This window comes from Rhinolophus hipposideros (assembly GCF_964194185.1).
Source record: "Rhinolophus hipposideros genome assembly, chromosome: 3".
Lineage (NCBI taxonomy): Eukaryota > Metazoa > Chordata > Mammalia > Chiroptera > Rhinolophidae > Rhinolophus > Rhinolophus hipposideros.
In genome coordinates this window covers 95,676,752-95,748,479 of record NC_138049.1, presented here as the reverse complement: position 1 = coordinate 95,748,479, position 71,728 = coordinate 95,676,752, and positions in this window count along the sequence as shown.

Sequence of the window (71,728 nt, the reverse complement as noted above, 5' to 3'; positions counted from 1 at the left end):
GCTCTGGAAAGAGCCCAAATGGCAGACACTGACAGACCAGACCCCCTCCTTCTTTTCTGTTCCTTCCCTGTCACTTATCTTTCAATGATCTCCATTTTGTTTGGCCCCTGTTAAGCATGGCTTTATGGGTAGTTATAGACAGTATGTTTAGTATGCAAACTAGTTAAACTAGTTTAGTATTCCAAGTCAATGTTAATTGAACTGATTTTCTCTTGCAGAAACTAAGTTCCAGAAGAAGGACAAGGACATTCCCAAGCTCATACGTCCAGGGCTGAGCTGGGACCAGAACCCAGGTTTCCTCAGGCTCCCAGGCTGGCTGCCTTTTGGGTTTGCTCCAAAACTCTAGCCGGTACAAGCTGCATAATTTATGGGGTCCACTGCAAACTGAAATTGCCACCCCACTTGTTCAAAATTATGAAGAATTTCAAGACAGTGACAGATAAGCAGAGCATTAAACCCAGTATGTGGCCCTTCTAAACACAGGCTGTTGTACAACAGCACAGCTCCCATGTCCACAGGGCCTGCCAGTACCCTAGCAATGGGAAAGAAGAGAGGGACACCCCAGCCAGATCCCCCCCTGGGAAGTCAGAGGACGTGCGTCTCCCAGCTGGAGGGGTCTCCGAGCCAGCCAAAGGCTTCCTATGTCAAAGATGAGTAAAAGCCACGGTTTGGGGGTCTCTCCTGCACAGAGGCTCAGTGAGCGACCATATTCGGCCTCGCAAAGGTGGAGGGAGACAGATCCAGAGAAGTGTCTTTATTAGCAGCTAGCGGCCTTAAACACCCCCCACAGGGAAGATTTTGGGGACCTGGGAGGGACAGGATATGCAGTCACAGCCACCAGCAGAGGCTCCAGGCTGAGCGATGAGGGAGGTGCTGGGGGAGGAGTTCTGCAGGCAGCGGCAGTTCCTACCACCTTATGCAAGAGGGAGAACAAAGGGGCTTTGCTGGGAGGTATTATAAGATTAAGTGCTGGGTCCAGGACAAACTCAGCAAGCCCCTTGGGACCTGAATTAGCAACAGCAACTGAAAGAGGGGAATTAAAACTCCTGGCCCGCTCACAGAGGCCCCCACCCCCTTAGTCCAGGCCTGGGCCTCCTCACAGAGCTAATTTGCTGCTTTGCTTGAGTTCCTGCCTGGGGCCTGTTTAAAGGGCTGGTCTTTTCCACTTAGAGGGGACTGGAGCCTTCCTGGGGAAGGAGCAGTCTGACCCCTGACCTCTGACCCCTGGGCACGGTCTCTGAGCAACTGGGTGGCCCAATTTGGGCTGAACTCGGACACTTGGCTGAGCTATGGGTTTGAGGGGAGACCAGTGTTCCTCTCTGGGCCTCTCCTTCCTGCTGATAAAGTAGAAATTTGGGGCCTTGGACCCAATGGCCATCCCACGGGTGCTTGAGCTAGTTCCAACAGGCATCAGAGAAGCCACTTCTCAGCCACATGGTACCTGATGGATACGAGTGTCCCCAACATAGATGGGACTTTGGAATCTCAGACCAATGGGTGTCTGATCGATTTTTTTAAAAAATGAGAAGGTGTTCGAAGTCCCACAATCTAGTCCCCACATTCCTCCCCAGTTTCACTTCTTACTATTTCCTATGTTATAATGTATGCAGCAGCAACAGCGGGCTACACACACTTGCTCTTTGCTCCTGCTGTTCCCACTCTCTGGAATTCCCTTTTCTGGCTTACTCTTTGTTTCTTCCGGCCCAGCTCTGCTAGCCCCTCCTAGAAGCCCCACTCTTGCCCCTCCCTCCTCAGGTCTCTCAGTCTCACTTACTAACCGTGTTCTCTGGGTCTGTCTGTCATTCCCCAGAGACTGCTGGCTTCTGGAGAGCTGGGGCACAGCAGGGACCCGGGCGACCGCAGACCTGGGCCCCCTGTGTGCAGCACCTGGACGCATGGCAACCAGGACACCTCATGAGCTCATTGTGTTTACAGAAGTCAAGGATGACACAACAGCACAATTACTGAGTTGCCTGTGTGTTGAGGGCAGCGGAGAGAATTACAGGGTGGCAGGAAAGCATAAAATTAGGGAGATCTATACGTAGGGGCTTTCAGAGGTGAAACCTACAGGAGCTAGCAGAAGCCAGGAAGGATGAGAAGAACATTCTAGGCAGGGGGAACCTTAGGTGAGGGGCCCTCAGAGGCAGGAGCTGGGGGCAGCAGGAGAGAGTGGGAGACATGGCGGGGCTGGTCAGGGCAGGCCTCAGAGTCTGTGGAGGGGATTTGAGACCTTATCCAGAGAGCAATGCAAAGCTATTAAGGGGTTTTAAGTAGGAGAGTGAGGAGGTGATGAGATTTGCATTTCTAAAAGATCACTTTCACTGCTCTGTGGAGAGTGGATTAGAGGGGACAAGAGGCTCTTGCTGTGTGAGAGGGGACAGAGAGGGATGGACAAATTGAGAGATTGAGGGTGGGAACTGACAGAACTTGGAGATGGGCCAGATTTGCAGGGAGAGCGAGGAGGAAAGGAGGCTCCATGTTTCCAGCTCATCCCCCGGGTGGTCAGTGGTGCTGGACAGACTGCACGTGTCTGCATATGGGAAGTGGATGCTGGAACCAGCCTCGCCCCCTCAGAGCAGCCCCGGGGGACAGGAGTGTGGGGCCAGGTTGCAGCTGTCCAGCTGGTCTCCGCTGTTAGTGCGCCAGTAGGCTCAGACGTATGGGCAGGAGGACACAAAGCCACACGGATGCGGACATTACATATGTGTACAGCTACATTCACAGCATAAATACAGACATTCACACACCCTGAGAGCCACATTGACACGGAGCTGGCCCCGTGGCATGCACAGGTTTACATGTGTAAACAGGTCTGTTAATGATAAAAATAACCAACATTAAAATAATGCCAGGCATTATTTTAAGCAGTTCATATCCCATAGAGGTGCCCAATATCGACATAACACACAGTATGTGTATGTGTATACCTTGCATGTACTCCCAAGTGTATGACCTATGTACAGGAAGGTACCTAAATAATTATGCAGGGCATACTTTGGTGTAAGTGTACACATTTATTACAAAGGTACAAAGTGCTGCAGGGGTATTTTCAAGTGCACACTCACATAAATATGCGGAATACACATTCAATTCTCACACGTACACTTTCTCTTGTGTGCAGCACACACATACTGCTGTGCAACACACAAATGGTACACACTTGCATATACATTACACACTTGTGTACACATGCGTACACAGGCGCTGCACGCACACAGAAACTTTTGCCCTTTCTCACACAGCAATTTATGACCTTCCCAGCTCACGTCCGGACTTCCCATTAACATTAATGAGGTGATGTCGCCCCGTGTGTTCGGAAACCCATGTCCTGGGGGGGGGCGGGGGTGAGGGGTGGCAGCAAGGGGGAGAAGACCGGGAGGCCATGGTCACAGAGGAATAGCTAATTATCCGGCTGACCAAGGTTTGATTGTTTTTCCCACGGCTCCCCACACTGTCCCCTGTGCAAGGCCAGGTTCTGGCTGCACGAGAGGGTGTCAGCAGGGCAGGGAGCAGGGTTAGGGAAGGGGAGGGGAAGAAGAGAGCAGGAGAAGATGGGGGATGGGACCGTGACTGACCCCGATTTCAGTGCTACCCCTCCCCCTTCATCAGACAGCACCCTCTTTGCCTAGAGCTATCTGAAGTGTTTCCTGAAATGGTTCAAAATTCCCAAGGGTTTGTGTGTCTGTGGCCCTTTCCTCCCCACAGTGAACCTCATAGCAGAGTCAGATTCAACATCTTCATTTCAGGAACTGTGATTTGCTCACCCAGGGGACATAAAAGGAGTCCCACCCCTATGTTACCACCTTGCTATCTAGCACAGGGCATCGTAATAACTGCGCACAGCAGTCATTGCTTTCTTCCTCCATTCATTCTCTGGAAACATTTATTGACCATGAGACACTGTTTTAAGCAGCTCATCTCCCTGCAGTCACATCAATCTATAAAAAAACCTTTAAAAGCCCAAATGAGTGTGGGCTTCCCTTGAACTCCTCAGTCAGAGAAATGCCTGCCCAGCCTTTTGGGCATTACAATAATGGGAAATTGCAATAATTTAACTGCGATAAATGCAAATAACCTTTTCACATCTTTGATTCATCTGAGGCTCATAACAGACCTGGGAAGCTAGCAGGACAGGTTCAGTTATCCCCATTTCCCTGATGTGGAAACTGAGGTTGAGAAGGAGAGGCTTGCCCACGATCGTGTGTCTGGAGAAGAGCAGGGCTGAGACTTGAATATTGCAAGTCACTTCTCTGTGAACCACTACCTGTTCTCCTTCATTTGTTTGTGGAACTTCCTCCCAAAACATACGACCAATTAGACTTCCTGTGCTTCCAGGGAACTTTGTTAAGATAAATTTCCTGAAATGCCTGGAGCGTCCCGGGGTGGAAGGTGGAGGCTGTGGTCCCCACACCACAGATTAGGGTCCTGAGCCCAGACTCTGGGAGGATCCTGGGTGGCCATCTTGTCTCTCCATGTCACTTCATAGATGGGGACATGAAGTCTTTCTTGAGCCCAGATGGCCCCAGGATGACTGTCTGGAAGGCCCAGATCAAAGACCAAATGGCTAGAAGAAGCTCCAAGCTCCCTGGTCTGAATACCGCTTCCATGCATGTCCTCCTCAGGCATTATCAGCTACGTTTTACAAACAAGGAAACTGGGACCCTGACAATTCATTAGGGCAACAATATTGATTGAATACCGATTATTATATTGTTAAGACCTGAGCTTGGTGCCAGATATGGTGGAAGACTAAATGGGCACAGTTCTCAAGGAGCTTACAGTCTGGTGGGGAAGAAGTTTGGGACTTGGGATTGCAGAGTCGGGGTCTGAGTTCCAGCTCAGAGGGTCATTTGTTTTTATATGACCTTGAGGAAAAGTCACTTTAACCTCTCTGAGCCTCAAGTATGCTCATCTCTAGAATGGGGATGCTGCTACATTCCTTCCAAGCTGTCGTTACAACTAGATGTATACAATGTCTGTCCCAAAGCCTCTCCCACCATGATGCTCATACAATGTGTTCTTCCTGCTTTGATTTCCTGCCAGACTCTTCCCTGCCTCCCTTCTTCCCCTCCACCCCCCCTTCTGGCCACTCCCTCCCGACGGACCACCTCTTTTGGAAATACCGGAACTCTTGGCCCAACATTGTCACCTCCTCCACCATCCCCAGCCCTGGATGGGGACTCTCTTATGAGAGACGCTGGGCAGCAAGGCGGGTGGCCACTGGGGGCAATAGCTCTTCCCTGCAGCCTCTTACTTCAATCCTTTCCCACCCTGAAGAGACAGGGAGACCCACAGACACTCCTTCAGCCCAGGACACTGCTTCCCCCGCCCCCCACCAAGACTTACTTCACTCAGCCAGGGACTCTCCATGCTGTCGGGGAACCTGAAGCCCTTTCTCAGTACCCTTGAGAGACAAATCTGGAGAGACAAATGCGGAGATCAAAAAGCCCCACGGTTGTGTATTGGTTTTAATAGGATTTCAAATCCACTTGTTGATGACTTGAGTGAAATTATTTTAATGCATTTATTTATGACAAAGACCGAAAAAAGGTTGCTTTGCTGTAAGTATGAAATAAGGGGTGTGAAGACGTCATCATCCACATTTGTTGTGGATGAGCAGTCAGCCGCCCACCTGCTGAGGGTCCCACTGAGGGCTTATCAACAAGAATATGTGGAAAGTCACTGACAATAAGCAAGGGGACATTTAGACTATACATACTCTGTGAGAGTTTCTGTGTAGGCAAGGTGACTCTTTGCTAACCTAACAACTCTTGGAAGACCTTTGGGGCATTTAACTCCTGCCATGGCCAAGGCTACTCTTTGGTCAGCAGTGGACTCATGAAGGAAGCCAGGCTGCCACGGACACCAGCATCTTCATTCCAGCAACGTGCTCTGGCAACAGGGCACTGACATTTGCACTGGCAGCTGGAAATCAGCTTTTGAAACCATCTCTCTCGAGTGCCTCCTGGTATAAAAAGGAATGCTTCATATTAAATTTGGACTTTCCTCCTTCACTTCCCTTTGCCTGGAACAGTGCTGAATCTGTCATTAGTTTGGAGTGTGTTATTTCTTTATCTGGCTTATTAAGAGATATTATGCTGTACGCTATTGGCTTGTAAAATTATTATAATTCCTACAGCAAACCTGTGCCAAATACATTGCTGGCAAAATCAGAATCAGTCTCTGAGCATAACTTTTGCTGCCTCCCCAAAACTAAACAAAACACCCATTTAGGGTGTCCTATGGGGAGGGGGGGTGTTAAAAGTTCCCCAGGGGACACTTGCACCCCTCTCAATTCTGCAGCGCAACCCTGCCAGATGGGGTGAGCAGCTGTGACAGGAATCCCTAGTGGAACAGAAGGCGGCCCCTGATAAGATCGGGGGAGATCAAGGTCTGTCTGTTAGGGTTCTGCAGAACCTGGGTGGCCTCCCCTCTCTGTCCAGCCTGGATGAGGGTGAGCACCCCACATGGAGATAAGGACTTCTCCCAGCCTGGCCCTGCTGTGCCACCGCCTTCAACCTTGGCCTCCAACCTCTGGTCTTCAGTCTCCTTTTCTGCAAAATGGGTGAATAACCCCTGATCCCCACCAAATTACCTAAATTAGTATGTTATGGGCATCTCATAAGACTATGAATGGCAAACAACACTTTTTCATACCTGCAGTGCCACTCAGATGGAACTGGGGTCCATTGTCAGGACTAGGACAGGGCTGTGGGCTTTAGGCTAGACTCCAGTACATTCTCGGTTGGCCGAAAGGCTGCCAAGGCCAAGGGGCCATGCTTCTGGCCCTGCCCCCCTCCAGCCTTAAGTGGTCAAAATGCCAGCTAAATATAGCTAGATACCTCAAAATTCTTTTTGGGGGGCGGCGTGAGGCAGCTAGTCCTGCCAACCCCAACATGGAGAGCCTGCTGGCCACCTGGGCACACTGGACAAACACCCTGGTCAAACACCCTGGGCTCTCAGCAGGTTCCTGGCAGCCTGTTCCCTTGGGAAGGTGGCCTGGCAGGAATCTCACTGTGTCCCAGGTTCAGAGCCTGGCTTGTCCAGGGGCACCTGGTGTGTGGGGGGGAAGAAGGGGTGGTAATTAGGGGGTGCCTGGAGACAGGGTTGGGAGGGGACTGGGCAGGAATGTGAGCAGAGGGAGCAGAGTGGGAGAGCAAACAGTGGAAGGAGGAGCAGGTGGAGCACGGGAACGGGAGCGGGAATGTGGATGCGATGGGGGTGGGGTGGGGGCCACTGGCCGCTGTGACTGGAGGTGAGGGCAGGGGCTGAGTGATTGGTTCCCACGTTAGAATTTCACACTGGGCTGTGAACCTGCCTCCCAGCACTCAGGCTGTTCTTCACCAGCATTTCACCAGCATGAGGAGTGCTATGGGGTTGGGAGGGAGTACTGGGTGCTGGGGTTCCTTCCCCGAACCCCTAAGCCAGGCCTCTGCTTTCTCAAGAGTCTCACCGTAATAGCCCTTGATCTTACAGGGGGAGCCGGACTCTATGCCCTTTCTACTGAAGACTAAGGAGCTCTTCCCAGGAAAGGGCCTGGACTGCTTACATGTGCTTATAAAATCAGGGGTGCAGGGTCACCTGGCTAAGAAGCCTGTTCATTCCGTTTCTGCCTCCTCGCAGCACTACTGACTGAAGGCAAATGCCTCCCCACTCTGAGACCTCAGGTCGCTAGCTGTACAATGGGGATAGAATAACCTCTGCCCACCACTGCAAGGGGTGTAGAGTCAAGGGGAAATGTGCAGGCCTCTGGAAGAAGCTGATAGAGCCCCAGAGGCGGTCTTTGTGGGTGAGAGGGTGGCACTTGGGCGGGACCTGAGAAGGAGGGGAGAGATGTGGCACTCTCCAGCACCTCCTTGGCCCAGCTCACTTAACAATAAGCACATGATTTAATGTGGCCAGTAAATCCTTTTCCGCCTGGGCTTTTCAGCTACTGCACGACAGGCTCATAATTCAGTTTTAAACAAGTCTAGGATTAGGGCTGCAGCTGTGAGATGCAGGGGGTGTCAGTGTGTGTGTATTGGGGGAGGTGGGGGTAGTGGGGCTGGCCGCACTACCTCCCATGTAGGCGCTGGTGTTGGGGGCGTGGTGTCTGTGGGACTAGGAAGAAAGAAGCCCTGGAAAGATCTCAAGGGGAGAGATAGTATCCTTGGGAAGATTAAGGCCTTGCAGAGGACTTCCCAGAACCATAGGATCTCAGGCTGGGAAGGACCCCAGGCCACGTCATTGCCACCAGGCCTTGGGTTGCAACGGGCAACTTTGGAAACGGGGAGAAGCTGGAAGTCGGCATCAGTCCTCCTTGGTCTCAGTTTTCACATGTTAAATTTATTGGAAGCAGAGTCTGCTTCTAAATTCCCATGAGGCTTTTGCTTATGTTTCAGTTTTGCAGAACATGAGGATTGGGAAGCAGGGATGGAGATGGACCCTGAAATCCCAGCTCAGAGAAGTGGGAGCTGTGGGAGCAGACTTCAAACCCAAAAAGGCTGTTCTACAGAGCACAGACTGGGTTTCTGGAGAAATCTCCCCCAACTGGCAAGATTAATAGTAATGTGGGCAAGCAACTGACAAAACTACTCAGCCCCAAACTGTATAGCAATAAGAGCACTGCCCTGGGAAGGAAGGAAGAGAGCTCCTGATACAGAAGGAAAGCCTGTGAGGTGTGTATGACCACAAGGCCAGTCGCTAGAGAAGACTCAGCATCACCACGGGGACAGTAGATGTAGCATTTAAGAACCTGCAAAGCTATGTACTCAGACTCCCCAAGTTCAAATCCCGGCTTTCTCCATGACCAGTTGTGTGGACAAGATGCTTATCTCACCGAGGCAGTTGATATGAGAGTTAAATAAGATCATAATTCGAGAAATGTTTGTCCCGTTTCCCCAGAAGGGTCTCAGAGATTCTGTAGTACACAGAAATGAAACCCTTTGCGACAGGCTAACCTGCCCCAAAGGTACAGTGGGACGTTTGCTCTAGGGCATTGTGGAGTGTTTGCCCCAGGCATGGTGGGATGTCCGCCCTACAGACTGGGCTGACTCTTGTCTGCACACTCGAGGGCCTTCCCTCAGCTCCCAGGATTCCCAGTGCTTTCTGATTTCTTTGACCTTTTCGTCTGCCCACCACAGGCAGAGGGCCCAGGAGCTCATCCACTTCTCTGGCTCCTGCCACCACCTCTGCCTGAAACACACCCTGCAGCTCCTGTCTCCAGCCCTCACCTCTCTTCCAGACCCCTCCCGCCCTCGCTTGTCCTCCTCTCCCTTCATCCAGACCTGCTCCTTCTTGGACCTTACTGCTCACCCATGATGTCAGCCCAGCCACGACTCCAGAGCCCTAATACCAGGCAGCCATCGTGTACCAGGTCCTGTCAGTCTGTCTTGCAAACCTCCTGAGTCCTGCCAAGCCCGCTTCTTCCTCACCACAGGTGCTTCCTTTATCAAGCTCCTAGCGGGTTCCACGGCCTCTCAGCCAGTTCCCACCCATTCTATCCCTACCAGGTCACCAGTGACTTGCTTCAAATTCACTTGCGTCATGCTTTAAAAAGTTCTGACGGTTCCCATCAACTATGGAACAAAGAGAAAACTTCCTAAACCCGAGTAAGGCCCTTTCCTCTCTGGCTCTCCCTCTTCCTACTCCTTGTGTCTTCACTCTTAGTCACCAGGCCCTGCATTCCTCACATTTTCCTACCTCTGTGCCACGGCAGAAGCTTTTGCTCTGCCAAGAATACGTTCCTCCTCTTCTCCAACCCACAAAGTGCAGCCTCGGTGGACCCTCCATCGCTGCCTCAGGCTCTTTCTCCACCCTGAAACCTTCTGGTGTTCCCCCAAGACCTCCGGAATCAAGGCCTGATGGGTGGAGGGTCCCCACAGGCCTCTGAGGCTCTCATTATGGGATAACTGGCGGGAGTTGGTGCAGGGGAGCGCTGAAGGAACCAACGTGAGATGGAACAGCCCAGGGAAGGCCTGTGGCAGAGCTGCCTGAAGAAACCAGGGAAACAGCTGTTGCGACAGGAGAGGGGTAAATTGCCTGGATCGCTGGCCATCGACAGAGGGACAAACTGTGGTCTAGCCGGGATGCGATGTGGCCTCTCTCTCCTTTTATTCTCAGATCACCGGCCATGCCTCCCATTGGCTTCATTCAAACAGAAGCCGTGGGAGCCAGGGTGATGTAGTTCACTGACCTGGGGAGAACAGCCATCATGGGCCCCAGCTCCAGGTGTGGTTGCCTTGGTGCCCTGGCCCCAGCCCACCTCCCCAACAATGCGCTCTCACTGGCTCCAGCTACACAGAACCCCGAACCTGCAATGCCCCTCCTTGCCACCTCTGTACCTTGGCGCTGCTGTTCCCTGGGCCTGGCAAGCCCTTCTCCCAACTTTCAGTCCTTGCTGAGGCCTGCTCATCCTTGGACCCTCAGCTCAGGTATTACCTCTGTTCGCAGGCCCTGAGTGTGCACTCCCAAGGCCCCCTGCGCTCCCTCCACCCAGCACTTAGCTTTCCTTATTGTCCAGGACTCTTCATTCACCCTGAGGTCGGGACTGGGTTTCAAAGTGCACATTTCTTGCCCAGAACTGGTAGGTGTTCATTTAAATGCTTCTTACATTGAATTCTAGCACTTGTGCCACAGCAGGAGGGTTATTTTTTATGTTGCTGTCTCCCCAAGATCACCATCTCCTTGAGAGCAGGAACCAAGTCTAACTTTGCTCAGTGTCCCCTCCTATCTGATATAGTGGCTGTTTACCCGCATGAATGAGTGAATATGTGGGAGGCCGAGCAGACAGAAAGAATGGGTTAACATGTGCTCTGAGAGTGCCGAGGAGACATTGCTTCTAGCTGGGGAGAATCAGGGAAGACTACAGAGGGGCAACTTGGGAACTGGCATGAAAGGAGTCTTGAGAGGGGTTGCGCAGGGCACTCTGGTAGGGAATGGTAGGAGCAAAGGCCCTGAGGCTGGAGACCCCTGGGCCTCTTTGGGAAGCTTGTTGGGGATGGGGAGCGTCAGGAGGTAAGTAGGAGAAAGACGGAGAGAGATGGCCACCCAGCTTTCTGCCCTTGGCCCTGTACAGTCTTCCCCTCTCTCTTCCCCGAGCTTCTTTTCCCATTTCTGCCCCACCTCCTCCAGCGGTCCTACAGATTGATCCATCCCTTCTGGTATTCCCAGTATTCCTGGCCTCTCTGGCTCAGAACCACCAAGTCCAGTGCCCTCCCCAGCCCCCTGCCTCTGAGCCACACCCTAGAGCCCTGCTCAGGCTCCAGAGGCCTCTGTGCTCTTCCCCCTCCCTCCTCTTATGGCCTGACTCAGGGCCTCTGGGAACTCAAGCGATGAGTTCGAGTTTGGACAGGAAACTATTAACCCCTCAGTGACATGGTGGGGCCGTCTAGGCCACAGGGAGCCAGACGTGAAAACCACCAGCCCGCGGAGCAGGGTGGCCCACCACAGTGTGCCAGCCTGGGTGCTCGAACTGCCCCTCCCTCCCCTCCCTTCCCCGAGGGAAGTCCCCAGTGGACTGGCCAGTGGCCCGTGGCTCTGAGGGGAACATGATTTCTGCAGGCTGTGGCTGAAGAAAGATGAACCAGCTGTCCTGCCAGCTCTGTGTGGGGAAGAGGGAGGTGCCCGTCGTCAGCTGGCACCCCACAGGACGCCAGCCACAGGCAGAGTGACCAAGGCTCTCCCCTGTGCCCCCCACCCCACTGGTCATTTTCCCCTTGGGGCCCTTGATGGGAAAGCCAGAGCTTCCAGTACTGGGGGCCGGTTATGGGCATGGGCTCTGGGCCTGGGAAAAGTCCGTACTGACTTGGACCGCCGAGAGCTTGAGTGCAGAGCCGCTGGCAGGCTGTGAGGCATGGCGGGGGGTCTGAGGGAGCACCTCCCATGGCCCCGGTGCTTGGGACCTCTCAGGGCCCATTGGGGCTGAAAGCTGGGCTGGGCTCCCTGCCATTCCCGCCAAAGACCGACTGTGTGCCTGGCTCCCACTGACTCTCCGAGGGCATGGGGAACAAGAGCCCAGAAGCTTCCCCACAGATCCAGTCCAGAGGGCAGGCACCCGAGGAAAAGGGGCACTCACCCTCTCCAGTGATGCAGAGAAGGGCTTCCTCTGAGAGGGGCCAGGTGTAGAGGAGTGGGCCCCAGGGGGTGAGGCTTTATTAGTGGGGAGGAGCACGAATGGGCTCGCTCCCCAGTGGTGGAAGGCAAAGGAAAACAGAGCTCACTGTTACCCTCTGCCACAGCCCTCTGCAGTGAGGGCTCTACTTCCTGGGCTGTTGGTTTTCTCCCAGAGTAATAATCAAGACAAGGATCCCGCTTTCTTCAGACTCATTGATTCAACCCATCCCTTGCTCTGTGTTTGCCTTGTTTGTTTGTTCCTTCCTCTGTTCCTTTGTTCATTCATTCGTTCATTTATTGATTCATTCAATAAACGCATCTGAGTACCTGACAAGTAGATGGCCTTTTGCTGGGCTCTGGAGGTCTGAAGAACTGGGAAGTGAGAGTTCTTAGCTTTTCAGGGAGCAAATCTTCTTGATAAGTGATGAACAGTACACACCCCCTCTCCCAGAAAACTGGCTATGTCACCAACCTGGGTTAAAGATTCCTAAATGCTATCAGCTTTGCTGGGAGGCAGACATGAAACCGAGAACTAAACATGGTGTGATAAATGCTAAGTGGGTTTGATTTCTGGCTCACTAAGCACTCTTGGAATCCCAAGGGGGTCTTGTTTGAATGAGTTCTGAAGGGTGAGTAGGAGTTTGCATAATGTCTCTCTTTTTTTTAAGTTTTACTGGAGAATATTGGGGAGCAGTGTGCTCCTCCAGGGCCCATGAGCTCCAGGTTGTTGTCCTTTAATTTAGTTGTGGAGGGCACAGCCCAGCCCCAAGTCCAGTCGCCGCTTTCGATCTTTAGTTGCAGGGAGCGCAGCCCACCATCCCATGCGGGAATTGAACCGGCAACTCTGCTGCTAGGAGCTTGCTCTCCAACCAACCGAGCCATCCGGCCGCCCCAATGCCGCCAATCCGTCTCTTTGTTTTAAATGTAAAAGCTCTCAGTCTATATCACCAGGGGTCAGATATGGTGCTGAAAGTTCTGCTTATCAATAATATTAATGCTTGTTGAGTACTCTTTCTGTGCCCTGGAATGTTCTAGGCATCTTGCATTTATCACCTCACTCGAGGGTTATCTCATAACCCTAAGAGATTGATACTATTATCACCCCATTTTACAGAAAACAAAACTGAGGCACACAAAGGTCAAGCAATGTCACACCACTGCTGGTAGCAGAGCTGGGATTTAAACCTACTGGTCTGGCTTCAGGGTCCTTGTGCTAAACCATTACCTTATATTCCTTTTCGAGAGTGGCTCTGTTTTCTCACTGAGATCTGGACCTCTAACTCCCATTCATCTTCTTGCTGATGCTTCTGTTGAAACAAAGGACCCAAGAGAGAAAATGGAAGTTCTAGAGAAAATTTACTACTTCTAAAAATACAAGTCCAGGTTTAAATATAGAGGCAAGGGAGAAAGAAGTCCTCAGAGGACCCACTTTAAGGAGTGGTAAGAACACCAGCCTGGAACCAGGAGAACTAGGTTTGGGTTTTGGATTTACCATTTATAAACCAACCTCTCCAGGCCTCCATTTTCTCATCTGTAAATTGGGCATGACAATCCCAATGTCACAGCATTGGAGCAAGGTCTATGAAAGCCCTTTGAGGCAGCTACCCTGCGTGCCTTACCAAGGGCCCACCCTGTACCAGGGTCTCATACTACGTGCTCCTCCAGGGCAGGGCTGGGTCTGTGTATTTCTATCAACTCTTAGTACCATCCCCAGCATGTGTGATGCTCTAGAAATGTTTGATAAATGAAGACACCAAGTGGCACCTCCCAGTGTCAGGCCTTACTCACACCGAGACCTCCCTACCTTTTCCCAGTCTCGAGGCCTCATGCTCCCTCCAGAGAATTCCAGGAGAGCTGCCAGGGTTGGCAGATGCAGACCTTTGCCAGGGTCATGAAGAAGTACCTCCTAAGCCACCCCAGCCTCGGCCCGGTACTGATTACCCTGGTCCTCAGGTTGCCCAGCAATGCCCAGAACATGCTAAACCCAGACTGATCCCTACAGCCCTCAGGGCACAGATGGGTGGCCTAAGAGAGACCAAGCCACCTCTAGTTCACACATAGAACCTGCCAAAGTCCTCATACACCAGCCTTCTCCCCATAGTCTTACAGACCTGCCTGGCACAGCAGGAGCACGTGTGACCAAGATCTGGGAACTAGCCCTCTATCAGAATTTTATTTTATAAATTGCATCCTGTATTCTAAGCCATGATCTCACTGGCGATTTAAAGCAATTACTAGTGGAAAATCCCTTTGTAAAGTGGAAAGAGAGCTCCTTGAGGGAACCAAACACACCTAGGTTTGCTTAAAGGGAAGCAAAAATTTTCCTTGGGCTCCCCATTTAACAGACCAGGAAACTAAGGTCCCAAGGGTCCGAGTCTTTACCCAGGACGCAGCTGGCTGGAGTAGGATCTCTGTTCCCCAGAGAGGAGCTGGGGAGGAGGGAATGCAAGTAGGGGCCTGCCCTGCCATATGGGGGTGCCAGCTGGGGCGAGCCAGGGCAGCCTGCCCCTGCGGAGGGTCAACCAGGAGCCTGGTTATCCAACAGTCCCGTTTGGGTCAGTGGACCTTCATTCACGTGGGTAAGGCAGCAAGACCACTTTGTTGAGCATCGTTGCCCCCCATGGCCTGGTCCAGTGCCCCACACAGTGGGGTTCAACCAGTTACTGCTAGATGATCACCAGAAGGTCTAGCACGGGCTTTCCTCCTCAGCAGGATCTTAGTGAGAGAAAAAGTCGGAACTGCAAAGCCCTATTTCCGCAGCCTTGTTTTTCATCTCTGTGCTGCTCTGGGATGGGTGCTGGGTGCGGATGGGGGTAGGTCAGTCCTCAGCCTAAAGAGCCCCCAATCTGCCAGAGGGTCAGACATAATCAGCACCCACTAGGAGAGTTTGAGGATACAGAGCATGGAGGCAGGAAGTGCAGAGCCCATGAGAACTCCGGCTCTAGAATCGCCCATTCTTTAATTCATATCTTCAACAGCTATTTATTAAGCACCTACTATGTGCCAGGTACCATTCTAGGCTCTGGGGATATAGCAATGAACAACACAGATAAAAACCCCTACCTTCACGGAGCTCACATACTGGTAGATAGAGATAGTTAGAAAGAAAACAAATAAATATGCACATACTCGTGTCAGTAGCCATAATTGCTCTGAAGAAACATAAAGCAGGGTGACAGGGTGGAGAGTAGACAGGAGATGACAGTAGGCTATTTTATGCAGGAAGGGCGGTCCTCTCTGTAAAGGTGACATTTGAGTGGAGACCTGAGGGAGGGAGTCATATGGGAAAGAGCGTTTTAGGTAGCAGAAGCAGTAAGTGCAAAGGCCCTGAGGCAGGTGTAGGCTCTTGTTGTGTTGGAGGGACAATACTGAGCCAGTGTGACGGGAGTAGAGTGAGGAGACGAGTAGAGGGACTGAGGTCAAGGAGGTGGTAGGGGAGCAGGTCACTTGGGGCCTCCTCAGTCATAGTACAGCCATGAATGATGTGAGTAGAGGAAGGACATGGCTCACCTCCAGGCTCACCGTGGCTGATGTGTGGAGAATTCACTGTATGGGACAAGGTGAGGGTAGAAGCAGGAGACCCGTGAGGAGTCCCCACAGCAGTCCATGTGAGAGACTCTGGTGGCTTGGATAGGGTATAGCAGTGGCCAGGTGAGTAGTGGACAGAAAGCGGTCAGGTCCCAGCTCTGCCACTTTCTAGCTGTGTGCCCCTGGGCAGATTAGTTAACTTCTCTGAGCCTCTATGTTCTCATCGGACAAACAAGGTTGATGACAAGACTCACCCACGTAGCTGGTGCAATTTTGGTGATGGCTACATGAGACATAAGCACCGTGCCTGGCACATAAGCACGTGGTGCTCACTCAATGACAAGTCTTAGTCATTATTAACCCCTGGGACCCATTATCCTGGGAACCACATAGTCAAGGCACAATGAACTGAGCCCAGAAAAGCTGAGATCTGAGGAGTCAGTCGGCTCACGAAAGGTTTAAACATGTTTAAATGCCCAGTGTCTTAGGGCTCCGATGGGCACTGGGCCACTACTGCTTGCCCACGGGCAGAGGTGCCCCAGGCCTCCTGTTTATTTGTTTGCCTTTTACCTGCATTGAAGTTTCAGCTGAGGAACTGCCAGCCAGTCCCGTAGCTGGGCCCAGCGTGCCCCCACCTCGGGCTTCCAGCTGCTCCTGCAAAGTCAACAGTGACCAGGAATGATGAAGGGGAGGGGATAACAGGAGGGGACAGCTCACTGGGCTCCCTGGAAAACATGTGACCCTTGGGTTCGCTGTCGGAGGTAACGATGGGGAACAATCCCAGGGAGGGGGAGGGCTAGGGGGAAACTCAGGTCTCAGGCGGGTTGGTGGCTGCAGTGCCTGCAGGACTGGTTCTCCTGGCTGTGCTAGACAAGACATGGCTCTGGGGGCAGCTGGGGACATTTGCCTTCCCTGGGGGACATCAACCTAGAAGCCTGAACTGACAGGCCCAGAAAGGGCTTGGTCTAGCCCTGTTGCACCCTCTCATTGACTTCCATCTATTTATTCAACATACTGAAGCTGTTGTGTGCCATTGCTTGGGATTACAAATGTTCCTTCCACAAGGAGCATTTCTTAGAAAAAGTGAGAACCAGAGAGAGGAAGTGACTTTCCCAAGGTCACACTGCGAGTTGCTGCAAAGCCCACCCAAGACTCTTGACTCTCTGTGCAATGCTCTGACCAGCAAGTGCCTCGGCTGCTCTGACTATCTCTTGGGTATCCCTTGGGTAGCAGAGGCTAGCCTATGCCGATCCCCGAGAGCTCCTTCCTTAGAGAATCTATGTCTGCCTCCTTACCTGGGAGAGGACAGGGGCTGTGCCCAACTCAGGGCTGCGGAGCTAGAGGAGGAGCTGGACACAGCTCCAGATTGCCTGGGACCACCAGGAAGAAGAGTGGTGCCTCTGGCCTGCTGTGTGGCTTTAGCCCACTCAGGGTCGTCTCCCTGGATCAGTTTCACCATCTTTAAAATGGGAACGGATTGGCCTGCCACCTGTCAAGGTCATTGTGGGGAATGTGAACATACTTTTCTAAACTTTTTCTCCCCGCAAGGAGACTGGTGGGGGAATGTGAACATACTTTTCTAAACTTTTTCTCCCACCAGGGAGACTGGAGCAGTACAAAGTCACACGGTGGTGAGAGCAGGGATGGAGGCGGAGAAGTGAGTCCCAGATTTTCCCACATTTCTGTGCTGGGCTTCTGGCTTGTCAGCTAATAGGCCTGTCACTTCCGGGAAGTCTGCAGCTGTGGGTATAGGATATAGGGGTTGTGGGGAACCCACTCTATCCCTGGGGAGACTCCTGGGGGAAACACAACTTCTGCCTGTGGGGAGTCCCAAGCCTCATACACCTGAGGGCGTAAGTTATGAAGAGTTCATCCAGCAGCCTGCAGACCCTACTGGCCCCCACAGTGCTCGAGAACAGGTTTGTGAGCTGGGTGCCTGCCCTAATCTCTGGCTCAAAAGGGTAAGAGGATTCTGCCTCCGGCATAGAGGCTGACCCACAGGGGGTCTCCAGCCCCTCCCTGCTCATGGCCAGCCCCTCTGCCCTGGAGGCTGTGTACGTGGCCCCTGCTATGTCTTCACACCTCAGTGCCATTGGGTCCTGGTCCTTCAGCACCGATTCTGTAGTCGGGGTCGTGGCTGTGGTGGGAACTGGCAGTGACTCAGGGAGTGTACCTTAGACAGCCATGTGCACGGCCACTGCTCATACACACACCAGGGCTCTCTCAAGTCCCTTGGCTGCTGCCACACTCAGAAGTATGTACATCCAGCCTCGCTGACCGATGCCACCTGAGTGGGCCAGTTGTCCAGCCTGCACAGCCTGATGCAATCTGGTCTGTCCCAGCGCCTGCCTCCCTCAGCTTTGGGCCTCAAGTACTTCTCAGAAGGCCCTTCTCCCAGCCACGGGCTCTGGCGCTGCTAACGCAGCCCCGAGGTTTGCCCAGGGTCTGCTTCACATCCAGCCCAGACTCCTGCCTCTGGAGAGGGTGGTGGGAACAATGCTGAGGGTCGGCGCTGGGGCCAGCAGGGCCTGGGAAATGGCCAAGTCCACGGTGGGTCAGGAGGGCCCAGCTTCTGTTTGTTGACCCTGAGCTGTGGACATAGGAGAAAGCATGACATCCCTTCCTATGTCTCCTCCCTGACTGAGTGCTACCCTCCTCCCTTCCCTCGTGCTCTGTGGCCACGGGCCCTGCCCCCACCCAACTACCCCGGCTTCTCCCCTTCTTATCCACCCCACTTCAGGTTCACTCCAAGTGGGGCTTACATGTAAAAATATCCCAGCTTTTTTTTTGAGCTTGTTATCTACTATTTTTATCAGATGGTCCAAGCAAAGCATGGCTGAAAAAAGGGAAAATCATACAGCTCTGTTTGCCAAGCTCAATAGAAATAGCAACGGGGTGGGCTATTTTTAACAAGATGAATACCCCTGTCCTCTGAGGTCTCCCTTGGCCCCACACCAACCTCCTTTGTCTCTCTGCCTGGACAGCAGATTTTAAAATACACCCATAGTTGCCAAACCACTAAATGCACCCAAGACAGTGACGGAGGAGCTTGGAGCCAAGGAGAACCACGGGGGGTATTTTTTCCTGTTTCCCTTTTCTTTCAGTCCCTTGAAGGGAATCACACTCTTTTGTTTGAAAAATCTTCCAGGTTGGTTTTCTGAGGCCTTTTCCTGGTTGTCCCACTCCCACGGGAACAACAGAGGTTACTCTGAAACATGCGGTGGTTTGGGCAGAGTGACCCCACAGGCCTGGCATGGCCCATGGTGGCTCCTGTGCCAGGCTGTGGCAGGGCAGGAACACAGAATGAGCCCACAGAAGCCAAGGCCTGCGGAGCACGGGTGGAGGAGAGCTGGCGTGGGGTGTGTGAGGTGGGAGGCACTGAGGGGGCTTCGCTCGGCTGCTGTCCATGCAAGTGGCTGAGGCATTACGGCCTCTCTGCTTGGCCATGATGAAGCCATAGTCTGCTGAGGGGTTAGTGTCTTCTGAGCTGCCGTTTTCATAGAAAAGTGTCACATAATCTATCACTATGGGAAAGCCACTCTCACTGCAGAGCAGCGCAGGTGGGTGAGAACTGCCCAAGAGTCTTGGGGGAGGGAGCAAGTGGTGGCCTCTCAGGCCTCACTGTCTCCCTGCGAGCCAGGAGAGGCCTGGACGAGCCTGGGCTCTCTTGGCTGTGTGGTTGGGAAGGAAAAATAAAACAGAAACAAAAGGTAACATTAATCAAGCACATAGGGAGCCATTGAATCAAACACTTCACACGTCTCCTCTCACGTAATTCCCACCGCAACCCTATTACTGCTTTTTGCTGCAGTTTACAGGGCATCTCGCTCCCTGGTGGCTGCACGTAAACTCCAGGGAAGGTCTTGGATCACATGCCCATCCTGGGATCGATTGTTCTGGCCAAGCGGATGGGATGCTGGGATTGGCCTTCTCTGATCCCAGGCCTTTCCTGTGGCAAGGGGCATGGGGACAGTGGTTGGCAGTCCTGCCAGAATTACAGGTCATAGGGGACTGGGCTGCTCCCACTAGATGCTGTTGGAGAAGGGCTGGAGAGGCTGGGCAGAGAGATTGGCAGTGCCGCCTACAGGTGGTGGAGCCAGGTACTGACTCCATACACTTCCCTCCCATGCCCTTAGAGCAGGTCAGGGCAGAGGGGGGCAGGACTGCGTCCTGGGCAGGAGTTGGTGGAGAGGAGCTGGTATAACTCTGTTCCAGCTCCCCAGGACCGCTGAGGCCCCTCCCACCCATGCCATGCTCTGCCTAGTCTCTAGGCCTTTGCATGTGCTGTTCTTTCCAACAGCAATACCCTCCCCCTCCACCCGCCCCTTCTCCATTTCGTAAACCCCTGCACATTTGCCAAGACTCATCTCAACGGCCCCTCCTCTGGGATGCCTTTTCCCTTTTGCAGGCAGGACAGGCACTCCAGAGCCCCTGGCATACACCTCTTACCTGGCACTTAAACGTGAGCATATGGTGACTACCTGCCACTTGCTTGCTTAGGGGCAGAGACCATGGTTTATTTGTTCAGTTCGCCCAGGGCCCAGTACAGAGTATGAGTGCAGAAAAATGTCTGTTGAGTGGATTGAAGGGATAAGAGACAGAGGGATGGGGAAAGAGAAAGAAAAATGAAGAGGAGAGAACAGTGTGAGGTGTCAGGGCATGGAAAAAGGAAGGGCGATCACAGGTCAGGCCCCATGGGGGAGAGATGGCTCAGGGCGGGCATGTCAGGAATGGGAGGCAGAGCCGCTTCAGCTGAGGCCAGGAGCACGAGTGGGTTCTCCAATTGGAGGCTCTGGCCCAAATCACTCTCCGGGGCTTGAGGGAGGGGTTCATAAGTGGGTAGAAACAACCTGCCTGTTATTCAGCAGTGTCTGTCGATAGCTCATTGTGTGCCTGGCACTGTGCTTGGCACAGGGCCCATCTTCTCTGCCCTAAGAAGGCAGATCAGAGTAATGGGGAGCAGGGCCCTCGCATTCATCTGTAGCCCCAAGGAAATGGATCTGCCTGTGTCTGGACCGCAGGCATCTGCCTGGCCTCTCTGCCTGGGGCCTTGGCTGGCACACCTCTCAGACGACATTGCATTGCAGAGACACCGCTAGAAGCCATGAGGCCCTGTCAGTCTTGACCTGCTTGAGTCTCGCCCCATAGGAAGCTCCGAGAGGAAGAGTGGGGCTCCCACCCAGGCTGGTTCCCCACATGCCACCCCCACCCCAAGGAAGGACGGAGACAGGGAGAGGAAGGAGTCAGCTGACGGCTGCTGCCTGGTAATGAATCGTCCCAAAGTTGGCCGCCCTGTCTGAATAGTTTCTTTTCTGAAAGGGGTTTGTGACAAAGGGTACATTGACGTCCTACACCAGACAAGGAGGGCTGCCCGCCCGCCCACACACGCAGGGGAAGCCCCTACAGGAGCGGCAGGAGCTGTAGTGGGGATGCAGACAGGAAGCAGCATTCCCTCACTGCCTCTGCCTGGTGGGCTTGGCTGGGTTCTCCTTCTTTCTGACGCTGGGCCTGAAAGGGCTTGAGCTTGGGCTGTGTGAGGTGATAGAAGATCTTCTTGGTTGAGTCTGGGCCCAAGTGACCAGCTGAGCTAGAATGGGGGCTTGGGAAAGGGTGGAGCAGAGCTGGCTCACACGGGGCGCTCGGCTGTTTAGTTGAAAATGTAAAATGCAGCTGCCCTTGGCTGGACATTCCCTTCTCCTGGGATCCTTATGTGACACTCCTGGCCTCCTCAAGACCCTAGCCCAAGTAAACTGTGTATTTCTAGAGGTTAGGGCCTCCATCCGGCTCCCCAGGCTTCTGGCAAAGTGAGCCGCCTAGGGAGGGGGCTCCAGTGTTCACAGTTCTGGAGCTGATTATGGGTTTGTTTGTTCAGAAGTTACTGTATTTTTTTTGTTGATTCAATTTAATGTGCATGTGTATGCGCGTATTTGGTTTTCTCCACCAAAACTCTGGTTCTGTGGAGCCTGATTGGTTTATAGCCCCACCTTTAGGTCTGAAGTAATTCGTGTATTTATTCAACAGACTTTTTATGAGCATGGCATGTGCCAAGCAATGGCTGTGCTTCTGGAGACCCAAGGGCTGCCCTCACTCGATGGGCCACCCTGTGCCCAGTCCCCTGGAATGTGAGGGAGGGATGGGACAAGAAATATCCCCTGGATTTCCCTTGATGAAACCATAAGGACAAACACCTCATGGCTTGGTGAGGTGGCCTCCCCTGGGTCTGCAGCCATGCCATGTCACGGGACATTCTCCAAATGCCTACCAGGGCTGGGTACAGTGTCTTCTGTGACTTGGCCCATGAGCCCTCAACATGTGTGCTCGTGTGTGTACATGTGTGTATTCCCACTTTATCAGAGGGGCTATCAAGTAAGAATCTTGACTTGGCTACTTACCCATATGAAGATTAACGAGAGTATCTCTGTGGCAATTGACTTATCCTCCGTGTACCTTGGTTTCTCATCTGTGAAATGGGGATAACAGGAGTCATTACTTCATTGGGTTGTTGTGACTAAAACACTGAAGACGACATTTTGCACATAGTAGGCACTCAATAAATGTTAGCGATTACTGCTACTACTACTGCTGCTATTATGACCTCAAAAGCGTCTTAGGTTGAGTTCCCCAGAAGCAGACCCTGAGATGGGGATTCCCAGAGGAGGGAGTTCCTGAGGGAGTTACTCCCGAGACGTGAAGGGACTGGGGGAAGCAGGACAGGAGAGGAAGAGGCCACAGGCGCAGAGCCCTGCAGGGGACTCTGGAGTGTGAGTTACACCTCAGGGTTGTCACCACAGGAGGTTAGGGAGCTGGGACCTCACTGTCCTGCACCCCAGTCATTAGCTGAGGACCGCTTTGAGGGGGTAAAATTCCAGGTACTTCCAGCTCTGCAGCCCTTATGGCCTGCGGTAGCCACCCAAGGAAAATTGAAGAAGGGAAAGCCCCAGGAGGTGGGGGAGGTGCCCAATAAAGAGCTCTGGGGAGCCTGGGGGATGTGAGGAAGCACCCAGGTCTCCTCTAGAGACAGCTACTGTCAGGAGCAAATGAGCAGGGACTGTACATGGCAGGCGCTTGGTCAATGGGAATCCCAGTCTTTCTGCCTCACCAACCACAGGCTGCTTCCGGTCCAAGGCTGGGTTTACCCCGGGGTCTCAGACGTCCAGAGCCTCATGTATTTGTGTAGGACAGTGACTCCGTCCATGATCAAGGAACCAGTGAGAAGAGCCTGCCTACTCAGGCTGCCTGAGCTCAGTGGTAGAAGGGCAACCCTGCCAGCCAACACAGGCGTCCCTGGATCTGCCCCACGACGCTGGGATTGGGAAGGAGGAAGAAACTGTGATAATGTGACAGCCATGTGCACCCCCCTGGTCCTTTCTAAACACTCTGCACCTGCCTCCTCTTCCCTGCCCCCTGCCCGGCTCTGCTGTCCATCCCACTCGTGTGGGCAGCTGCCCAAATCGTAGCCCTGTCGTGTTTCCCAGAGAGACAGACGCCTGCCTGGGCATCAGAGGGAATATTGGACAACATTGTAGGCCTGGCCCAACTGGCTTTGTACAAAGCCCAGACCCTCCTGGAAAGCTCCCACAGCCAAGGGAATGCAAGCAGAGGCAAGAAGGCCACCAATTGGCGGCAATGCTGGAGGGGACCCCACACTAGGGATAAAAAGAATAACCTGTTATCATCTACTATGTGTTGAATCATCACCATGTTTCAGGTGGATCCCGTTAGAGAAACCATTTTATTTAAAACTCACCACAACTCTGTGAGGTCACTGCTCCCGGTCCTTTTTATACAGGGGAAGATTAAAGCTCAGCTCGGACAGGCGAAGTTTCAGACTGGGGGACACAGCCCACCCACAGCCGCGGCTCCCACTCACTCAGGGTAAAAGCCCAAGGCCTCACACAGACCTCCATTCCTTTGCCTGATCTGGCTTCCCAGGGCCCCCAAACCTTCAATTGCTCCCCATAGCTCCCACCTCAGGGCCCTTGCACTGCCTGCTCCTTCTGCCTGGCAAGCTTCTCCCCCAACCACTGCGTGGCTCTCCCTCTCTTGCTTCAGATCTCTGCTCCAGAGCACCCCAGCATTCTCTATTTCTTTTACTCTACTTCATTATTATTATTTTTAGTAGCTCTCATATACTGATTTGTGTATTGCCTGTCTCCTTTCACTAAAATGGAAGCCCCGCGATGGCTGTGGTTCTGCCTTTTGTTCACTGCGGGTCAGGACCTCGATCAATGTGACATGCCATTGGTGCTCGATACGTGCAGAATGAGTGAATTGGAAAGCTCCAACCACCAGGTGTCCTGGGGTTTTGGGGAGGGTGACTGCCAAGGTTCTGCTGAGCCCTGGAGCCAGAGGGCACAGAGAGCAGTGATCTTGGGAGAGTTTGGTCCCAGGCACCTCGTCTCCTGTGCCTGCTTCAGTTCAGTGCAGCTCTGAGCAGCCTGCGCCAGGCTCTGCTCAGCCTCCTTCTCTGGGCAGCTGGTCCTGTCTGCTTCTCCCTCACTCCCGTCCTCTTGATTCTGAGGCCTGAGGGAAATGCTCCCTTTTCTCTCTCAGCCTGGGATTCTCCCCAAGGTTTAAGTCCAGAGGAGCTCGGTGGATTCTGAACTCCAAGTTTAGAATGTCCTCCCAAAACCCTCCTGAATCCTCTGAATGCTTATTCACTCAAAATGATACCTACTGAGCATTTTCTACGTTCCAGGCACAAAGATAGTGGGGGCAGGGACCCACTTTCCAGCTCTTTGTGTCGCTGCTGGCCCAACCTGGCCCAGGAGGCTATATAAGTGTGTGGCTGAGGCTTGGGGTGTTTAGGCAGGGCCCAGATATCCCCTCCTTTCGTCCCACATTCTGGCTGAGAATGTGGGAACAGGAGAAAGAGTCCCAGGAAGCAGCCCCACCCCACCCTACTCCTTGGGGAAGAGAGGCAATCAATCTCTTGGTTCAGCAGGGTGGAGAGCCAGCTTTGCAAGGAGGGAGAGCAAGCCAGGCATTTGGTTTAAGGGAGACCTGCCAGCTTGCGTTCTCTTCCTTGAACCCAATTCTGAGAAAGCTTCCCTCTCCTGTCTCCCCACGCCCTCCCCCCACCTGCTGACCTCCTTCTCCCGAGTTGCCTAGTGCCCGCCCAGGGCTCCTCCTTCAGGAATGCCCAAGAGCCATGGCAGGATTCTGGTTCCCCCCAATCCATTCATGCCCCCGCAAGGAAGAGGTGGGCAACCTTGACCTGTGCCCTTGGAATCCAGCCACAAGCTGCCACCTGCCCATGCCCCATGTGTACACAGACTTCCTCGTTCCAAGAACTCATAGATGTTCGGCTTCTGTCCAGGTTTTTCCACGTCTTCACTGGGTGCTGGCAATGAATCCTGGAAGGAGTAGAGAAATGAAGGCCTTTACCAGGTCGACAACTGAGTGTCATGAGTATCCTAAGGAGGGATCCTGAGGGAGGGGCAACTCCTGGGGACAGGCAAACACACAAATAGAGCCTGGTGGGACCCAGGCAGGGGGTGGCATCTGAACCTGATAAAATCCCCCAAAGTCATCAACAGTGGATCCTAGAGGGGCCTCTGAGTGGGTGGCAGAAGTGTGGGAGCCTCATGCCTCCTCGGGGTTCCATGTACTCCTCTCAATAGCCTTGGGGGTCCCTTCACACTTCCTCCACACCCCCGCCCCGCTGTAGAACTGAGCAGGGCCCCAGAACAGGAGTCTCGCCTTGAGGCTAAACTGGCATTCAGCAGGTCAGCATTGTGGGGGGCTCCCCACCCCCTTGCTCTTCAGGCTGTGTGATATGGGAGGACGCATTCAGGTTCCACATGGCCGACTAGCCCAAGGATCTCAGGAACCCCAGCCATGATTGGTGGGCCTTCAGTGCACGCACCTGAAGCCGTTAATATCTTCTCCTTGGATGTTGGGCCCCCCAGACCAAGATGACCTCAAGGGTAGGATCCAGTGTGAACGGTCTGTGCCCCCAGACCCAAGAGCAGGAGGCACACTCAGCAGCTAGTGGCCTGGGTTCAGACTTACCTCCATCACTTTCCAAATGTGTGATCTGAGTGACAGCAATTTGCCCGTCTGTGCCTCAATTTCCTCCCCTGTAAAATGAGCAGGATAATAGGCCTATTTCATAGGACCGTGGTGAAATTAACTGAGATAATCCGTGGAAAGCACTTAGAACAGTGCCAGGTATGTAGTAGGTGCTTAATAAATGCCACCTGTTGTATTCCTGTCACCTCCTGGCATTCCTTCCTAAGCTATGAAGGATTCTGGGATTGGGGCCAGCTAGGCTTTCTTCCCAAGATGACCTGATCCTTTAGGAGACGCGAGAGGAGAAGGGGGCCCTCACAGCTGCCTCCAGGCCCCTGGGGGTTGTGGCCACTCTGGAAAGCCCCGACTCACCACACTGTTTGGATTGGGTTTCTATTCCCAACACCGGTGAGAGGCCTGCTATTTATGGGCCCCCCATGTCACCCCCCAGACGGCCAGACAGTGCGTGGGCTGGGGACCACATGGCTGGCAGCCTGCTACCCCCACCCCACCCGGCATTATGACCGGGGCACGTTTCACACGATGGTTACCCTGCCGGCTCAGCAGTGGCTTTCCCAGCTGTCTGCCCCCTCCCATTGGGGTGGCGGGGGGAAGAGCGGCAGAGATGGAGGGGACATGAGGGGTCAACAGCTTATTCATCCTGGCCTCTGGCTTCTAGAAGGTCTCTGAGGAGAGGTGGGTTCTTGAGGGCACTGAGGAAGATACACACCCCCCTTTCCATTGCCACCCTTATGTGCGGTTACGCACACATCACATAGTGTTTAGTGTAGTTAAAACACAGGCTCTGGAGCTAGGCTGCCTGGGTTCTAGTTCCATTTCAGGCCCTGGTTTGGTGTGACCTTGGGTAATACCCGAACCCCTTTGAGCCTCAGTTTCCTCAACTGTAAGACGGAGGCAGTGCTAACATTTGTCTCATAGGGTCATCATGAGGGTTAAAGAAATTGATACAGGTAAATTGCTGGGCACACAGAAAGTACTCAGTCAAAGTTGGTGTTCTTATACGTGCAGGGTCTGGGGGAGGATGGCAACCCTGACCTTTGTCACACGGCTCTTGTTCTCATACTAGGCAGGATTGCGCACCCACACTCTGTGCATGGAGAAGCTGAATCCTCAGTGGGGAACGTGACCTCTCTAAGTGCACAGCTGGGGAATGGCAGAACCCAGGCCTTCTCAGGGCGCTTCCCCCGCCCACAGGCTGCCTCTTGATATTTAACCACAAGAATCCTCTCCCTACCCCTCACTAGATAAGGAGCTCCGCTGACCAATCCCAGCAAGAGAAGGCAGAGACCCTGACAGGTGTGTGTCCATCAGGAGCCAGGCTGAGCCTGTCCCTTGGGCCTGCCCGCCCCTTGCCTGGTGCCTCCAGCCAGCCCACTCAGGACAGGGGCTATTTTTAGCGTGTGGTGTTTGCCAGCGGCGGGGGATATTTGCAAAGGGTCAGTCTGGTGGTGTCCCTTAGCTTCCAACTGGAAACAACTCTCAGATGTGCAGCTGATTGGACGAGAGCATGAGGCTTTGGTGAGCCTTTTCCCTTCTTTACAAAATGTGGCCATTTCTCCTTCTCGTTCACCCTCTTGCCAAGCCCACAGCTTCTGTTCCTGGCTCCCTGCTGCCAAGAGGGTGACAGCCTTCCCAGGTCTGGTGGGATGAGCAAATCAGTCAAAGTGTGGTTTCCTGGCCCTGGCCGGCGTCTTCCCTCTGCTAATAAACCTGTGGCTAACCATTCGTGGCCTGTGCTCCGTGGGTTAGAGCACCACGCCAACGAGGCCGAGGTCAGGCTCTGCCCATCGAGGCCAGTATCACGGGGAGGCGCATGCTGTCCCACAGCCTCAGCCTGCAGCCCCCGCCTGTGCCGCTGGGACTGGGGGTCAGGTCTGGAGAGGACTGCGGGCTGGCCAGAGTATGGGCATCTCTCTGTGTCTCCAGCGCCAGAGAGGGCCTGAGTCGGTCCATCCGCCTGTCACTGGGCAAGGCATGGAGCTGGGCACTGTCCTCCATGAAAGCTGGCATATTATGTTGGGGGGAAAGCACTAGAGACCAAGACAGTGTCAGGCAGGCACGCACACGGTCAGAGTCAGTCTTCTAAATTGTTGGGGGAGGTCCCTGGGGAGGCAACCGTGTGGTGGTGATGAGAACAGCCTGTGGGCTTCAAATCTCTGACGGAACACGTAGGAACAACGTGTTTATGGAACCACTCCATGCCTCAGTGTCCCTGTCTGTACAATGGAGCTGATCATAGGCCCCTGGTGAAGATGAAGTGACCTACGGCTTGAGAGCACGTAGAATAGTAACTGCAAGGTAAGTGTTAGCTCTTGTTATTATAGTCATCTCAACACCCAACGCCTGTTCCATGGACTCTGTACCCCTCATCTCTGGCCCTGCGTCACTCCACGCCGACTCCTGACAGACACCTTTTCTTGTACCAACCCGAGCCTTCGCTGGCCCCATAGCCCTCATGCTATTGAAGCCCAGGCCACATGGATGGCCCCCATCTCACCCCCCTGAGAAGCCAGGTCCTGCCCCGACCCCTGCCAGAAAGAAGCCCAGTGTCCTGGGAACAGGCTGTCACCAGGCAGGTGCCCTCTTCTGTCCTGTGGCTCCTGACCAGGAGGGCGCGGCCACTGAGCTCAGGTCTATAAATAAGGTATCTGGGAGGAACGGCTTTAATTTGCACTTTACCTATTGGTGTTTACTTTGCTATTTCCAATATGGTAATTTAATTCTGTAGGACGCCTGGCTGGGGGGGCACCTGGGGCGTGCGGTTACCTGACCGCACCAGGAGTGACTTCTATGTCCCTGTACAGCTCTGAACACAGATGCCCCAGGGACAGCCATGGCCTGTGGAGGCCCCAGGTGTCGGCGCGGCATGGAGGGGCTTGGCTGGACATCGAGGCCCCTCTGTACCCAGACCCACAATCCTCCCTTCTCCATGGGGCTTCTTCCTCTGACAGCAGTGCCAGTGTCACCCTTCTCTACTGCCTGTCCTTCATGTCCCTCCTTGCCTTAGGCCAGGGTCTCCATCTCTGCTGAGAGGACCGCCCTCCTCCGGGCTTCTCCGATGGCCATACGGCTAATTATGGGACGCCTTTGAAGTTTCTCTCCCCCAGTGGCTTGCTGTGTTTTACATTTTTGTATGTTGTCTTTTCTGTGAGATTGTGGACTCCCTGAGGCCAGGGCTATGTCTGCCCCCTCAGGCTGGGCTCCCTGAGAGCAGAGACTGTGCTTTTCCCCTCAGATTAGAGGTCTCCTGAGGTATGCCTGCCCCTAGGGCCTGGGCCTCCCCAAGGGCAGAGGTTGAATTGCTCGTATTTCACATCTCTGCTCACTTCTCCCCTCTCTTCCGTTCCCACCACTCCCCAAGGCCTACATCCGCAGAAGAGCTTTGGCCCAACTGTTCTCCCTCTGCTCAGGTCTATCCATGAGGGCCACCAAGAATGCACTTGCCCTATCCTCGCTGACGGCCACCCTGGCTGGCAGGACAGCAGCATCAATTTGTGGGCTGTGGGCACCTTTGCCTTTGTGGGCCCCCTCCTCCGTAAACAAATACCAAAGATTACATTCTACAACTGCACTGGAATAAAGGCCAATGTGTTCAGATTATATATGAAAACATTTTCTTGGACTTAAAATGTCACGCTTTCCTCTGATCTTAAATCAAAACATTTTCACGGGCCCCTGAAGGTCTTACGGGCTAGCACTGTGCCTGCTGCTCAGAGTGGAGAAGCCGGTGTAGGGGGAGGAGCCAGCGTAAGCCTGGCCAGCGCAGGCTGGGCTACCTTTCCCATCCCCTGGCTCTCATAAGTCTTACATATGTAGTCCCTTTGAGCCAGTGAGGGCCAGAACTCCTGTCCCATACCACCTGCAGCTACTGGCTGCAGTCACAACAGGGCCCCCTCGGTGGCTCCATGCCAGGCCTGGTGCTGAGCACACGGTCACCTTTGTCTTATCTAATCCTCACAGCCATCCTACGAGGCAGGCACTGTGATTATTTCCCATTTCACAGATAAGGAAAATGAGGCTCAGAAGGAAGAAGTGACAGGTTCGAGGTCACCCAGCCAGTCAGTGATGCAGGGTAGCCTGGCCTCAGAAAGTCTAGGTCCTTCCCCTCCAAAGGGTGAAGGGCCAGGCAAAGTGCTGGTTAGGGTCAATTATAGAGATGGGTTCTGCTGCTCCAGGCACCTGAGAAGAAAGGTGGCAAAAACTTGCCCTGGAATGACCTGCTTTCCTGCCCCACGTCCCTTCTGGCTTCCAGCGGGGGCAGGAGTGGGAGTGGGGGGTGGCTTTCAGCACTAGGCTAGGGGTCGTACACGTGATTCCTGATGGAGGTGCCCTTGCTCGTCCCCCTTATCCCTCCCCCTCCAGCCACCTTGTCCCGAGGCTGCCTCTGCGTCTCGTCTAGGCTGGGAGCTGTGGGCCCCACAGGGTAGCGATAACCAGGTGGTCTGGGGGATACGGAGCTCAGAGTTTGGGTCAGGTCTGAAGGACCCTGGGTCAGTGATGGAGGGGGATACTCGGCCCTGCCCAAGGCCCTGAGCTGTGGGCTGCCCTCTCCTGCTCTGCTGGACCATCTCTATGTCGCTAAGAGTCACGTCCCTCTATTTTTCCACTTTGTTCTTCCTTTTTCACTTTTGGCCTGCCTTTTTAAAAAACCCACCTCTTCTTTGGCTTCATTAATCTTTTTTTCACCTTCTTATCTCTGCCCTGTTCCTCTCTCCCTGCTTTTTTCTACTCCTCTTGCTACATCTGTATTTTTCCCTCTGCATGTCTGTGAGGTTTCCGCCCATCTGCGTTCTTCTCTCACTCTGGCCACCTGTTTCTCTTTTTCCTCTGTCTCCAGTGTTTCTCCATCCCATGCCCCCTGTGTCTCTCTTTGTCTTTCTCCCTCTTGCATTATTCTGAAACATGACAGGGCCTGGTCCAGCAGGGATGACAAGTTCCACAGACAAATTACCCAACAAAAGCGAAGAGAACAGGCTTCAAGGCAACAGTAGGGGCCTGGCCCTGTGGTGTGTATTGTGGAGGGGAGGGGGAAAGGGGCCAGGAGTCAGTCAGGTGTGGGCGCCCATCGCTGACTGTCTGGGAGGAGCTCCATGCCTGAGCTGTGGAAGGGAAGCAGGAAAGGATTTTTGTGCAAACCCAGCTCTGGTTGGCTTTCAAGCTGCACGTCTTTCTTCCAAAGCCAATCCTTTGATCCCCGGATACATAAAAGGAGCTATCTGCATTTGTGTTTGTTACAGGTAGTGAAACAGGGAGGGGAAGGAAGAGATAGGGGGAGGACAGCTGGCATCTGGGGGATGCTGAGAGGGGCCACATTTGTCTCCTTGAGCCCCGTGGGGTTTTTTTAGTATTAAAACATTAATTAGTATTAAAATAGTAAGTAAAATACTGACTCGATTTTTAAAACACTGTTTTATTAGTTTCAGATATACAAAACAGTATAATGATTAGACATTTACACCCCTCACAAAGTGATAACCCCAAGTCTACTACCCATCTGACTATACCTAGCTAGTACAATACCATTGACTAATTCTCTATGCTGTGCTTTATATCCTGTGACCATATATATGTATATATGCATATATACATACTGATATATGCATATATACATCTTTAATTATATGTATGTATATATTTAATTATAGTTGACATTCAATATTATTTTATATTAGTTTTAGCCCTGTGTTTGAGCCCCATCTCTGTGCCTTCTTGGCTGGGGGAACTTTCTGTCAGTGGACATACGTAATAACTGACTAATCAGGCTGTTTTTGAGATCAAATAAGATGATGTATTGTAACTAAAAAGCTCACTAAAAGGGGCTTTGAGGGGCTTGGTATGGGCCAGGAGCAGAGCCACTCCCTCTCTAAGTGACTCCCAGGGCTTACTATAAAAGTCTTTATTTCTTTGAGGTGACTCACCTCCTCCAGGAAGCCTCCTAGATTAGCCTCTGGGGAGGGGTCCTCAGGATCCCTCCCAGCCACTGAACCCTTCAGTTCATAGGTACCTTGCTCATTCTCCCTGTCAGAATGGGTGCTGATCATTTTCACCTCCCCCCAAAATCAGAGGGTAGCTAAGGGTAAGGCCTCATCTTTACTTTCCCTTGTAGCCCTAAGGTCTGGCCCAGGTAGGGTGCATTGGATATCCTTGGTCATAATAATACTCCCCCATGGTTGTGAGGAACTTCTGATTTTCCAAGCACTTTGGCAGATGCTCTAGCACTTGATCCACCCAGCCCGGTGAGGCGGGCAGGGCATGAATTAACATTCCCATTTTATAGGCAGAGAAACTGAGGTCCAAAGAGGTCAGGTAATTTGCCCAAGGTCAGTTAACAAGTGGGACTCATAAGAAACCCAGAGCCTGTCTACAACTCACATTTTACAATACGGAAACTGAAGCAGGGAACAATGGAAACAGAGCTTAAGAGAGGCAGGGTCCAGATTAAAACCTAAACTTCCAGGCTCTTTTTTCTAAACCTTAACGACTGGACCACCCTTTTGACTTCCACAGGGTAGACACATATTCGGAGCCCACCAGGCTTTCAGCAAGAGCTCAGAAGTCATGGGGCTGTCGGGGAAACCTGCCAGGTGACTCTCTGGGTTAGAGTTATGTGCTCTGGGGATCTCAGATATGCCATTGCGGCCCTCCCCAGAGGATAGGACATGGGCCTGCCCACAGGTGACATGAGGCCAAGAAATGGGCTTGCTGGGACATCCCTGTCTTTTTCTCTCCACCTTTGGCTGTCAGGAGTGAGGAGCAGCAAGACAGGAAGACAGTAGGCTGGTCCCATGGGAGCGCCCCACAGCCCCCCCCCCCCACCTTCTGACAATAAGGACTGTTTCACGTGTGGTCTGAGGACTCACCCCAGCGTGAAGACCTGTTTCTGCCACTCAGCTCTCAGGACCTCCGAGCTCTGACTCAGAATCCTCCAGAGTCCTTGATCTGGGGCTTTAGAACCTCAGGATTAGTGTCCCTGCCCGTGTTCCGTGTTTTGTCTACCATGTACGCCACGTTCAGGATGCACTGACCCATTTCCTCATTTTATTAATGAAGGATGCCTGTTCCTGAGACAATCAGAATTGCCAGTGTTTCCGTACCGATAAAGTTCCAGCTAAGGACAGAGACCTGACATTTGAGTTAGAGGCTGCAATTGAACAAAAGAACTGGTAGAACTTCACAGTCAATGTTTGAAATAATGGAAAGAGCTTGGAGGTCATTCTTACTACCATCAGATAGTAAGATTCTTACATCTTGAGAGTTTGGGCCCCCATGCTGGGGACACTTAGAGTAGTCATCGAACTCTGTGGCACACATGGGCTACACACAAACACACACACACACGCATATAGGCACACACGTTCACATACGTGCCTCAGAACCAGCAGGCTGGGCCTGGGGTGGTGTGACTTGCTTGCCAATCCAGTCCCTGAAGCTAAGCTTGTCTCCTGACTCAGGCATTGTGATTTTTCACTTGGGGGCTGGTCACTTTGAGCCCTTTCCATAGGAGCTAGAAGCTGGGTGATATGCAGAGACTTAATATGCACTGAAATCACAGGTCAAACAGTGGATGACGTGTGCTATGGGCAGGGGTGAGGTCCAGAAAGGGAGCAGAACTGGGGGCGGGGGGCACACGGAAGGCACATCACCCTGGGATAACCTCGGGTGTGGTGGGTCCATTTGGGTACTTCCTTGCCAGGGTAACACGCTTTATGCTCTATAGGAGTGGCAAGGACTACCAGGCTTCTAGCAGCTGACTGTCTTCAAGTCTCATGTATTTTGCCTTAAACTGCGCTTGCAGGATTTATTTTTTGCTAGCAGATTTATTTCCGTAATTAGATTTGGCTTCAGCTGGTGTTACAATTAGTATGCATTCCTTAAGAAGGTACCCCAACAGATGGAGGGGCTCAAATGTGTGCCTGGAGCTGGGGAAAGCTTGCCTGAGAGGCAGTGACAGCCACAGAAAATCCTTCAGGTTGCCATCCACCTGGGTAACAAAATTCACGATATTTGGCAAGTCCTGGGAAGATGGTAGATAAAGGTGAAAAAAGCTGGCAGGTCTGACCTCCAGCCTGGGATGGAAGACGCAGCTTATCAATTCAAAAGCCATTGGAGCTAGTCTTGCCCAACTTCTTCATTCTGGGGTCCAGGCAGGAAAGGAAGGGTGAGGGTGAGGAGGGGACTACTTTGGCCAACGACACTCTGGTGTCTTCTTTCTCCTATCTGAGTCTCAGTCTCCTTATCCATGAAATGGAACACTTGGCCTCCATGAGCTCCAAGGCTCCAAGATGTACCAGACAAGAAGATTCCTTCCTGGCTGCTGAGACCTCAAGAGATGGGATGGAGCCAGAGAGAAGTAGCAGAAAGCCATGGCTCCAAGACCAGGAGGCGCCTGGTCGGGGGTGGGGGTGGGGGTGGCAGTGGGCAGAAAGCAACAAAGTTAGTGCTGTGCCCTCCAGCCCAGTTATTTTTACCCTGGAACACTGGACTGGAAGAGGACTGGCTAAAAATACCAGCAGCCCAAGCCCTGGGCATCCTTTCTCCAGAGAAGTGGGGTGAGGGCTGCAAGGAGCGGGGTGTGAGGACCGGGAGTTTGAAGAGCAGTCATCCTTCTCCTTCCCAGGGGCTGGGGTGCCTCAGGGGTGACTGGGAAGGAGATCCCTCCTTTCAGGGAGTCCTTCCCTCTAGAAAGCCCAAGAATAAGCTTGTTTTTGTCATTTTCGGCAATCCCAGCCAGCCCTGTCCTCAAGCGTACACATTTTTTTAAATCCAATATAATCAGAGTTTGCTACAATTATTTCGTGTTCTGCTCTTTTTCACTCATTCTTTTATAAACGTTTTATATTGCTATGTGGTCTTTACATTTGTCATTCTTAATGGCTGCATACTATTCCATCCAAGGGACTTTTCTATTCCCTGATCTTTGGGCATTTGATGGCTTCCAATTTTCCATTATTATAAATAAAGCTGCCCCGGACATCTCTGTGCATGTGCTTTTTCCTTCCCATTAATTATTTTTGTAAGATAAGTGCCCAGGTCAGCGGGCACGGCTGTTTTTGTGTCCCGTTTGATGTGGCTTGCCAAACTATTTTTCAAAGAAAGTGAAGGAGGTTTAATATAAGGATACATCTCATACTGGGAGCCAAGTACAGTCAGGCTTCAGGGAAACCGGAGCCTGGGGCCAGCATGAGCTTAAACAGCTGCCTCCTGCTCCCAGAGGTCTGCCTTCTTTCAGCTTCTCTGCTTTCCCTCCATCTCTCTTTCCTTAGCTTTTTTTTTTTTAACCTAGCAGAGCTGTCAGCTCTGAGCGCATATCATTTTATAACCAACGGCTTACACGTTCTGAGGGCTCCCTTTGTCTCAGAATCACTGCATTGATTGCCTATGTTCAGTATCTTAATTTTCACACCACCCTGGGGTAGCAATTATAAATATCTCTGTCTTACAGATGGAGAAACTGAGGCATAGGAGGACACAGTAACTTGTTCACAGATGCAATCAGTGACTGGCACAACCAGATCCCACTTCACTGGCCTACCTCACTTCAAAGAGGTACTCAGGACGACTATAGCAATCTCCTTGGAAACACAGAAACCCCAAATTTACCACCACTGCCTATCATTTCTGTGTCTCTGAGTTCAAATTCTTTTCTTTTAGGTCTAAATTTATATACAATAAAATGCACACATTTAAACGTGTCATGAATGCCTTTGACAACTGTATATACTTATGCAATTGACATGCTAAGATATAGAACATTTAAATCATTCCAGAAAGTTCCTTGTGCCCTTTTGCAGTCAATCTCCTGTCTTCTAGGAAAAAAACAATTATTCTGATTTCTAGCCAAATCTTTTCTACCAAAAATTTTCTTCCAAAGATTAGTTGAGTCTGTTATTTCTGGGTTCACATTCTGAAGAGGGAGAATCTGATTGGCTGAAGTCAGCCTATGCATTGGAAACCTATACGTCAATGTCCAATCATCTGTGATGAGGGCGGGATCAGACAGGAAGAAGCTGGGCCATGAGGGCAGCTGGACAGACCATCCTGATGTCCCAGCATTGAACTTGTCTAAAGCCTGTCAAAGACGAGTATAATTGGTGTAAGTGCTAACTTGTTTCATTGATATTTGTAAGGAAGAACATGTTTCCATATGTTCCTTTCCTTTGTGTGTGCTGTACACATCTACCCACCTGGGTCATGCTTTCTTTATATCTTACAGGTATGAAAGCAACACAGAACAACCATGTGCTAACAGGGGTTGCAGTGGAGTGAGAACAATTTTTTACTAAGTGGCTTCTCCTTTGTTCTGAAGGCCTGAGGGGCTTTGACTGGCTTCCTAACCAGTGTTTCTGAGAAACCACCTTCTCCCTCCCAAATTGGCATGTTTCTTGGACCATCTTCACAGGGACCTCTCCAGCCAGGAGGATCTCTGCGTTTGCCCTCTCCTGTCTGACCCTTTCTTCTCAATAAATCAACCTCTAGGGGTTTTCAGGGGCCCCATTTGCTGCTCACACTGTGGGACTCGTCCTTAAGCTGCAGCCCACATCTGCTCTTCGTTGGTCTAAGGCTTTTATCTCGTTCCAATTCTGGGCTGACTAGGTGGACACTTTTGTTTCTAGGCCTCCCGAGAGAGAGTTCCGGTATCTGCACCTCTCTGTGGAAATGTGCCATTGTTCTTATAAGAAGCTGAGGGTCCTCTCCCGTCCTCTGTCCCCAGGCCCTGTGGGTGACAAAGGGCCCCCTGCTGTAGCTCTGAGGCACAGAGCCTTCCATCAAGGGGGTGAGGTCTGGGCGGTGGTATGCTACAAAGTCAAGCCTGTGGCTGCCACAGACAGCAAGGGCTGCAGGGCCCAGTGGAGACACATGTCAAGGTGCCAGTGCTGTGGAGGTAGGAGAAGCTCCTGTGGGTAGGGAGAGCGGACAACTATCAGGTCAGCCTTTAATCGGCTGTCAGCTATCGTTATGCTGGGCTGCCTGCTCTCGCCAGCTGTCTCCAGCTATGGAATAGCTGAGGCAGGGAGGGGGGGTGCGGGGTAGCATAAGAGGTCCTCTCTGAAACCAAGGACTCGGGTTTACCTGTGGGATCGCTCCTCTCTGCTGGCTCCCTAGGAAGCCCACCAAGGACTGCATTTTCCTGCTTCCCTTGCAGGTACATGTGCTTTGTGACCAGGTCTTGGCAAGGAGGGATGGCAAGGAGGGAACACTCCCTTTCGTCTTTCCCTTTCTCGCTGGCTGGAGTACACCTGGCTGGAGCCGTCACCTGGGACCACACCATGAAGACTGCACGTTGAGGAAAACTGCACACACGTGGCAAGATGCTGGGTACTTGACACCACTGAGCCAGCACGCCAGTGGACACCTACTTGGATATTTATGCATGAGAGGGTTCAACTTCTATCCTGTGTGAGCCTCTGTTTCCCGGTATTCCTTAGTCCCAGCCGCTGACCCTATACACTCGCTATTGGTGTCTCTCCATGGAATGGCCCCATCTGGGCCTACGTGGATATGTCTGGTCACTGGTGAGTCTGGGGACCCCATGTTTTGGTAGACTATCACTTTGGTAGTCACCAACCCTCCCATTATTCACACGCTTGTGAGGTTCCCCACTCACAGTAACTCTGGACTTGACCCTGTCATTTGATTTGGCCAGTGGGACATGAGCAAGCGTGATGCAAGCAGAGCACTTGCCTAGTGGGGTCTGTCCTCTTGGGACGCTGGCTCTTGGGGTGCTCCGTCTCTAAAGCCAGCTGCCCATCTGGAGAAGCTCAACCTAGCCATAAGGAGAGGCCACATGGAGGCGAGCTGAGTCCCCGCCCTGAGCCCCAGCCAACGCTGCACCAACTTGCCAGCATGTGAGTGAAGCCATCCTGGAAGTGGATCTTCCCGTCTGAAGCACGGAGCAGAAACGAGCGGTCCCTCTCACACCCTGTCCAAATTGCCGCGTTCGGATCAAACACATAATTGTTGTCTTAAGCTGCTAACTGTTGGGGTAGCTTGTTACACAGCACTAGGTCACTGATGGCCCGGGACCCTCTGCACTTTCTGAAAAACTCGAAATGACCCCTGCTTTCTTCTATACCCAAGTGCTAGATGTGTCTTCCTCGCACCTTGAGGTTGAAACACTATACAGGAGCTTGCTGATCCTCGGGAAACATGCAGGGGAGACTACCCTTCCCTCACCCAGTCAGGTAGCTATCACTTGGCTTCATGCTTGCATTTGTAGCTCCGGAAGTGGGGACGGGCTCCATGGACCACCCCTGCTTTCTCCTAAAGCTGCTGAAATACCATGTCTCTTAGATAAGCGTTTGGTGGCAGTATTTGTCAGGCAAGCGCTGCCTGTGTCAACAGTGGACCCCAAACCCCCAGCGCCCACGTGAGTAAGTGTTGGGGTAACAAAAGAATGAATGAACAAATGAATGAATCGAGAACAAAAAGTGTCTCATCTGGATCAGAGCAGACAGTCAAGGCGAGAGAAATCTAGAGGGGTCTCCAGATTGGAGGGTCGGTAGAGACGTCTAGGTCTAATAAAAAATTGTTTTGGAAATAGTTTTAACCCTTTAAAAATATAATTATAGTAGCTAACATTATTGAGTTCTTAACATGTGCCAGGGACTGTGCAAAATGCTTTATGTGTTATTGCGTTAATCATCTCAACAACCCTGAAAGGTAAGTATTATAACTTTCATCCCATTTTATAGATGAGGAAATCGAGGCCCAGAGAGGTTAGGTAACTTGCCTGAGTGGGAATGGGAGGATTTGAACTCAGACTGTCTGGCGCCAACACCAAAGGGCATAGCTACTACACTCTGACAAACAACAGGAGTCCCATATTCCACCCTTGAAGTCAAGGCCAGGACCTGGCATGCCTTAGGGTACAAACGCCCACCCTGAGTCTACCAAGTGATCCTGGGGACCTTGAAAAGCTGGGTTAGAAGAGAAGAGGACAGAGCAGGAGGCGAGCCTGGTATCTGTGTGCCAGGCAGTAAAAGCACTAGCACAGGGGCCCAGAGATGGGTGCTGCCCGCCCTACCCCAACACCTGCACTGCTGCTGCCACTCACTCCTCAGAAATGAGCCTGGCCATTCACACGCGTCCCTAATGCCAGGTTCCAAGAAAGCCACCTAAATACCTGGTATTTGAGATGTAAAGAGACCGGCTCCCTGTACTTAGTGCTTCGCTAACTTTTCCAATTATAGCGCCCTATTTTCCAAAGTCTAAAATGGACATATGTTATAACTGTCTTGGGCCCCAACCTTTCAGAAACACCCTTAAGGCTCCTGAAATACAATCATATATTTTAAACTAATTCCTGAAGGGCTGAGTGGGGTTATCTTTAACATCTGCCAGCACTCACACAAATCTGGCCTTTGTTTGCAAACAGCCTGGAGCCTGGGCGCGTGGCAACCTCAGGTGGAACCAGCTCTGTGTTGGGCTGGGCGGGAGATGGGAGGAAGCATGATCCCAGGCCCTGTTGGGGTTGGGGTGGGGGAGGGGAGACATAGCCCTGCCTCAGGGAACTTCAGTCTGAGGGGGGCACACAGCCCTGCCCTCAGGGAGCCCCAGTCTGATGGAGAGTCACTGCCTGAAGAAGCCTCCAGGCTGATGGAGGAGACAGGACCCATTAAAAAACCCGGCAGAGAACCTTGGAGCAGGGAGGGAGGGTGTCGCTGTGCCTGCTCTGCTGTCACTGGGCGGGCAGGTGGCAGAGGGAAACGTAGGAAGGCTGCTGGAGTCCTGAGTGCTCGGAGAGCCTGGAGGCAGGCAGGGTCGGTGGGTGGGGGCAGTGGAGCTGAACTTTAATCGCTCCCTGGAGCCAGTGTGGCTTCAGGCCTGCCCGCGGGGGCATGTTTTGGTCAATCCCAACTGTCTGTCTGTCGTTATTAAACATTTATTATGTGAGGAAGACGTGCTTTTCTGGTGGCGGAGTTTGGCCAGCAGACTTGGTGAGTAAATGGACTAGAACTAATCCAAGATCTAAACAGTGAGGGCTTCAGGAAAGTAAGTGCCGCACTTGCCTAACAACTCCCAGCGAGGGTGAGATATAAAGTATCAGCCCTTAAACTGTCCTTTTCCTGAGATTGGAAAGCAGGAGGCCTGGCAGCCAGGCCTCCTGACAGCTTTGCCTCCTGACAGGGCAGAGCTGACTCTGGGGCTTGTTAGAAGATAAAGGGTTTGAGGACACCCGCACCTGACTCAACCCCGCCCCCGACCATGTTGCTGAATTATTTTTTCCTGTTAGTTTTGTGATCAGAAAGGTAATTCCACAAAGGTTTGTTTAGCTTCTGTGTTTAGCTTCTATCCAATGCTGGATAGAGTGCCCAAGGAGTCCTAGTCCCTAAATCCACCAGGCCAAGGGACAGCAGAGCCCGAGGCCTGATCCAAGCTCCTGTGACAGCTGATTCTGTCTTCCCATGTCTGCAGTTCCCAGCAAATGCTGGCGCTGCCAGCCTGGACTTAGTGACACATACCATCCAGACCAGCAACGGATTATCCTTCAAATCAGAGCGCATGCCAGACTTGTCAGTTCTTCCAGGAAAGTTAACGCTTACCGTTCAGGGTCATTGGGCCAGAGCTGGAAAGGCAACTCATCAGCTCTGTCATTGCTCCTGGTTCCCAGCACCACTCGGGGACGGCAGGGAGGGGGGCCCACTGGTCTACCTTGTTCTTAGCACCCTGATTCTTCCAGCCTCTGAGCTCCAGAAGCTCATCGTGCAGGATGCCCATCTCGGAATCTTTGTGTTTGCTGATAGTCTTGTGATCCTTCTCATTACTGCATGTGTCTATAAATGACTCATCCCCCATTATTATTATCTCCTAGTATGCACCAGGCATTGGCCGTAAATTGGTTCTAATCTTCATTAAAACTCCAACATCATTACCCCCCATCTATGTGTAGGAAAGCTAAGGCTTGGAGCTGGGAGAGATTACGTATCCTGCCCAAGGTCACTTAGCCTTGTAAATGTCAGAACTGAGATTTAAATCTAGAGCTGTCGGCTCCAAAGAAGTTCCCCAAGCTAATCTTTTCCAAAACTACCTACTTATCAAAATTTGCTGAGACGCTTTTTCAAAGTACATCTTTACAACAAAGCCATGAAAAAGCATGAGGCAGTTCTGCAGGCATCAGTACGGTGCTCTGTGCCAAGAACGTTTCCAGAGAGACGGCAGTAGCTGGCCACCGCTGGCCCTGGGGACAGTCCCTAGGAAGGCGCGCAAGTAGGAGATTTGCTTGTCACTGTATTCTTTTCAGTTCTTCAGTTCTTGTCCTTCCTTCCTTCCTTCCTTCCTTCCTCCTTCGTTTGTTCTTTTTACCTTTTCAAAACCGTATGAAAATAATTTTTGAATCGAATAAAACAGGGCCCCATTGCTGGACTTCCTATTAATCAGGATCTCCGGGGTTGGGTCTTGAAAACCTGTATTTTAAGAAGGGTCCTAGGTGGGCTCTGCAGCCCTCTGATCCCAGCCTCCTAAAAGAAAGGCCTGAGTGAGCCTCATCTCGTCTGGTATGTCCTCTCTGTTCCTGAGCCCGAGTCCTTAGCTCGGTACTGCCAGCTCTGTGTGGGACTGAAGGCTGGCTTACATACCTGGGGGTCCTCTCCTCAGTCTCCCCAAAGCCCTTTTCCAGTCAGACGTCATGAGCACCAGACCTGCCAATAAGCTGGCATTACCCAAAGATGCAGCCCCTGTGGCCCCGCCATTCTCAGGCCTTGCCACCCCACACACCTGGGCCTGCCACCCCCCCAGGGCCCCAGAGCCCTCAGCCTCCAAGGTCAGCCTGGTCTACTTGTTACGATTCCCTCACATAAACGGTGGCCTCCTAAACACACTGTTCTGCTACTTGACTTTTGCACGTCATAATCTCCCCGGGAGATCTGTTAGCATTCCACAGCAGTGCAGAGAGAGCGGCATGGCATGGCATTCTCTGTGTCGAGGTGTTGGCATCTACCTGGGAGTGGTGTGAGCATGACTCTGGAGCCAGAAGTCCTGGGGCAAGTTCTTAATCTCTGTGATGTGAGGATGGAAGGAGTTGAGACATGCAGAGCCGTCAGAGTAATGCCTAGCACATAGGAAGTGCATGATGAAGGTTCTTATGGCCATTACTATCAGCGCTCAGAGGGAAGGTTACAAAGGGTAATAATCGATGTCTGGGCTCTGGAGTTAAGACAGCTTGGCACCCAATGCCTCCTTCTAGCTCTCTGACTAACTTCTCAAGGCCTCATTTTCCTCATCTGTAAAATGGGGGTAAGTCCTGACTCCCAGGAAGGTCGAGGATGGTGTCTGGTTCCAAGCAGATGCATAATAAACATTCATAGAATGAACAGCCTGCTTAAAGTAGGGCAGAAGGAAGCCTGATGGGCACCTCTGTCTCGGGCTGCTGGTGAGGGTCTATTAACACATCGGGAGGAGAGATGGGGGGGCCAGCTTGTCATGACTCTTACTCCACAGCAGCCAGGGTGATCACAGCTCAAGGGAGACCCTCGACTGCCCAGGTATTCATGAGGGGTGAGAAATGGGCCTGCCATCCAGGCCAGGTACGCACCTGTCAGTGCCATCAGCATACCCCTCCCGCTAAGAAGCTGGACCGCAGTGGGCCAATCCCAGTCAAAACCCACATTGTTCATGTCCAGGAGAAATATCAGCTCAAAGGCCAGAAAGTCTCTGGGTATTTGGTGGGTAAGGGCTCTCATGGCAACTGGGTTCAAGAATGTCTGAACTTAGCCTGAAGGGGAACAGAACAAGCAAAAGGAACACGTGCAGTTGTGCTCGTGAAGCCTGGGTTCCCCCATGCCCTGATCACTGGCCTTGGAGGAGCTGCCACTCGTGCCTCCACATGCCTCCTTCCATGCCCTTCTGATGCTCCAGCCCTTCTTTTAAGGGGCTTAAGCAGCTCATGTGCTTTTCTCTCTTGATGAAGCAGGAGGAGCCCACTGCGTGGGCTAGTTTCCATGACCAGAGATTGTTAGGTGCCCACCTTCAGGCACAATTAACTGATTTATGCTTTAGTTCATTTAAAAAAATTGTAAGAGTTTATCTGAACCCAAACTCATGACATATGCCAAGGAGCAAGATGTCAAATGCTCTCCAGTTCATTTTTTGTTTATCTGCCCAAGCTCCCCTTGATAGACTGAAAATCCCATGAGGGCCAAGAGGCAAGCTCTTATTCATCTTATTACCATGCGAATGGAGTACGTAGGGAAAGCTCAAGTGCGACGCTGTTATTTAATATCCCCAAAGGTCAAGGGACTGAACACTAGCTAGATTAATTAAGCACATATGATGGTCTACGCACGGCACTAAGCACTTCGCAGGTATTAGTACTCCTTTAAGCCTCACGACAATTCTGTGAGGTCAATGATATTACGATCTTAATGAACTGAGGCACAGAGCAATTGCGTCACTTGTCCACGGTCACACAACTAGAAGGTGACAGGATCCAAACCCCGGCATTCTGGATTCTGAATCCACGTTCAGCCACACCATGAGCCCTAGGAGGGTATTTATATAGAGAGTGACGAGTGACCTACATGCACACACGAAGGCAGGATCGAGGGGACCTGGCCTAAGTTTCTGGAGTGATGTGGGGCCGCAGTCAGCAGCTTGGCATCACAGTCTTCTCAGCCATGGCTGCTCGCCCTACGCCCACCTGGCCCGGCACAGGTCGTTCAAACAGGACACTGGCAGGGATGCCTTGCCTAATGATCCCTGACCTCTATGGGAACCTGGCCGCCTTCTGCCACCTCCATCAAGGTCATTCAGTGTGGCCTGGTTGCTGGCTGCCCCCAAAGCACTGGGTCAGGTATACCGTCCGTCTCTTTCCCCACCCTGCTTCCTTGGGGCTTCTCAGATAATTAGTGGGTAAGAACATGGACTCCAGGGTCAGACTGCCTGAGTTCCAATCCCGGATCTGCTGTGTGGCCTTGGGCATGTTACTTAACATCTCTGTGACGCAGACTCGCATCTTTAAAATAGAAATCAAACCAGAGTGCTATAAGGTTGGCTGTGAGGATTACATGAGTTATGTAAAACACGTAAAAGGCTTAGAACATCCCCAAACAGCATGTTTTTGTGAATATTATTATTATGTATCTTCTTAGTGCACATTTTGCTTACTGACTAAATAACCAATACAGAGGAGAGGAAGGTATCAGCGGGGCAAAGTGAGCATGGTCCGTTGTCAGCTTCCCTAAAAACCAGAGCAGAGCTGCCGGGATACCCTCTTGTTCTCACTTGAAGTCATTCACGGTTGGGGAGGGGTTGGGAGCGGCCCTACTCCCTGGCACCCTGGTTTCCGCAGATCCTGTGGGTGTCGTTTCGCCCTCTGCTGAGACCAAAAGCCAACATCACCTCGTTCAATACTTAGAGCTCAGGTATACTTGAACACAGGCAGAGCTTACTACTTGAAGTATTTAAATGGATTTTTAAAAATCTTTATCCCAGTTGTTTATGTACATAAGAGTCACTTAGCTCTATAAAGTTCCTTACAAACAGCCGTCTCAGTCAGCAGAAGTGACCACGTTTACTTGCCATGACATATTCTTCTGGTGCCTCTGGCCATAACTCATACGTGCGGCCTTCCCATCTGCCCCCACCCTCATCTCCATGTCATTCGGGTTAGATGGGAGTGGAACATGACCTTGTAAAAGCATTGACAGCCAGGGTAGAGCTAGTTAGTAAACTGTGATTGTTTTTTATTTCCTTTGCACTACGTTTTGTTTTCGCTGGAATCGATGGCAGTCTTTTTGGTTGTTTGCTTAATTTTCTATGCGCTTAGAACACATTTGGGGGCTTCTCACTTTATAATAACAATAACAGCTAACACCTACTGAGTACTTTTTATGTTCCAGGCACTCTGCTAAGTACTTCCCATGTATTAAGCCATTTAGTCTTTAATAGCTCTCTAAGGTTACACTATTATAATCTCATTTTGCAGATGAAAAAAATTGAGGTACAGAGAGGGTAAGTAACTTGTCCACAGTCACAGAACAGGAGAGTGGCAGAGCCAGGATGTGAACGCAGGCTCTTCCCACCTCGGGGTCTGTGCCACCCGGCCCCTGGGAGCACATCTGGCTGCCAGTCTCCTCCAGGCCCTTCCTTGTCCTAGCAGTGTTTTCTGTCTCTACAACCAGACTGTACGCTAGGTGAGGGCAGGCCCTGTGTCCTGCTCCTCTGCAATCCCGGAAGCAGGGCTGGGCCCGGAAGACCTTCTGGTGCTTGCCAGGATGGTCCTGTGCTGGGCTGCCTACTTGTCCACATGTTCCTTCACCCTGACCCTTACAGGTGGGAAGCAGGCAGGGGGTATAGCTGCTGTGGTTACCGCTGGGCCTCCCGAGGCTCAGAAAGGCCGATTAAGTGCCTCAAGTCCTCACCAGCAGGGGCTGGGGTCTGAACCCCCTCCAGGCCCCAGCAATAGTGTCCAGTGCAGGGCCAGGTGGGTACAAGTCCAAAGCCATTCTTAATGTCCTAGGCCTCCTACAGGCACTGGACCAGGCACATATAGGCACACATAACATGTGCAGTAACATGCAGACATGTATGTACATTCACATCTGCCAATCATGCACTCACATTTGCACACATGCATATTATATACACCTGTGTGCCGACACGAGTGCATTTCACGTCCACACGCACACATTCATCCACACATAATACACGTTGTACATGCACGTTGTACACAGACGCATATATCCACACACATATGTTAACGCAGAAACATTATAGAAACACATACTGCCTTACTTACAAACACAAACCCATGTACATTATATATTCACACATACAGACACATACAACATTTATACACATTGTACAGACGAAAACACACATAAATATGTGAATATACACATATACACACATAAATATTCACCCCACGTTTGCTTAGCACATGCACATGTTTTTCACTTGTTAAAACACACAAACATTTGCACATGTCACAAAACACACATGACTAAACAGCACATGTGCAGACCTATACAAGCACACTGCACATCCTCAGAGGCAAACACTTGCACAAACATACCCACACTTATGTGCATGCACAAATACACATGTGCCTGCCTGACCTGGTTTATAGGGGGTGTGATGGGAGAAGGCCAATGTGTCCAGCTCCTGCAGCCACCAGCTGAGTTGGGGTGAGCGTGTTCCCTGACCCCCCTTGGGGTTGATCATAACTTGCCTCCCTTGGCCAGGGCGGAGGCAGCTCCTGCCTGACCTCAGCAGCGGGTGCCAAGGGGCTATGCAGTCCCCAGCCTGTGGAGGCTGAGGGTTCCCCAGACCTCCTGCCTTGCTCTGGAGCCCCACCCAGGGCTAGCATTGGCCACACTCTTAGGGAGACCCAAGGAGCAGTAAGATTATGCTCTTTTACACATGAGAAAATGGAGGCTTGGCCAAGCGAGTGAACTTTTGTGAAAGCCCATTCAAGAAGAGGGGGGATTCGAATCCAAGTCTGTCAGAACCCGAAGCTATCATGCCGTGCCAATCCATACCTCTGGGAGTCTCGGCTGCCCACGCCTGGGGCCGTGCACATAGTAGGTGCTATATCGATATGTGTGGAGTAGACAAGGTCATTGATCTGACAAGTGGTTGGAGGGCTACACTACCCAGGATTCTGAGGCAATACAGACTTTCCGTGTGTTTGGGGACCCTGCCTCCTTCATCACCCTTAGCCCAGAGGTCCAGCCTCGGTGTCTGCTGGGGACCACCAATCCAGGGAGACCTTCCCACACCCCCAGACCCCAGGCTTGGTCCCTTCGTCTCCTCCTTGGCCTCTTTCCCCAACCTGGTCTCCCTGCCACCTCCATTACTACCCAGACACATTCCTCTCCCTCCGACATTCATTTCAAGGGCTCGACAATTTCTTTGCAGGATTGGATTTGCTGGTCAGGCATTTCCTCGAGTGGCCCCTCAGTGTTTGCCCTCATCCAGATGGCATCCAGATGTAAACATCCCTCCTTCCCCCATCCCCTTTTCCCCAGCTCTGGCTTCTCAGCTGGGGGAAATTAATCCTGACCCCCACCTCACACCCACCTCCTTGCATCACTGGCTTTATTTCTTGGGCCTGAGGGCAGGGCTCAGGCTAACCCCTCTGCCTACTGCTCTCTCCAAAGCCAGGGCTTCTGGCTCTCCCCAGCCTTTGTTCAATTCAACAGGTAATTGCTCTGTGAGCCAGAGTAAATGTCAGCATGATAATGAGAGTGGTGAGGTGCAGATGTGGCCCTAGCAAAGAGAGGAGAGCAGGGCGTGTGATTGTGTTCCGGGAGCAAGAGGCGAGTGCCTTGGATCTCTAGTCGAGGTCCTTAGAGATGACCAAATCCAGATGAGGAAACCAAAGTACAGAGAGGGGCACAGATAACAATCATGCTGATAGGTATGGACCAAGGTCCATGTACAACAACAATATACGGATCAGCTCATTTCATCCTGTGAGCTGGGCACTATGATCCTCATTTTACAGGTGGGGAAACTGAGGCCCAGAATGGAGAGGAAAAACTAACTGGAGCAGCCATCTACAGAAGAACTTCTCTGTGCCAGGCACTAACGGAAGATCAGCTAACTTAATTTTTGGAACACGTCGCGTGCTGGACATAACTGTCCCCATTTTACAGGTGAGATAACTGGGGCTCAGAGAGGCTTAATAACTCATACAGGACCACATGGCTACTTAAGTGGCGAAACTTGGCTCTACATGAAAGGCTTTCAAAGCCCATGGTGCCTTCTGTGGGGCCTGGCTGGGTCAGGGACACGGCCAGGCCTTCAGGTACTCTCCTTACAGCCCTGTCCAGCACAGTGACAGCCACCCTGGTAGGAAACTTCTCCAGGAGCCTGGGGGACAGTTTGGGGTAGTAATTCCTGTGCCTGGGGGAGCCTCAGTGTTCTTCCGAGGCCAGGCCCTGGGCCTCCCAACTCTCCATTCTGCGCTGGACTCTAGACCCACTGGCAGGCCCACAGAGGCCAATCCGCAGAGGGCCAGCTCTCAGCTGCCCCAAGAGAGGCAGGTGAGGCCCTTGCTGATCTCCACTCAAATCTCCTGCTTTCCCTTACAAGTTAATATTTACACACTCTCCCCCGTGCTGCTGCAATGCTGCCGTGAACATCAAAGTAGCCAGAGGGTTTCCCCGTTCCCAGGGCCCTCTGAAGCCCTTTCAGGCTCCAAGTGAGGCCCTTGGACTGCAGGAAATGGGGCAGTCATGCTGGGCCCAGATGGACTTGCCTTTCTTTTCACAGTGCACAGTCAAGCTTCCTTAACAAAAAATGGGGCATTTGGCCCAGGCTCGAGGTTGCCGTGCAGGCATTTCCTCGAACCACTGGGCATCGAACTCCAGAGGTCTGAGGACAAGGGCTAGTCAGGCCATTGGCCTGCCGAGCCTCTGGTGGCTGTGGGGATGCTAACCAGTAGCCATCCTGGCGACACTGGGCTGGGCCTGAGGCGAGTGGAAGTCACCTGGGCCCACAAGGTCTCCTCAGCTCCAGACAACACGAGAGCTGGACGTACGGGGCCCATTAGGGACAGGGCTGGGACTTCTCACCTGCCTGCCTCTCTCAACACCTTCCAGTGGCCTTCCAGTGTGCTGAGGGATATTATGCCAGTGCTGGCCGGATTCTCTCCTATCCCCACTCCCTTCCCTTTACTTGTCATCCCTCCTTCCGGATTCTAAATGAGCGTGGTTTTGCAGCATGCAGACAGAAAACCCGAGGAACCCAGGAAATCTGAGCTGGGCACCTCAGAGGGTCAGAGGTTCTGTTTTCATTTCACCTGGGAGCTGGGCTGACCTTGAATCCCAGGCAGCTTCAGGGGAGACCCCAGGATGAGTGGAGGGAGAATCACTCCTGAAGCCCCAGGCTGGCCAGACCTGTGCCCTTGGAGTCCTCAGGTGGGTGCTTCCTGCTGGAAGCAAATGGGTAAATGGCTGAGAATTACAGTGATGGTCAGAGGGAGAAGACCTCGTCTCCAGCTGCACGTCAGTGGCCAGGTAGCCTAGGAAGGGACACCATGGCTGGGATGCCAGGTCTTGCAGGTTAATGTTTGACCTGCAGCCACGTGTTTTTCCACTGGGTATTTTTATCCTCTGTACCTGGCAGTGGGCAGCCTGGCACCCTCCTCTGTGGGCACAGGAGGGAGGGAGGGGGTTGCTCCGGGCAAGGCAGGGCTGCAGAGAGGCCAGAGGGGCCGGCTTAGAAGTGAGGTGCAGCGGAGAAAGAGAAGTGGAGGAGCCCAGAGCAGGGTAACTCACCTGAGCCACATCCCTTGCCCTACCTACCCTGTCTCCCACATCCCCCCAACCTCTAGATCTCTTGTCCCTGGGAGAACTGGCAGAGGTAAGGGGAAGACGAGATGTGGGGGGAGACCAAGAGAACCTTCCAGGGGTCCACAGATTTTCATGAAGGTTGAGAATGCCCCCACCCACATCCCGTGTTACCCTCATTGGTAATGAATCCAATCTTGGACACCACAAGTTAGAGGTTTATCCCTTCTGGACACGCTGTCCCCTTACTGAGATGGCTGGAGTTAGTCAAAGCTGACTGAGCCCACCCCATACTTTACCCCTAAGGACAACCTGATGGGGAAACACATCCTCACTCCCAGGGAGGCCCCCATCTAAGGCAGTGGGGGCTGTGTCTTAACATACAACAAGAGCTTTGTTCCTTCTTATCTAAGAAGCCCAAAATTGAATTAAAGACACTCCCTGGGTCGTATAGCTCTGGGCTTCCCAAGCCCTTACTATCCCTTGGTTTCCTCCTTGGCAGTGAGAGAGTCTGGCCTGAGCTGACTTTATGAGGCTGTTTACAGCCCAGTGGCCACAGAGCCCTTCTCACCCCTGCTGGGGGCATCGGGGAGGGAGGCCCTTGAGGCTGCCCAGCCCAGGGCCAGCTGGTGCCACAGTGCCAGCCGAGCGAAGTCAGCTTCCTTCCTGTCCCCACTTCGAGGTCCAGACGGGTATTCAATTTATACTTGAGTCTGGTGGGAAGTGGTCCCCTGGCAAACCTGCCCGCCAGCTGGCCCCCAAATCACCAATGGCCTCCCCACCCCAAAGCTCAGCAGCACTGGTCTAAAGCATGCCAGGCAGGCTGGCCCACAGCCCAGGTCTTTCTCAGGGCTCCCTGGGGGTCTTGCAGGGGATGGAGTAGGACTAACTGGGGGAAACCGGTTCTCTCTGAGTGGTCCATGAAGGGCTTCCTGGGTTTGGCAAATGAGGGTTCCCAGATCGGGGCGGGGGTGGGGGGGCATGTGTAGGGGCCTGCTGGAAGAGCAGAGATGTCCAGGGAGGTGTCCCAGTTCTCTCACTGTCCCCCCACGATTGCCTTGAAGTGGGATGTAGGAATGGGGCTGGGGAACAGGAGGCTCTCCGCTTGGGGACAGGGGTTCCTTGGTCGATATTTGGGCCTGAGGCTCTCTCCAGCTGTGATGCTCAGTCTCTCACTGAGGACTCCCCACTCCCAGCCTATCTTCCTGTAGGTCTTCCCCTCCCATTGCACCCTAAACCCACAGCCTGCTCAGACTCAGCCACCTCTCTATTCCCCAGTATGTGCCAGGCATTGGGCGATGGTCATTCATCTACAGGCTTCCCTCACTCCTACATACAACCTAGGGGGTGGATTTCTTTATCCCCATGGTACAGATGAGGAAACTGAATAAAAGCATCATTAAACAATTAACCTAAAGTCACACAGCCAACCAGCAACATGGCTGGATTTAAACCTGCCTGTCTGATGCCAAATCCAACTAACTAAACGGTCATATCAACCATGTATCCTAGGTATTTTAAATCCCAGATTTCTCAACATCCCTCTCTACCAGAGCCCACCCCCATCAGCCTGATGAGATGGTTTAATATAACTGGCTCCTACAACCCACTGTCTCATATTTCTCACCACCAGGAAGTCCTTCCTGGAGTCTAACCTTGGTACCTCCTGCTGTCTCTTACCCTGAAATCAGGGAAAGTGGAACAAAGATGGTCCCTTACACCTACCCCGTACCCTGTCTTTAGAGACTGTGTTCCATGGGACTGTGGCAACCCTCTGTGGCTTTAAAGGGTGGGTTGCTCCTGGCTACAGAACCAGGAATCCCAGACACTGGGGGATGAGGGGACTCTGGCCTTGTACTAGAAGATGGAGATGTTCTCTTGGGCCACTTTGCAGAGGAGGCTTGGGCCTTGCCTGCAGACCTTTCCATTTCCTCCTGAGTCTGGGACAGGTGAGGAACAAGCCAGGATGATGGCAGGAACTGTGAGGCCCTCAGAGGGGGGTTCTGACACTGTTTAAGCTCTTTGGGGGAATTTGACACTGTGTCTCGGGGGACACCAAGAAGTCCTGAGATCCAGAAATCCCCACATGGCCCTCGTACTCCTGCAGAGGAAGAAGCTGAGGGGAAGGACACAGGCTTGCACCCATTCCCTGAAATGGAGGAATTCGGTTCCTCATCGTTTGAGAAGGAAGGGGGAATTCCAAAGACTAGGCTTCAGAGTCCTGGCACTGGACCCAGATCCTCCATTTCTTAGAAGTCCTCTGCTTTCCGGGAGAGCTCTCCTGACTTCTGGCCTCCCTGGCTTCGTGGCTGAGTTTGGCAGGTGGACCAGATCATCTCCATGTTTGGAGACAGGATAGAGGGGACACAGTTTGGCTCCTACAGCCCCCCCGGCCTAGGAGACTGGAATGGAGAAAGCTCCTCACCCCTGAGCCCATCCAAACCCCCTCTTCCAGGCTGCCCTATCCCAAAAGCCCAGCATCAGAGGATGAGCCTGCCTCCTGAAGCCCAACCCTTCTCAAGAAGAGTGACCGGCCCACACCACTGTGAAGGGAGACACAGCTGAGTGTCAACGGGGCATCACCCGTCCTTATCCTCCTCTAGGCATTCTGAGTCCCCCTCATTCCCTCATCAATGGATACTGGGTTTGGCCAGCCTGGGCTGGGGCCCATGAGAATTTCAGAGCAGGAGCAGACAGGCCCTCAAGCTGGGAGACAGGCACTAGTATGGATTACAGGCCGGGCACCAGTGCTAAAGAGAACAATGATGGCTAACGTTCCATAAGCCCTTCCTCCAAAATGGGGCACTTAATATAGATTGACCCATTTAATCTTCACAACCACCGGAGAAAGTCAGAACTATAATAACCACATTTTACGGATGAGGAGCTGAAGCCAAGAGTGGCTGAGCAATGAGCCCAAACTTATAAATTGGAAGCAGGATGGGAACCAGAGACCACTTTCTTACCCTCCACACCTGCACGGCCCTGTACAGTAGCCACTAAATATACGGGATAACTGAACTCTGGAATCATTAAAAATGAAATACAATAAAAAAAAAATCCAGTGCCGCAGTGGTACCAGTCACTTTTCCAGTGCTCCGGAGTCACACAATGCTAGTGCCTGCCACATTGGACAACGAAGATACTGAACATTTCCATCATTGTGGAACGTTCTGTGGGACAACACGGGTCTACAATCTACTGCCTCTCAGGAATCAAGATAGAGCAGTGGAAAATCATCCTTCAGTTGATAGAATAAAATAATAATTAACAGTATGATAATAATGGCTATCATTCAGCAAGCTTCCTACGTGTCAGGCACAGTGCCAAACCCATAACCCTTACTCAATCCCTGGCTCGGGAAGGTTATGCAGGGTCACAGTAGCCAGGAAATGAGTCCATGTCTGGGTGACCCCAGTCCCCTCCTGTCCTTCACCCCCTGCCGTGCCCCCAGGAGTTTATAGCCCCAGGGGAGAATAGGGGAAGGCAAATGCGGGCATTTCACAAGAACAGGGATTAAATAAATTAGCACCTAATTAACATCATCACATTTCCCCAAGCCAGCTGACCAGAACGTTGCACTAATGAGGTCGAGGTCTTGATTTTGAGCCCAGGGAGCAACACTTCAAACGGAGGAAGCCTTCTCTTGGCCCTGAAAGCTGCATCAGGCCCCCAGATACTGTGCTTAGGAGGCTAGACACTGGATGGTGTCTCGGCATAGCCTGTGGCCTGCTATCAGAGGCCCAGCCCAAGGTATATTGCTTTAGGCCGGGCGGGACTGGAGAGGAGGCCAGTTGAATGCTGGTGGGTGCATGTCTTGTGGACAATGGGAATGAGAAATGTCTTCCTTCTCTAGAAAGGAGGCAGTGAGCAGAAAGAAAGGCCCGAGTTGGAAGAAAAGATGCAAAAGACAGAGCAGAGGGTCTGAGACTTTCTCGTTGGTCGATTTGGGGGACATGGGGTATATAGGGAATTTTGAGGGCTTGACTTGAGCGGGGAGAGCTACCTTTAGTATCCTGCAAGGATTGTCCTATTATTGGGCAAGTTAGCTCCAACTTTATGTCATCTGGGGAGACAAGCCCCAGTGAGTGGCAAGAGCAGACAATTCAGCAGAGAGATGGATCTTTTCCCCACACAGACCTGAGATGATGAAGGTACAGTACTTACATAAGGCCAGACATCTGGTAGGTCTCAGGAGATGTTGGTTCATTTAATTTAAATGATCTCTCTCCTTTCAGCACCTTTTCCCTGAGCCAGCACACCAGGTTTGGGGGACTCTAATGTTGTAAGCATTGTGTCAAAGGTATGACCCAATGACTGGCCGTGTGAGGCAGGATAGTCCATGCCATGCTGCAGTAACAAAATCTCAGGGGATTCACACCGGGAAGGTTTATTTGTGGCTCACATGATTTGGCCAAGGCAGAGTGGCAGGGGCTCTGCTGCACATCGTCAGTTAGGGACCCTGCGTGTCAGATACATCAAATTTCAACACATGGCTTCTGTAGTTGTGCCTGCAGGGGCAGAAATGAGCAGCAGGGCTGTGCACTGGCTCTTAAATGCTTTGACCCCAAAGTAACAAACAACATCTCTATTCATAGCCTATCGGCCAGAACTAATCCTGGGGTCCCACCTAATGGTGAGGGGGCTGGGAATTGTGGGGGAACCTGTGGGTATGTGGTGAGTAGTAAGTGTCTCTGCCACTCCACCACGTCTCTTCTCAAAACCCCATTTTCTTATCCTATAAAAGGACTCTGAGCTATCTTTTAGCTCTGTGATTCTAGGTCTCCATAGAATGTTATTCCACAAATGTTTCTTAGGTATCTTACCTAAATGCTGATAGTCCTTCGTGTGACCCACCTCTTTCAGAGGTGGACTTGATTTTTTTTTAAAACGATCAAAAGTGATTTGACAACTCAATTTAAAAATGGGCAAAGACCTGAACAGACAGATCATCAAAGAAGATGTATAGATGACAAACAAGCATCTGAAAAACATGCTCAATGTCATTTGTCATTAGGTACATGCGAATTAAAACAATAGTGACAAAACCACTACATACCTATTAGAATGGCTGAACTGAAAAAGAGAAAATTTTGACTGTTAATTGCTGGTGAGGATATGGAGCAACAGGAACTCTCTGGTGGGAATGCAAAATGGAACAGCCACTTGGAAAACAATTTGGCAGTTTCTTACAAAATTAAACATAGTCTTACCATATGATTCAACAATTGCTCTCCTAGGTATTTACTCAACTGATTTTAAAACTTATGTCCACACAAAAACCAGCCCGTGAGTATTTATAGCAGTAATGTATTCAGAATTGCCAAAAATACAATTGCCAAAATAACCAAGATGTCCTTTAATAGAGATGTCCTTTAAGAGAAACAAACTCTGGTACAGCCACACAATTTAATACTATTTTGCAGTAAAAAGAAATGAACTATAAAGCCACGCAAAGACATGGGTGAATCTTAAATGTATATTGCTAAGTGAAAGCCAGTCTGGCAAAGCTACATACTACATGATTCCATTTATGTGACATTCTGGGAAAAGGCAAAACTATAGAGATGGTAGACAGATCAGTGGTTGTCAGGGGTTTGAGGTAGGAGGAGGATTGAACAGATGAAGCACAGGGAATTTTTTTTTTAATTTATTGGGGTGACAATTGTTAGTAAAACAGGAAATTTTTAGGGTGGTGGAACTATTCTGTGCAATACTGAAATGGTGGGTACATGACACTAATTGTCACAACCCGCAGAACTTTACAACACAGAGAGTGAGCCTTAATGTATGCAAATTTTGAAAATCACTTAGGAGGTTGAAAGATCACAGGATAGAATGCAGAATCTACTGTATTACAAAAATATAAAAACCACTTCATTGAAAGGGACAGGAGGAAAGACGCTGACTGAGCAACTCTGGAAATGAGTGGAGTCTGTAAGACTAAAGAAAAAGGGAACTACACATAAGCCCTGTACTCTAGTTGATATAGTCGTTTCCGGTGGAAATATGGGTTAGCAATCTGAAATAAATACATGTACACTGGAGTTGAACAATTAAGCCAATGGATGGCAGACGGTGGGAGCCAGGGTTCTCACTGTTAGGTGAAAGGTTACAGACAAGTAAAGGGAGAAGGCATCAGTATGAACTCATGTTCAGCTTCATATAGATACAGATGGTTACATAAGAAATAGTTACAGAAATGTGTATATACATGGGACAGTACAGGAGTACCTGGTTTTATTGCATTTCATTTTACAAATTGAAGGCTCGTGGCAACCCTGCATCAAGCAAGTCAATCAGGGCCATTTTCCCAACAGGCTCAGATGATGGTTAGCATTTTTTAGCAATAAAGTTTTTTTTTCAATAAAGTTTTTTTAATTAAGGTACATACATTGCATTTTTAGATATAATACTATTGCACACTTAATAGACTAAAGTACAGTGCAAACATACTTTTAAATGCACTTGGGAAACCAAAAAATTCGTGTGACTTGCTTTCTTGCAGTGGTCTGGAACCAAACTTGCAATATCTCCAAGGTATGCCTTTGTTCACAAATATAGTTGCTTTCTCTGTCAGCTGGGAGGGTCTATAACCAACAATATCCCAGTACTGCCAAGCACATCAAGTGCTCAGACTTCATTTCTAATACCATTCTTCACTCAGAGAAGTCAGGGCTCCTGATTCCTTTCCTGGAGAAATGGTTGATTCTAGGACTGGGGGCAAGAAATGTACAAGATGAGCCGAGTATTTTATAGTGCCAGAAAGGAAGAAAGGGCTCCCCCCAAACCCTAGAGGAGCCAACTAAAAGAACTCCCAGTGGCCAAACACGGAACAATTGGAGAAATGACATGAAGTAGTTTTGGATTATAGTCCAAAGTATAATAGAATAAATTCCTAGGAGTTCATACTGATATAAATAAATGATTGAATACATAAGTGGGAGGAGAAGAGATACATCTCCACTACAGAAGAATTCAAAATCATGATGTAGATGCCAGTCTCAAGGACCGGAAACAGCTCTGCACTGTTTAAGTACAAGCTCTGCAGTGACTTCCTTCCAAAGAGGACAGTATGAACACGGGGGGGGGGGGGGGTCCCCGGAGGGGGACGAGGGAGGAGTCACTTTGTGGAGAAAGCTGACAAACACCACCTCAGCCAGGTGATCAAGGTCAACGTCAACAGTGGTTAAGTCACACTGAGAGAATGTACCCTTGATATGATGCGATGAGAATGGCATTTCACCTCTGTGTTCCTTCTCCATAAACTCTTAACTCAAGCCTCATCATGAGAAAAACATCGGGCAAATCCTAAATGAGGGACATGCTACGGAATACCTGACCAGGACTCCTCAAAACTGTCAAGGTCATCAAAAACAAGGAAGGGAGGAGCTGTCACAGCCAACAGGAGCCTAAAGAGACGTGATGACTAAGGGCAATGTGGTGTCCTAGATGTGACTCTGGAACAGAAAAAGAACAGTAGTAAAAACTAAGGAAATCTGAATAAAGTATGGGCTTTAGTTGACACGAATATATCGACACTGGTTCATTAATTGTGACAAATACAGACGTCTAATTAAGACGTCTGTTATAGAGGAACCTGGGCGTGGAGGGTATGGCAACTCTATTATTTTGGCAATTTTTCTGTAAACCTAAAACTATTCTATGTAAACATTTTATTTGAAAAATGTTATTTGAAATCAAGTTGAAAGAATAATGTGATGGATTAAATTGGGTGAAAAACAAAAACAAAAAATGGTTGATTCTGAAGTGATGAGTTTAATTGACTTTAAAAGTGCTCAGGAATAAAATTACCAAAAGACAAGCAGGAATATTTCAGAGACTGGGGATGTGTCAGGGTAGATTCCCCACAGCCGAAGCCCTAGAAGGAAGGGCTGGTGGGCTGGGATAGGACAGGGATTAAGACTTGCTTTTTTGACCTTTCCCATTTTGTACCTGTTGATATAAATAAATTAAATGTAAAACAAAACCAAAAATGAGCTAAACAAGTGGCATGATCAGAATAACTGCTCTCTTCTGAGGTAAATTTTTTTTTTAAATTAATTTTATTGGGGTGACAATTGTTACTAAATTTACATAGATTTCAGGTGTACAATTCTGTATTACATCGTCTATAAATCCCATTGTGTGTTCACCACCCAGAGTCAGTTCTCCTTCCATCACCATATATTTGATCCCCTTTACCCTCATCACCCACCCCCCACCCCCTTACCCTCTGGTAACCACTAAATTACTGTCTGTGTCTATGAGTTTTTGTTTCTCATTTGTTTGTCTTGTTCTTTTTGGTTTATATACCACATATCAGTGAAATCATAGGGTTCTCTGCTTTTTCTGTCTGACTTGTTTCACTTAGCATTATTCTCTCGAGATCCATCCATGTTGTCACAAATGTTCCTATATCATCTTTCCTTAATGCCGAATAGTATTCCATTGTGTATATGTACCACAACTTCTTTATCCATTCATCTATCGAAGGACATTTTGGTTGTTTCCATGTCTTGGCCACCGTAAACAAAGCTGCAATGAACATTGGCGTACACGTGTCTCTATAGAGAAACGTTTTTATATTTTTGGGGTAGATACCCAGGAGAGCGATTGCTGGGTCATATGGTAATTCTATTCGTAATTGTTTGAGGAACCTCCACACTGCCTTCCATAGCGGCTGCACCAGTCTGCATTCCCACCAACAGTGTATGAGTGAGGTAAATTTTTTGAAAGATAACCTCACATGTGATTAAGTTCTGGTGTGTTTTTTTTTTTTATTAAAACAAAATCCCCCACTTTACCCCACCTAACAGAGGACATGTTGCTCCTTATTCTCCGGGGTGTACAGTTGAGCAGGCAATGTAGCACCGTGGACAGAACACAGGTGACAGAACCCCGGCCCGCATACCAGAAGTATGACCCCGGGAGATTGCCCTGCCTCTCTCAGCCTTCATTCCCTCATTGCTATGACAGGGCCAGATTCCCACTTACCGGTGATGATGGGAAATCGGAGAGAGTGTATGTGAGTTAATGACCAGCATCAGGCGTGGCAAATTAATGATGGTGACTATTAGCAGAGGACCGGAGGACAAATAGATTAATCCGGATGGCCTGGACTGGGCCACGTAGACAATGAGAGAGAGAAGGCCTTATTGCCTGAGCCGCTCAGGAAGGCCTGTCCTGAAGGCTGCTCAGGGTGGGGATGAGCAGGAAGGGGTGCATTCTAGGTCTAGGAATTGCAGGAGCAAACGAAGGAAGTGGACAAAGGAGCAGCCCGGGGTGGCGGGCGGCAAGGGAGGAGAGGGAGACATGGAGGGGCAGGGAGAAGCCTCAGGGAGGGGCAGGACCTCCACAGCTGCTAGTAAATGCCTCTATTGTTTGTCAGCCTTGGTGATCTCTTTGGTGAGGCTGGTAACTTTTAAATAAATATATGGTAGAGGATGGCACATCTGGAGAAAGAAAATGGACCAAGACTAGAGCCTCCCCCGGGGGGTAGAAAAGAGCCCTGCTCTGAAATGAATCCAGGTGAGTACTCAGCAATATTTCCTTTGGGGAAACCTGACTGGCCATGGCGACCCTTAGGGCTTTTGCTTCTACCTAAGGCCTTGAGCCCCAGGTGATGCAGTCCACCCCCCAAATGGGAAGGAGCTCCTCATTGTGGGGGATAGAACTGTGTGTCCACTCTTAGCCTGGGCAAGGGTGGGAGAAGGGCTGAGGACAGGAACTGTGTCTCTATCTTCAAACAGGAGGCTGCTGAGGGCAGGGGCTGGTTCTTCTTCCACACACTGGGGGCTTCTCAGTAGCAGGCTGGAGTATTCTCTCTCAGTTTCTCCTCTGGGATCCTGCATGGAGATCTCTGCCCCAATGCATTCTTGGGATTCAGGGGCAAAAGCTCCTGCTTACTTAAAAAAAAAGTGTCCTCCATAAACTAGGCCAAAGGACAAGAGCTAAAATACAACAAAGAGGGGATTTTGTTGTTATTCTACTTTCCATAATTTCAAAACACATTTTTCTGGCCTGCAAGGAGATGCCTGCCCCGGGCCACGCCGGGCCCTTGAGTTGAGTGGCAGCGGGAATGTGCCAAGGATCTGGCTCTTGCCAAAATAACTCCCTCTCCCAACCATCGTGGCCCACAGGACTGAGGCAGGCCCACCCACCCCCACATGGTTTCCTGGGGCCGCCAGGCTGAGGCCATTGTAAATAGTTTAACTGTGTTTATGTAGCAGTAACTTGCGTGTTACCTTTCACAGCGACCGCATTCCAGAGGGCAATCGTGGGTGATTTACCTTGCCCCTAGCGGCCACCAGTCCCTGCAGTGGGTGGGTGGCCTCTGGGGCCCAGCTCTGCTGTCCCGGGAGGACTGTTTTTAAAGAGCTGCCCCTACCTCGCCGTGCCCTGCCACGTGTGTGTTCCAGTTCTGGGGACTCCTCAGCAGTCTCCCCAGGGCTCTCTGAGGAGTCGGAAGGGTGCTATCAGGCCAGACTTCTGCACCTCTTGGCCATACCCTCTCCTCCTCACCTCTCTGACCAGGGCAGCTGGTGTTTGGAGCTTTCCCATCACATTCATGGAGACAGACGGACCCAGGCTCCAGCCCTGCATCGGCTGCAGCAGCAGCCCCCAGCTAAGGTACTAGTAACAACTAACCTTCGTTCAGCCCTTACTTACTAGGTACCAGGCACCATTTTCGTGTCTTACAGCTTATGAAGTGCTGTTGTGAGCCCCTTTTACAGACAACAAAACTAAGGCAAGGAGAGCTTATGAAACTTGCCCAAGAATGAACAGTGACTGAAGGGCAGAGTCCAGACTTAACCAGGCAGCCTGCACTCCCAGCCACCACTCTTCTCCAGCTCTCCCATGCCGAGAGTACTGCCCAAGCAAGTCTGGCTCCTAGATGGGGCAGGTTGACAGGCTGGGGTTGGAATCCAGGAAGCAGAGAATTGCTGGGTATCTGTGGCACATGTCTCCCTGTGCATATGGGTGCCTCCCACACAAACACATGCATGCACCTCGGGCATGTGTCCTTACCCACATGTGTGCACATCCCGTGTGTACGTAAGCGCCCCCCACACATACATGCCTACATATTTGTGTCTTCACCCTCTAGACACGAGTCGACTCTAAACGTGTACAGTCCCACATGTATGTTCCCACATGGACACACATATGTGCCGATGTACACACCACAGCTCATGGGTGGATAGAGTGTGCCCCACCCCCACTTTTCTCAACAAGAGAGCATACGTCCTTTCCTTGACCTCTAAGCTAAGTGTCATCCGTAAGACAAATGAGGCAGAAGTGGGTGTTCTCTCATTATTTCATGTGTTCATTCATCCAGTATTTCCTGAGTACCCACTGTGTGCAGGGCCTTATGCTTAGCACTGTGGTGGAAGACACAAATCGGGGCGCGGCCCAGCCCCTCAGGAGCACCAATTGCAGGGCAGTGAACACCGTCATTCCTGCTGCCAAGAGTCACCCTGGGGATGCAGGCTCAACGCTGACTCCAAACTCCTCTCTGGTGGTGGCTTACGTGCCTCTGGAAGCCAAGCTGCTGGCACAGGCCTGAGGCCTGCGGGGGGTCCAGCCAGGGACTCTGGCCCTTTGGCAGGGCCCAGGACATCTCCCCAACTTCCTCACAGTGGAAGCAGCAGCACAGCGTTTCTGAGCGTCCAGGCAGGTGTGAGTCACCTGTCAGGCCCAGTCCGGACCCCCTGCCTGCCTGCCATCCCAGCAGTGTGCTTGCTCTGGCCTTGCCCACACCTCCAAAAAGGTTCCTGATGCCTGGCCCCTCTGCCAGCCCTGCCCTATGCTGTGGGTTACACAGGCCCCGCCCGGGCAACGAGGGGCCAGAACTTTCACACAGTGTTTATTACCCAAGTATCATGCTGAGAAGAACCCTGCGCTGGGAGCTCGGCAAACTACCCACTGGTCTGGTCCGGCTGCGTGGATGTGAGACCTGAAAGCCTCACACTTACAAGGGCCCCAAGCTTAGTTTAATGCTCTGCTGTTGCCAAGTTGAAATACTTAATAGTTTATGAACCAGGGCCCTGCAAATTATGTAGCCAGCCCTGCCACTGGCTGAGGCTTTCTGTGGGTGAGACTGGCACAGGCCTGCCCACCCCTTCCTTCTTGCCACTCCTGTGACTGCCAGCTCGGCCTCCTGCCCCGGGCTGGCCCGGGCCGCTGACATGTGGGCGGCTGTGGTTTCCCGGCGCCCACAGCGTGGCCGGCCGCAGTGTTTGAAGATGCACCTCAGCGGTGTCCTCAGACTGTGTTCCTTCTGTCGCCCAGCCTGTGGTTGCCCTTGCTGGCTCCCGCCCTATGGTTGCCCGCCTGCTGCTGCCCAGGCCATGAGAAGCTGGGAAGAGGGGCCCTCAGCCCGTTCAGAGCCCTCATGTACATGGCCCAGGCCCGCCCTCATGGACACCAGCTGTAAACCTTCTCAGCCTCAGGTGCACCAGCTATAAGATGGAGATTAAGAGGTCCTCCCCACAGCATTAGTGGAAGGATCCCGGTAACACACAAGAAGCCCCTGATGGGCAGCCTGGCACACAGTAGGTACCTGGAGAGCACTTAGTTTCAGCTGCTCATTAGTTCGGCATTTAACGAGTACTGTCAAGAGCCAAGCCAGCAAAAGTTAGCGTCTTCCTGAAGGAGCTCACACTCTAAGTGTTGCGATACAGGGGAGTAGGGGATGGGGGGGGTGACTGTAGGCAGAAGTGTAAGTCGCTTAACTAGAATGCAGACAGCATATTGGTGTGCAAGCTCAAATGGTGGGGTAACCAAGGCCCAGGGAGACGATGAGACTAGCTCACACCAGGGCTCGGGAGTCCTTTTCTTCCACTCACCGGACACTCCTCAAAGACAGGCTCTGCTGTGTCCCTGGTCGTGCAGAAGAGATGCCAGTCCTGCCGCTCGCAGCGGTGTGACGTGTGAACAGGTTATAGCCCAGGTTCTGTCTGCAGGGCAGCAGTTGGGGTCTTCTCGACAGGTTGTGGGCATCATTCATGCCTCTTCTCATCCCTCCAGATCTCTGAGTATTTATTAAGCATCTCCGTGTACCCAACACCTGCAAAGGCTCAGTGTCCATCCTTAAGTCACAGCACAGCAGCCCTCAGGGGACTATCCCAAACCTACACCCTGCCCTTTGCCTCCTTAGAGCGGTGACGAAGAGGCCAGGATCCCTCCATTTCCATGCCCCATGGTCCTGGACACCACTGGGTACGTCTGAGGCGCCTCCACAGGAAAATGATAGCCGGCTGCAGACCCTCGGTGCTCATCACCCCTTCTAATTCTCAGGCCCTCCTCAAGCCCATCTCGTGGGGTCACTCGTCTTCCAGGACCCAGCCTCCTCTGAACAAGGTTTGGTGAGGACAGGCAGGCCATGGGAATGGCTGATGAAAGCAGAGTTGTAATAGGGCCCAGTGATAAAGAGAAGTCTTGGCGGCCACTGAAGCGAGTTTGAGCAGGGCGGTGGCACAGCCAGTATCATATTTAGATGCTCACTCTGCTGGGATGTGGAGAGGGGCTGCGGGGAAAATGCCAGGCACAGGCATGGCTGAGAGGGAGCTACAGTAGTCCAGACGTCTGCCTGTGGAAGCTTGAGCCTCTGGATGGGTGGGGAGGTCTCCAAAGAAGTTTGGAGAGACACCCTTTCCTTCTAGCCGGCTGCACCCCCACGGCCAGGGAGTGTCCATCCTTCCCTTGGTCAATTTCTTGTCCAGCTGGTGGTATCCAGGGCTTGGAATTATTCAGCCTGGGAACCAGGCAGGGAGTCTCATGTCCGCTCCAGGCTGCATAATAGATTTTTTTATTAGCTGTCCCTTGTTAACTCATAATTGCAATCATGTAACATTTAATAGAGACACAAAGCGATCCCCATCGCAGCCCCACACTCAGTCATTAGCTAACAAGATGGAGGAGCTCATAAAAAGGGCCGTTAAAAAAATTCCAAGAAATGGAAGGCAGGAGGTGATGCAAACTCTGGTTAACAAAAGCCGAGGGCTGGAGAGGCGTGAGCGGGTGTGAGCGGAATAACCCAGCCCTGATAAGCCACAAAGCACAGCCAGCTGCTCCCTCCTCCCTATGCCGCCTGAGTCAGAGGAGCCGGGATGTGTTAAAAATCAAGCAATGTAATTAGCAGGTTGCATCATGCCCCTTGATTATAAATTACAATGGGCACAAAGAGAGTGGACGAGGAGCAGGGATTAGATGGGTAACCCAATCCCGGTGACTGGGAGGGGCACAGGGCCAGGAGCTGCCACCCAGCCACTCCAGGACCCTAGTTGCCCCTGCCTACCATGTCACGGGGCAACAACAAGGCCAGCTCACTGCCTGCTTTGTGTGGCCTGGGATAATGATTTACAAACTTGAGGAATCAGGAGGTGCGAAAAGAAGATGACCCTCTTAACCCAGCTATTGTCTCCCTGCTGCTGGAATGCCCACCCCCTGCCCAGCCGGTGCACCTGTGCACACGGATTCTGTTTGAGGATGGTCCAGGTGAGGAGCCCTCATGGAGGCTGGGACGATAAGATCTAAAAGAGCTGAGCAGGGGGGTGTTGAAGACACCGTCAGGGATGACTGAGGCTCAGCAAACAGAGATGGACAGCAGTGATCCTCTGAGGCTTCTCTCTGTGGAGGGGGGTTTGGGACACACACAGGATCTGAGGTTGATGACAAAGTCAGCTCTGTCCTGGGGGTTGGGAACCTGGATCAACTCCAGGCTTTGCTGCCGGCTCGCTATGGGAGACTGGAAAAGCCATTTCTCTTCTCCAAGCCTTACTTTCCCCTTGCTGCAACCCACCAGCTGGCTCTATGACCGAGGCAAGTCATTTCCTGTTTCCATGCCTCAGTTTCCTTACCAGGCCTTGCCACAACTGGCTGTGACCTGGGACCTCAGTTTCCCCACTTAGAATGAGAGACCGTAATCCAGACAATCTTTAAAGTCCAGTTGGGATCTTCTCTGGGTTCAGGATGAACTGTTCCACCAAAAGCTAACCAACTAGCCAGCTAACCTGTAACTCGGAGACCAGGGAGACGGAACTGGTGGCTCTGCAATCTGAGCCGAGTGAGGCAGAGGGAAGTCAGAGCATAGGAACGCGACAGGCTCGGGCAAAGCAAGGCACTGGTGGCACCATGCCCCCAGACCGTGGAGACACACCCTTTACTTCCTCCTGGTGGCAAAGATTTGGCCTTTTCGTCTGGCCTTTGCAAACAGCCTTTACTCCACAATGTTTTCTTAGCAGCCCTATTCTTGGAGACAGGAAATAATCCCATTAACTTTATTATCTCTGCAGAGGAAGGATAAGGATATAGATTTGCCCTTCAGTTCAACAGACTCAGCTCTCTTTTGAAAGGAAACCACAGCGTTGAGGAACTAACTGCCCTATGGGAAACTTTCTCTGAACGAGGTCCGGCCCCAGCAGAGTTTCATTCTGACTGTGAGAGGGCGATACGCAGCTGCCTCCCGAACACGGCCCGCAGCTCATCCAGAGTCTCCATATCTTCTCTCCAGGCCCGTTTCCTTGCTTCTAAACTGATGGAGAGGAATAGGTACTGTCAACAAGTAGGTGGAGATTGGGCTGGAATCCCAGCAAGCACTGCTCTCACTCAGACCCCCGGGATCGTTGTACAGTCTCAGCCCTCAGAGCAGAGCCCGCTGCCACGCTGCAGCCACAGGCCTTTGCTGAAACTTGTGACTCTGATCACACTCTGCCCTCGCTTAAAGCACCGACGTCACCCTGTCCCCAGAGTCTCAGGCCTGGGCCTACCTTCCTCTCCAGCCACTTCACTCTGTGTGTAACCCAAGTTACCTGAGTCGCGGGCCCCTACCCAGCACACCGCAGGCTATTTCACACCTCCACACCTTTGCGCAAGCTCTGCTCACTGCTGGGTTCACCCTTCCCCTGGTTCAACTAGCCAGGTTAGATTCGGCCTCTAGCACTCCACTTGAGAATCCCCTCCTCCACCTGCCCTTTCTGCGCTCCGCGGCCTGAGCAAAGCTCTGTCTTAGCAAGTGCTGAGCCAGATTGAAAAGCAGTCTCTGTGCTGTGTCTCCCCTAGACGATGAGCTCCCTGGGGGAAGAACTGGCCGTCCCACACCTGCATACAGTCAGCACTCAGAAGTGTCTTCCTTGGTGAACTGCTGCCTTTTCCACAATGAGGAAGGGGCCGATGGAGTATGAGGCCCAGGACTGGTGGCAGTGAAGTCCGGAAAACTTGCCCATTCGTTCATTCATTCATTCATTCACTTACCCATCTGTCTAAGCTGAGCCAAAGTAGGGGACCACACCCCTCAGCTTCGAACAGTTCCCTGATGGCACTTACAGGCTCCCCAGAAGGTCCTGACCACAGGGAAAAATGTCCCTGAAGCTGCCCCCAGTGCGGGCCACCCCCCAAGGTGGACAGTGGCAGTGGGGCGGCTGCCTTATCTGCTTAGGCCGGCTGGGCCTGCACCTGATGTGCAGCAATCTCCAGGTTCCCTCCGTCAACAGGAGCCCATGTGAGGGGGTGATGACAGGAGGGTGGGGGGCCGTCTGGAGGCGTCTTCCCACCTGTCAGGAGCTGCCAGCACCTCCTCCTGTTCCTGAGGCAACTGTCCTTGTGTCCACACTGCCCAGCAGGTGATTACTCTGCTCCCGTGTCAGGATGCCATTAGATCCCTCAGTCATGCCCTCACTCAGGCATCTGTCCTTGGGTCCCGTCTGCTTCTGAGCTGAGAGCCAAAACATCAGCAGAGACACAGCGCCTGGATACCCTTCCTGGCAACGGCAAAGCACAGAACAGGTATGGTGTTCCCATTTGACCAGAGAGGAAACTGGGACTCAGAGAGGAGGTCACACAGCTCATGTGGACCAACTTCAGCCTGTAAAGAGCATCCTTTCCGCCTTTTCCCACCCTTAGAGGTTCAGCCATACCCCATATTTGGTCTTTACCACGCCCAAAGTAAGTGGAAATGTGAATGACAGTGATAATTACATATATTAAGTACCTACGATATACCTGGCAGGGTTTTGAGTACTTTATTTTCATTTATTCAATCGATAATACTTATTGAGTGCCTGGCACTGTTCTAGGTGCTGGGGATATGGCAGTAAGCAAAGCAAACAAAGTTGCTGCCCTCAGGGAGCTTACATTTTAGTGAGAGAGACAGAATAAGCCAAGAAGTGAGTAAACAGAAAATAGTCCAGGTGGTGAAAAGTATATAAGGAGAAGGGGTGATCAGTGAAGGCTTTTGATTTGGTGACATTTGAGCAAATCCTGAAGGAGATGAGAGAGGGAGCATGGGACTATCGGGGGGGGGGGCAGAGGGAACAGTAAGTGCAAAGGCCCTGGGGCAGAAACATACTTGGTGTGTTCAAGGAACAGCCAAGAGGCAGCTGTGGCTGGAGCAGAATGAGGGAGGAGTAGAACACACAAGATGAGATGTTGTGTTAGTCGTGTGTTGACTCATTTACTATTACAGCAATGCCAAGCTTCAGGTACTATTGTTATTCCCTTTAGCTAGTGAGGAAACTGAGGTGTAGAGAAGGAAAGTAATCTGCTCAAGTCACACAGCAGGTATGTAGCTCTGTACTGACGATTTGTGACCCTCTTTAGTGGCCCAAAGCACTGGTGCCCAGTCCCAGGTATGAATTAGAATCACCCAGGGAATTTATAAAGAATCTAGATTACCAGGTTCCTACTTTTAACAAGGTGCCTGGGTGATTCTGACAGCATCTTCATGCCCCCAGCTTTGGCGAGCTGCTGAGCAATGGCTGCGGGCAGGCTGGAGGAGTGGAGGAATGAGCACTGACGCCAGCTCGTCTCTGATCTCTGAGTGGCTTCGGTCTCTCTGACCCTCAGTCTCTTCATCTGTGAAACGAGAGAGTTCAACTTCATCAGTGAAGTCTGCACTTGCTTTTTAGCAGTAGACTTTTCCATTCAATCAAGTCTTAGGGGGAGCCCAAGATATGACAACACAGGTCAAAGGAGCTTTATTTGGGGCTGTGGGGTGGGGTTCAGGCCATTATCCTTTGGCAGTCTCTGCAGCATAACATACCAAGTCTCTGAGCTCCAGGCTCCAGAGAGCATAGGCACTCGGCCAGAGTTCTGAGATCTGGGGATCTGTACTACTTCCTCTCATCCCAAAGCAGTGTCCCCTGGCGTAGCCCAAAATCCCTGGTGTAGGTCCTGTATGTCCTGTTTTGGGAGCACTCCAAGGAGCCTGCTCCAAACTCCAGCTCTGAGTTCTAGGGAGGTCTGGGTGCTGATGTTGGGGTGGGGGAGGGGAGTGGTCCTGGCACACAGTGAGCCTCTTTCCGCTTTCCAGATTCCTCCACTTGCTTGCTGTCCTTTCTGAGGAGGAGGCAGTGGCATGTCCCAAACACTTGGGATGATCCTTGGACAACTTGTTGGGGACCACTATAGTGGGTCGCAGCCATCTGGCTATGGGGACAGGAAGTTGCTTCCACATGAGCAGGGCCTCTGATATTTGGTTTTACCAAGTTCTTCTACAACTACCCCTCCTACCCAAGACTCCCGTCCTGTGACCATTTCACAGATGAAGAAAATGAGGCTTGGAGGCATCAGGTGACCTGTCTGGAGTCACGTGGCTAAAAAAAGTGGTGAGACCAATCCTCAAATCTCAGATCCTCAGATTGGTACAGGAAACGTGATACCCTGCGGAAGACAGACAGACAGACCCCTGCCTGGCCAGAGCCTGCACCCTAGAGGGGGTAACCTCAGGTTGAAATGCTCCCTCAACATCCAGGACAGTCCCTACATACAGCAGGTGTTAAATAATTGTCTGTGATAACCACGCTTTGGAGTTAGAGTGAGATGTTTTTTTTCTATGAGATGCCTTGGAGTCTGGAGTATTAGCTTCCTCACCCAAAGAACAGGGATGGTGCTGTTATCTCCCAGGCCTGGTGGAAGGTAGGAGGAAGGCATGGTGAGTGGAGAAACTTGATACAGGCATCTACTACATGCCATGCTTTGTGCCCAGTCCTCACGACAACACAGCAGGAGAGAAATAACTTTCTCATTCTATGGAGGAGGAAACTGAAGGCTGGAGAGCAGAACCCAGGTCTATTCCCAAAACCTGTGTCCTTCCCCCTGCATCCTGCTGTCTCCTAATTCTCGTTCCTGCATCTAGCATGGAGTTTTATTTTGTTTTTATTCTAAGCCCCCAAGTGAGACAGGGCCAGACTGAAATGAAACCCATGGAACCTTCCCCTCCTGGTGCAAATCCCCAGGGGCCCTGGGAGGAAAGGACAGAGTTTGTACACTGGGTGCAGAGACCACCTCTCTGGGCAGCACGTGGAGATGACATGGGTTCCTCAGCATTTCCTCTATGTGTGTGTATGGGGTCCCCTCCCCACCCCAGGACAGATGCTGGCTTCTTCTGAAGGCTTCTTTGGGGTCCACTCTCTCTGAGGGCCTGGCTTTTGGCTCTGGAGTCTGAAAACCTCTTTCCTCCCCAACCTAGCCATGTGGGTGCTCTGGCCACCCACACAGGGCTGTGGCCTTGGACAGACAGAAGTCCAAGAGTTAAGAGGTTAGGCTTGAACTGAGGACAGCTGGCTCCTGTGGGGAGACCTTCTCCGGCCCCCAGGGTGAGGCTGGTCAGGCCTGGCCAGGGAAGTGACCCAAGGGTAGGCCCAAGCCTTGGGTCCCCATGTCTGTAGCTGCTCCTGGGACCACCCCATGCGATGGTGGCTACTGAGGCCCTGAGAGACCTAAGGCGGCCTGAGGGGGAGGGGTATTTTCTCAGCAGGATTTATGTGTATCTGCGTGTGCGTGTGCGTGTGTGTGAGTGAGTGTTTAGCAGGGAGTGGGGCCTGCTTGACTTCTGAGCCTGGAATTTATACAGCCCCTCGTTGGCGGCTGCAGTTTATCTTGAGTGAAAGAATAATAAACTTGGTCGACAGGATGATGTATTCGAAGCATCTTCCCGTCACAGCAGAGCCCTGCCCGCTGTTCAGATGTCTGGCATGGTGTGGACTGTGTTATCGAGTGTTTAGCCCCCGCGAATTGTCAACAAGCATTGTTTGCAGGTTTGGGGCCAGGCGGAGATGGGCCTGGCTGGGGTGGGAATGGGTGTGGGTCTGGCCGCACACAGGCGGTGAAAGGACGGCCTCCCAGAAGGGGTCAAAGAGGCGTCTACCTTTGATGGACACTCTGAGGCCCAACCCCTCCTTTCTGCCCTGATGTTCCCTTTTCTGCCTCAGAGAGAGTCCACCCGATTGACCTTCATACCGGTCCCAGCCCAGCTCCGGAGGAAAAGGGCCAAATTCAGACTTCACTGCCCTCAACTGTATTGGGGAAACCTCCCCCGACCTCCACTTTCCATTTTTTCCTTAAGCAAAGAAATAAGCATTAAACCTCAGCTTCAAAAAATATGCCAGACTTACTAAACCCTGGAAAAAGTGAGAGAGCCAGCAGCCAGGGCTCACTCATAAGAAAGCTCTCACACCAGGGCCCTGACTCTCCTCTGGGCAACCCTGGGCCAGTCCTGTGACCTCTCAGAAACTTCTTCCCGCCCTGGGTGGCAGGGGAATCACAATGCTTGCCTCCCCTGTTCTATAAAACACTGTTGTCCCGTATTAAAGGCTTACGATGGGGATGAAATAAGATGAGCATTAAGCAAACACTTTGAAAACTTGAAAGCAGATGATAAATTCAAATTATTTTTTTGTCAAAGCCTCCTACATTTCAGTCAAGAGAGCCTTGGCTTCTACCTCGGCCAAGGTGCTTCTCCCTCAGCCTGCATTACTAGGAAGTCCTTTCTTGTACCTAACCTCAGGTTCTCTCATTTCGGTTTGAGCTGTTGCTTTGGAACGCGTCACACATGGGTTCCAGTTCCGATTCTCTCTGAGGGCACATCCCCTTTTCTGGCTTAATGGTCCCGATTCCTTCTCTGCTCTCAGGCTGAGGGCTCCACCTGAAGCAGCTCCAGGACTCCATTTCCTGCAGGAGTGAGTCCTTTCCTCCTGCTCCCAGAAAACAGGGGGCCTCTCCTGGGCCACACAGAGGACTGCAGGGACAGCAGCAAGGACAGGGAGGGAAAGCCCCACATACGGAGTGCTTGACCAAGCAGCTGGCTCCATTCTAAGAATCAATTTGGGACCTTGTGTAATACTCTTAACAGCTGGTATCATCCCCATCTTATGGATGGGAAAACTAAGCCTGGAGATGACAAGAGGGAGACAAGCCTAGAAAGTTTGGCTGGCTCGAGCTGCACTTGACCTGACAAACTCAAAGGAAGGCCGGAAAAAGCTACTCAGAGGCTGTGGGGCTCTGAGTCAAACAGCTGGACAGCTGGGATAAGGCCACAAGAAGAACCATTGGCGGAGGCGGGGTGGATCAAGGCTATGGGAATGAGGCTGGAGTGATGTCTGGTGTGGGAGCAAAGGCCTGCAGGCTGGAGCAGACCCCAGGGAGAAATTGGGAGAGGAACTCAGATCTGAACACAGGACACATGTGTCCTGGGCTGAGGACAGTAACACTATATAGCAGGCAATCGTATTCTCAGATCCCCGACAGTTCTCAGCCATTCGTTCATTCATTCATTTACTTGCTCATCCCTTCACTTCACCTTTATTTCCCCAGGTACTATGGCCCCTTAGAGTCCAATAAGAAAGACAGACCTGTCAGCGGGTCAGGGACCCCAGACGTCCCCAGTCCTCCATCTGTCCGTCCCATGTGTAGTCAGTGCCTACTATGTGCCAAGCTCTGAGTGCTAGAGACGAGTGAGCCTGTCCTCTTCCTCCAGGCACTCACGGGCTGACAAGTAGGAGACGGAGCAGACAGACACTTCTAAACCACAGGCGTCTGTGTTGATTGAGTCAACTAACAATTGAGAGCCCTCCATTGAAGGTGTCAGGACCAGGTCGCTGACCAGGACACACCCCTGCCCATGGCAAGCTCAGGCCAGTTGAGAACATGAGGAAAGAGCACAAACACTTCAACTCCAATACACAGGCAGCTGCTGAAAAATACTGAGCCAGTAGCAGAAGGGGCGTGCGATGGTCCCAGAGGAAGTGACCCTGCATTTGAATTTGCAATTGTGTGTTCATTTATTCTGTCATTCATCTTTTATTGTGCATATTTTGTGTGCTGGGCATTGCTGGAAACAACAGGCGAGCCCTGGGAGGAGGCCATCTTTCCAACGGGCAGACCACTCTCTTGGTCCTCCTTTGGGGGACAGGCCAAGCTTGGGGTGGAGATTACAGTCATGTGGAATGGGCAGCAGCAGGTCCTTCCCAGCCATTCGGAGGGGAATAGTGGTTAGGAGGTGGAGGGCACGGGTAGAGGGAAGCTGGGCCCTGTGGGAGGCTGCATCCGGGCCATACTGTGCTCTGGCCCCCGGCCCTGAGTAACCTGGAGGCCAGACCACATAATCCAAGCAGAAGGTGGGGAGGGAGTGGGATTCTGGTAGAGCAGGAAGACCCAAGGTCTGTGCAAGAACATATTTGGGGTTCCCTGGGTCCTGTTCATTAGACGAGAGCCTCATTGTCAGGACTTTCTGGAGCCCTGATTTGCATATGCCCTCCTCACCCTAGGGTAGATTTTCATACCTATTTGCATATGCTTGCATAAAAAATGCTGCTATCCATATTCATTTCAGGCATTTTCATTTATGTCGTTGCTCCCCTCCCCCCAGCTGGCTGTTCCAATGTCTTTTGCTCCCCCTTCTGGAAGGGAAGACAGGGCAGAGACCATACCCAGCTGCAGACTATCCCAGTGTTTCTTTGTGGCATTGCCTGGTGAAGGCTGAACATGACTTTCCTGAGAGCTAATCGGCCTGCCTGGCCATGTTGTGCTCCTGCTGAAACTGCTGTAAGCTCGACAAG